The 72,089-nt window shown below is 37.0% G+C and overlaps 1 protein-coding gene across 1 annotated transcript; it reads right to left on the bottom strand.

Moving 5' to 3' along the window:
* Positions 1-39,341: 39,341 nt before the first annotated feature.
* Positions 39,342-46,949, bottom strand: LOC133332592 (activated Cdc42 kinase Ack-like). The gene is made up of 5 exons (XM_061540975.1): positions 46,494-46,949; positions 45,757-46,427; positions 44,656-45,696; positions 42,838-44,157; positions 39,342-39,441 (listed from the first exon to the last, which is right to left on the bottom strand). Exons 1-5 carry the CDS (start codon positions 46,947-46,949, stop codon positions 39,342-39,344), a joined length of 3,588 nt encoding a protein of 1,195 aa, XP_061396959.1.
* Between the last annotated feature and the right edge of the window lie 25,140 nt (positions 46,950-72,089).

Here is a 72,089-nt window from a genome sequence, read left to right as displayed (position 1 = left end):
AGGGGACTGTCGAAGTCGGCCCAAAGGAGAGACCGTAAAAAGACCTCCAATAAGGCAGATAAGGCACAACCACCCTCTGTCAATCCCACCCCTGTCGAATGGCCAAAGCCGATATCCATGGCTGTGACAATTGGGCAGCTGTTAGTGGATGCGCCAAGCAAGCGCCTGCGTCGGCTGGGCCTATCTCTGCGGCGGTTGTAACCCCGGGTGCCAAATCTCGGCCACAGCCCACAGCTGTCAAGAGAATGAGGTCCTCGGACGAACAACAACCTGCTGCCAAGAGACCCACGCAGTCGTCAGCTACACAAAGCTCTGCTTCGTTTATGTCGGTAGTAGTGTCGAAGGAGAATCCTTAAAATTTAAACTCGAGAATGGGGGAGGTCCCTAAAGTCATTTATTTATTTATTTGTATATTCCGTATATCACGATTCCGCCCATTTTCCTTACATCGAAATTCGCGACAAATATATTTCCTAATAAGATTGGAAACGTCATTGCAAATAAATGTCAGTACACCTATGGTAGAAATTTCAAAAGTGACTGAATTATAGTATTTGTTCTGTCCTGTGGATCCCAAAATGTCAATTTTCAAACCGTTTTTCAGATTAACTGTATGAAATAAATTAAATTATCGCCCATGGTTGAAATGAAAGTGAGTTCAAGTTATGGCATGTGAAAAGTAATTAAAATCAATCCATGTTAACTATAATAATATTAAAAAAACAGCCGATATTCAAATAATGTACTTTTCATAGTGTGAAATATTTTGCATACGTTTTTGCATGAGTAGTAATTCGTAAATTTCTGCTCCCATGATGCATATCAAAATCGATTCAAAACATTGGCAGTTTATTATTGAAAATTTCACTTTAAAATAACCACCTACCTTGGCTTACGTGGAAATGTCTTGTTGTTGTTTTTCTTGCAAAATTTTTCATTTTCTTTATGTTTTGTGTAATTATTTATTTTGATGATTACTATTTTTTATTAAGGGAAATCTCTTAACGAAAGAAAATATTACCGAGGAAAGGTAATTATTTTAAATTTTGAATTTACATTGGCCCAACAACAGCAACATGTAAATTCAACATGTAAACATCGACGTAATTAAGTCTTCGAAAAATACCACCAACATCGCCAACAACGAAAACCGCAAAGAAGGCAATTGGCGCCTCTTGTCTAAATATTATTATTAATTGCATTTATGTAACTGAAAAAATGAAAAAAATTAAAAAATATTATTTAAAACACTTGCCATGTTTTAGATGAACAAAACAATGCGGTTTGGTGAGGCCGGGTGGTGGCGGTGCTGTTGGCGTTATATGCGGTGCGGTTTCTTTACAACTAAATTATAATTAGATTAATTGAACGTAATGAAAGATAGGCCCGATAATGCAGCTTTGTTTTGTTGTTGTTGTTGTTGTTTTAGAAATAAATCACATGAACTTTATAGCCATTGAAAAAATACTGTTCAGGAAATACATTCGATGAATGAACTTCGGTGAACTTGAAGATCATTATGGGGATAATAACAACCCGAAAATAAGACGCACAGCGAAAATTTAATTGGTTATATATGTAATTAAAATTTCTAATTATTAGATTATAGGTATTGAGGTATTAAATATTGTTTTGAAATCAGTAATTTAGTAATTGCTGTCAAACTCTATAATCTAAGAGAAGTATGTATATCCGGTGGAGCAAAAAGTTTATTACACACATTTTTTTGCGATTGCTTCACGCAATATGCGTTCGATTACTTTTTTACTTTTACTTAGAATACTAGGACGATAATGGTATCTTTCGATAATCTATCTTCCGATAATCTATTCTTTGATCAAATTTAAAAAATAAATTTAAAACATTAAACCAAACCATAAATCAATTATATTCTTAATCAGCATAAAATGGCGAATAATGGTTCTTACCGATGTTCAATACGCATTTTCTGATCTCATATTAATATTGTTGTGGTTTGCAAGATCCAGCAGAACGCATTGGTCTCACATATATAATATTTATCTTTTTCCGACTCTGGCAGAATTGTACAACTCCGCAGACCTGTTCACACTTTCATATATTGGTCTGTCAAAAATTATAAGCCCGCTTCCGCACTCACTTCGCTGGTTGATATTCTTCTATTGAAAATTGCAACATAGAATTTATTTGTGTGAAATTAAATTACTAATTTTAACATGTTCATATATTTCTCCAAATTCTGATGTAGACATTCACTTAATACATTCTGAATTTATTAAACGAATTTCACTTAGAAACCTCAAAAATTGATTTGCCTTGGTGACTTTAATTTGATTTTGTACCTGTTTTGTCAACAAGCTCAGAACCTGGTATGGATGCCTTTTGGGACACTATATTTGATAGATGTTTACTACAATTAAATAACATAAGTAATGCCAATAACAGAATTCTTGACCTTGTTTTTTTCTTCTTTCTCAAGTGTGACATTGTCTAGATGTTCTCCATTTGCAGAGCTTGAATATAAACATCATCCTACTTTATGTTTAAATTTAGAACTTCAAGATAATTCTTTAAATAATACTTTGAAACGAAAGCCAACGCGAAAATTAAATTTTGCGAAGACTGACTTTAGTTTATTGCGTTACACGTTATCCAATACTAAGTGGGAATGTAAACATAACATAGACTCATATGTTTCATATTTTTATACCATATTCTTCATATTTCAATACCACCTTCTCCTACACAAATTATTCTAAAACTAGGCATAAATACAATTCTGAGAACTTAACATGCTATTTAAATTATCTCTCAAAAATTAGACAAAATATTTCCCCAATCCTAAAAGCTTTTATAATGTTGTTAAATCTAAAAGAAAAGTTCGTGAATTTCCTAGTTGCATGACGCACGGTAGTAAAGACTCCAGTGATAGCAGACATGTTTGCAGATTTTTTTCAAAGCACTTACTCCGCATTGACTTTTAACTCAAATAATGTTTTTAATATTGACGAAATTAACAATTTTCCAAACTTTCTTCTAATAGAGGATGAAGTTTTAAAGGGTCTATGCTCGATTAAATATTGTTGTTCCCCAGGACCTGATGGAGTACCGGCGAACATACTGAGAACCTGTGCTTATGAACTATATAAGCCCCTTACTGCTATTTTTATACCCTCCACCATAGTATGGAGGGTATATTAGTTTTGTTTGTTTAGTTTTCCGTTTGTATCGCATCGAAAAAATCATTTACGACATTATAAAGTATATAGTCTTGATCAGCGTAAAATTCTTTGACGATTTAAGCATGTTCGTCTGTCTGTTGTAATCATTCTAGCGTCTAAACGAATTGAGATAGATCGCTAAAATTTTGCATAGAGTCGTTTTTTGTCTGCAGACAAGTCAAGTTCGATGATGGGCTACATCGGTCCACGTTTAGCTCCCATATAAGGCTATTTTGAGGTTCTTGACCGCGTTTTTGAACTGAATTCGCTGAAATTTGTTACTTTGAGTTTTTATTGGGTAGCAAATCTCTCCACTAAAAATTATAAATATGGGTCCATATTTTCAGATAACCCCCATATAAGGGTACCCCCAATTTTGTGATATTTTGGGGGTTTTGATCGCAGTTTTCGGCCGAATTCTCAGAAATTTGGTACTTTGAGTTCTTATTGGGTAGCAAACCTCTCCACTAAAAATTATAAATATGGGTCCATATTTTCGGATAGCCCCCATATAAGGGTACCTCCAATTTTGCGATATTTTGGTGTTCTTGGGCGCGTTTTATAACTGAATTTGCTGAAATTTTGTACATTGGGTTCTTATTGGGTACCAAATTATTCCACTAAAAATTATAAATATAGGTCCACTTTTTCTGGTAGTCCCCCTATAACGGTACCCCCAAATTTTTGGTATTTTGGTGGTTCTGATCGAATTGTTCGACCGAATTGACTTTAATTTAGTACTTCGAGTTCTGATTGGGTAGCAAATCTCTCAACTAAAAATTATAAATATAGGTAAATTTTTTCGGGTAGGCCCCATATAAGGGTACCCCCCAATTTTCGGTATTTTGGGGTTCTTGAACGCGTTTTTCAACCAAATTCTTTGTAATTTGGTTTTTTGTAGTCGTATATGGTAACAAACCTCCCTCCCAAAAATTATTAATATTCGGCCCCTATTAAAATAGTAATCTGATTTGTTCCGCGTTTTGGGTTTGGTTCTAAGACTCTGTTGTAATCATTTCACCTGCAGAGGATATCGACATAAAAAACTAGAACGTAAGGTTCGATAATGAACTATATATGGGCTATGGTTCATATATAGCTCATTATCAAACCTTTAGGCCTAGACCTAGCCCCTGTGTGCTAGGTACCAGAAGGAGTGGACCGATATTCCCTAACTTCAAACATGGGAAAAGTTGGGATGAAATCAAAAATTTCTGTAACGGATTTGGTCCAATGAAACATGGGGATTAGAACCAATATTTCGATGAGGCACATTTTCATCGTGCCAACGTGTATACACCCTCAGTACCGGTCAGTATACCTTTTTCACTTGTTAATATTAGGCTTGTTGTACATGTGATCAAAAAGGCCAATTTTCTAGATCATGCCAGACACAGATATTTACTCTTTCGAATCCCGCTCGAATTTTTGGGTGTTCCATAGAAAAATCTTCAAACGAATGCATATAACATCGAGATTGGTGGGGTCCCCTTTAATTCGATGTTGATATCGACTATCTGTTGTAATCAATATAGACTCTAAACAAATTAAAGTAGACAATGGGGCACAACGCTCAAATTTTATTTCACAAGCAGCATATTCATATGAGTCGTGAACGTGAAACTTTTGACACCCTAACGCGTATCAACCGTCTATACTAATTTTTACTTTAAAGCGTGATAAAGATTTGAATTTAAAAATAATAAAAGTAATAAACAATCAGGATTTTTCTATTTTGGAAGAAATTTTTTGAAAAATGTCTATGGTTTTAGTAGCCTCCATAATTTTAATAGTTTTAACAGCTTTAATAGTTTTAAGAGCATTTTTCTACCGATATGACTGAAGATTGGCATTATGGACTCGTGGAGGACGACGAAATATCTTTACATACTATTTTAAAGTCATGCCACCTATTTACTAGTGCCCTATAATGTTCCGGGACGCTTGCCAAGGGAATAAAAAACTTATTTCCAAAAAAAATATATATATTCTATATTTATTTAAATAGCTCCACACATATGTTCGCTTAATTTTCCGCACACTAAGGGTCCTAGCCTAGATTCCCAACATGAGTGTTTGTAATTTTCTCAGATCATAAATAACCTACTAGGAGACAATTTACAATGGCATATTCCGCATATATAGGTCCCGACCGATTTTAATTATTTTAAATGTGCACCTCATAGTTGTGTATATAAAAATTCCGTGTCGAACTTTTTTACTTTTAAATTTGTTCGTTATAATTATCTCATTATCTCTCATTGCTTTCATTTTATATTTACCCTAATATTAAAATTTTTGCCAGTTTCCGCATTGACAAAATATTTAAACAAAATTCGAACAACATTCAACAATAAAATCCAATTACTATTCAATAACTGCGCTAATATGCTGAACATGTGTGAAGTATTTATTAACCTATTGAGAATTACACTCAAAACTAAAGCACTTTCAAGAATGTCAAAGTGATGGTTTTTTGAATTTATCTTCGATCTTCAATGTTGTATTCTCAAAACGTTGGTTTAATACGAGTTGTATCTGCAAAGTTTTGGCACAACAGGTGTTAAATGCCACTTTACTAGGCATGTTCGATACCACTTTATATTAACCATAGCCATAAAAAATTAAAAAAAAAATCCTACACCTTTCGGCTTGGTGCTGCGTACAAATTGAAGTGCGTCTTTGGAATTGGAATAAACAAACGATAACGTCAAAACGGTGACCATCGTTGTTAAGAGAACGGTCGCTACATACATATGGACATATTTGAACCAAACAATTATAAATTTTGTACAGGTTGTCAATGCGTGCCGAAGACTTTTAATCGATTTATTGACATTGACTGGTGGTTATTGAATTTAATTTTTTTGTTTTTGGTTAAAATAATTTCGATCTTAATCAGTGTTTTGTTTTTGAGGGTCATAGTAATGCATTTTTTGGATATGTTGGATTCTTGTTAGTTGGTATAAATCTATACAGAAGAAGTATTGAATTATTTACAATTCATTTATCATATGTGACGTCCTCCTATAAAGTTATGCAACGAAATAGTTAAATGTAAGTTTTCAAAACTTTTATTGTATAATACGATTTTTTTCGAAACAATTCTTTTCAAAACACAGTCAGATATGGCAAAAACCTATGAAATCTAATTCCTTGTTCTCAGATATCACGATGTATGGTGTCTATCTGGATCTTTATGCTCTGCGTAAAATTAAATAAACATTTACAGACATTCAGGATAGAAAACTGGGCTAGGCACTTCAATACTCCGACAATTAATCGTATCGAAATTTTCTGCGACGATATTTTCTAACATCCAAAAACCCGAAATACTGGAAATAGGGCGGGACCTATGTATATAGAAAATGTTCTGCAAATATGTTTTCCACGCTTTAAGAACCCCGAATGTCAATTAACAACCTTTTCAGTTGGAAAATGCGACTAAAACCTTCTAAATAACCGAAATGGAACAATGTGATTTTGACCGTGTGAAACTTCGTAGACGAGGCCTCCCTTTTAACCTTATGAATAAACCTTGGTTCCTACCAAAAATGGTCTCATATTTTGTACCTCATCTCATTCTATTTCAGAATGAATGAAACATACCTATACGAAATTTGAAAAAAAAAAAATCGCTTGACCGTTATATCCTCAACATCAGCAACACATTATGAACCTTGCAAAAAGGGTGGTGTCAGATTTTCAGTACTTTTGAGATTTAATTTTTAAGATATTGAAGTTTTTGTCCGTATAACCGAAAGGACCGTAATTTAGAATTCCGGTTTCTTGAAGAAAAACTTCTTGGCAGAAAAATTTTCCGCCCTATTTTAGTTTTTTGATGGGTTTATAAGAAAATGTACGTAAGTCCACGTTTTGGTATAGGACCCATATTTATGCCCTGGACCTTAATCAGGGTTTATACATGACCTTATTCAGCGTAACTCTATATCGGCGGGTGTCGTTGATCTACCTATAAGTCACGCTACATCAGCATCTTGCGATCGTGAGCAAACATCTTTCTTACGAATCTGAACAAAAGAGAATAACAAAGTCGTTTTATAATGTCAGGAAGCACTATAGAGAAATTGACGAAAAAAAGTGTGTCCGTTAAACAAAAAATGAGACCCATAAGGAGTACATAGCGCAAGAAGGGGCCCCATCGTTCTGGATAAACGAGGCTGCCGAGAAGATGGCCAACTTCCAAGATGTTCGTTTACTGGAGGGCAATTGATAGAGCCCTCCATCTGATGGAAAAATTAATCGAATGTAATATACACATTGGACTAATGCAGCAACCTTGGTCTGTTACAAACCGATACATCGGGATGTTGAACCCTATATAAATAACCAAATATGTTATACGAACACAGGTTACCGACCGAGTTGTCTAATTTATGCAGACTGATATAGTTCGAAAATGGGAATATTGTACACTCTGGAGGGTATATTACCATAGAATGGAGGGTTTGTTTTTTCATTGTAACTCATCGAAATAATCATTTCCGACCCTATAAGGCAGGTCAAGTTCGAAGATGAGCTATATCGGTCCACGTTTAGGCATAGCTCTCATGTAAGTGTACCCCTAAATTTTTGGTGTTCTTGAGCTCGCTTTTCAGCCAATTTCGCTAAAATTTGTTGCAATGAGTTCGTATTGGGTACCGAATTTCTCCACTAAAAGTTATACATATCGGTCCACTTTTTCTGGTAGCCCCCATATAGTGGAACTCCCCATTTGGCGTTCTTAACCGCATTTTTCAACCGAAATTTGGCACTTTGCGTTCTTATTCGGTATTAAACCTATCCCCTAAAAATGATAAATAGGAGTCCACTTTTTCCGGATGTCCTCATATAATGGTACCTTCAAACTTACAGTATTTTAAGGGGGTTTTCAGCGATTTTTCAACTCAATTCGCTGTAATTTGATATTTTATATTCGTGTTTTGGGTTGTCTCCATACAGCTCTATTGCACCATAGTATAGAGGATATTATTTATTCGAAATTGTCAGTTTATACCCTACAAAGAATGGAACTCTAAGACGATTTTGTCCATTTAGCCATCTTTTGTTATCATTGTACCCTCGGAGGACATCGAGATATAAAACTAGAACGTCAGGTTCGAGAATGAACTATAACGGTCGGCATTTAGGTCTATCCCCTCATATAATGATTACTCCAAATGTTCGATAATTCCTACACAATGTAATCAATATTGATCACGCATATAACTTAGTCCTGTAAATAGTCGTATTTTGACCGTGCGTTATCAATATCGGACCACGATTTGGAGGTTTGATATTTTAAAAAAATCTTTTTTTACAACAATGGCTAAGTAGAATTGTCGGTATAGGTCACTTTTTAGGGTGGGAGAAGTCATTGTTAAAAACTGTCAATATTCTATGGTGAAAATATTAGGAATTTAACATAGTTTTGACAGTAACTTAATGTTCCTTGTCTTTAGTAGTTTACAATATATCTTTGGAAAATATTGTTTGTGGAGGTTCACTTATTTGTAATATGTCCTAGGTAAATATCCCACCCATTTTTTTTTTTTTTTTGCATCAGAAGTTTTATCCACACTGGAGTTGGAACATAAATTTCAAATAACTGTCAGTATATCTATGGTGGAGGGTATACAATGCTTTTTATACCCTTCACCACACTGCGATACAGGGTATTATGTCTTTGTGCATATGTTTGTAACAGGCAAAAGGAATAGAGATAGATCCATGGTTCCTTTTGAGAATATGCATAGAATCACTTTCTGAGTCGATTTATGCATGTCCGTCCGTCCATTTATTTTTGTGAACAAAGTACAGGACGCATTTATTATTCGAATTGGATGAAATTTGGCACAGCTCATTCATTTGGCCCAAGGACGAACCCTATTGAAATTGGGAAAAATCGGTTCAGATTTAGATATAGCTCCTATATATAGTTCCTCCCGATTTTATGTAAATGGAGCACTAAACTCCCAATATTGGTCCGATTGAGACAAAATTTAGCACAGAGTATTTATTTAGGTCTAGATTGATATATGCCATTTTATGATGAAATCGGTTCAGATTTAAATATAGTTTTGTCCGATTTTATGTAAATGGAGCACCATACTGTCAATATTGGTCCGATTGTGACAAAATTTTGCACAGAGTACTGATCTAGGTCCAGATTGATGTATGGCAAGTTTTATATATATAGTTTCGTCCGATTTTAGGGAAATGGTGCACCAAACTGAAAATATTGGCCCAATTGGAACAAATTTTTCAAATTTTTGCACAGCGTACGGATTTTAGTCCAGTTTGACATCTCTGAAGTTTTGTTGAAATCGGTCCAGATTTAGATATAGCTCCCATATATAGTTACGTCCGATTTTATGTAAATGGTGCACCAAACTCTTAATATTGGTCCGATTTAGACAAAAATTTGCATACAGTATTGAATTCAGTCCAGTTTCACATCTACGAAGTTTTTCTTGAAATCGGCCGGTTTTATAGATTTCAGTTTGGCATGTGTATGGATTTTTATTGGTTCAAATATCTAGGTAGATCACATTTGTTATACCCTTCACCACACTGTGGTACAGGGTATTATGTCTTTGTGCATATGTTTGTAACAGGCAAAAATAATCGAGATAGACACATGGTTCCTTTTGAGAATATGCATAGAATCACTTTCTAAGTCGATTTATGCATGTCCAACCGTCCGTCTGTCTGTCCATGTTAAATTGTAAACAAAGTACAGGCCGCATTTATTATCCGAATTGGATGAAAATTGGCATAGGTCACCTATTCGGCCCAAGGACGAACCCTATTGAAATTGGGAAAATCGGGTCAGATTTAGATATAGCTCCCATATATATATTTTAACCGATTTAATGTAAACAGTCCCTATATATCTTTCGATTTGCACGAAATTTGGTACAGCCTAATCATTTAGGTCTAGAACGATGTTTGCCAATTTTCGTGAAAATCGGTCCAGATTTAGATATAGCTCCCATATATAGTTTCGTCCGATTTCATGTAAATGGTGCACCAAAATCCCTATATATCCTTCGATTTGCACCAAATTTGGCATAACGTACTGAATTGAGCCTAGAGTCATGTCTGCCAAGTTTTGAAAAAATCGGTTCAGATTTAGATATACCTCCCATATATAGTTTCGTCCGATTTAATGTAAAGGGTGCCCCAAAGTCCCTATATATCTTTCGATTTGCACGAAATTTGGCATAACCTACTGAATTAAGCCTAGAGTGTTGTCTGTCAAGTTTCGAGAAAATCGGCCCAAATTTAGATATAGCTCCCATATAGTTTCGTCCGATTTCATGTAAATGGTGACCAAAGTCCCTATATATCCTTCGATTTGCAAGAGATTTGGCATAACGTACTGAATTAAGCCTAGAGTGATGTCTGCCAAGTTTCGAGAAAATCGGTCCAGATTTATATATAGCTCCCATATATAGTTTCGTCCGATTTCATGTAAATGGTGCACCAAAGTCGCTACATACCTTTCGATTTGCACGAAATTTGGCATAACGTACTGAATTGAGCCTAGAGTTATGTCTGCTTTTTTCGTGAAAATCGGTCCAGATTTAGATATAGCTTCCTTTTATTATAGATTGATTTTAAGTAATTGACGCACCAAGGAACCAATAGGCTGATAGGAACAAAACTTTCTGAAATTAGAACAACCTAACCTGTGGCAAGTTTGTTTCAAATCGCTTAATATATATTTTCCCCCGGTTTCAAGTAAATTGGGCATCAAACTCCTCATGTTAGTCAGATTGACATCAAATTTTGCACAACTTACAAAATTTAGCATAGAATTACGTAGTTGCGTTTTCTAGAAGTACAGACATAGCCCAACGGATGACCTATTTATATTTGTTTGAAGTCGATTTACATACTTTATGGATATATCTTGGTAGATTTACATTTAAATAAATATCAACTATTTTAGTTCATCAAATCATTTTAATGGTCCTGTTGAATACATCCAAAGTGGTGAAGGGTATCATAAAGTCGGCCCCGTCCGACTTTACTACTTTCCTTACTGGTTTTTTACCCAATTCCATGTCAATGGTCATCCAAAGATGCTGTTTCTTCTATCAATAGGATATTGTACACATTATCATCCCTTGTATGTACCCAAAGTGGTGAAGGGTATCATATAGTCGGCCCCGTCCGACTTTTGAATTTTGACAAACCTTCTTACAGAAAATTCTTATTATCAGGTCACAATTAGGTTTAGCTCCCCGAGTTTTGGTATTTTGACTATTTTTGACCTGTTCTTCAACCGAATTAGCGGTTATTTGGCTTATTGTATCCGGTATACTCCCTCCTAAAAAAGACCCCAAAATTTGGGGATTTTGGACACGTTTTTTAACAGAATTGCCAATAATTTTTTTATTTTGGATGGTCATTGAGATCCAAATCTTTCTACCAAAAGTGATCAATATTGGTAGCCCCAAATTAACGGTATCGTCAAAAATGTCGGTGGTCTTGTAGTTTTGAAAGCATACCTAGTGGTGTGCGGAACTTTATTTTCAATTATTTTGTTTGTCATTACAAAGGCTGTTCAATTTCAAATTTCAAAATTGTCGGATTAGCAGATTTTGTTACTTACCTTATTTCAATTTCCATTTAAATTTCGCCGCTAATTAAACGCTTATTTATTTGTGTCGAATTGCAGAGCGTGGTCATATAACAATCGAACGAACAATTACTTGTGCAAAGTGCAATGCGGCCAACAACAGCAACATGTTGCACATGGCTGTGCAATTCAGCCAAATCGATTGAATAATGTGCAATAGACCTAAAGGTATTTAGGTATGGAATGGGGGGACGCCCATACTCGTACTTGTTGCAAAGTTATTTCGCCAATTTTTTTATGGCATCGATTGTTCAGTTCAGAAATAAAAATAAAAAAACTGAAATAAAATGAAACGCAATAAAATATTGCCACAAGAGTTGTTGGTTCACTAAGTAAAGCTCAAAACTCAGTCCAGTTTCAGTTTTATGTGAAATTCACACAAACACACACACTCATACACTCACATAACTAAATGCACCAAATGGAATAGTATTTATGGAATTGTACACTTTTTTTAGCCATATCACTGCATTGCTGGGCCACTGCAATGGACAAATGGGCCACTTGCAAAACTTAGCTGGACATTGTGGATTAGCGTAATACTTTCGTTTTTGTTCGGACAGACAACAATAGCAACAACACGGTTATTTATGTTGGCCCATAATAAAATTGTTGTAAAATGCTGCAACATGTTACTAAAGGCAGGCAGAAATCTCTCCCCATCTCCCCGCCTGGTTAGGTTGCAACTTGCAACATAATAGCCGAAGTTACTTTCGTATTAAATGTAAATATGAGCGGGGTGATATCAATGCTTTCGCAAAATTTCATTTGGAATTTTTATGCAAGACAAAAAAGAAGTCAGTCATCATCATAAGCAGCAACGCCAGCGTTATGGCTGTTGTTGGGTACGCAGTTCATGCATGATTTGATGTCAACAATTTTTGAATTTGAATTTCCCAGCAGGGGCAACAACATGTTGTTGCTGTTCGCAAAATTTTGAACAATTCATTTGAAGGCGGATGCAGCACAGACAGAGGGAAATATTTGCTATTATTTTTATTTTTTTCTTTTCATTTCTATGATTCGATGTTCCAGCACACGTGCGCCCTGCCCAAATCAGGAAGTAATGCCAATGTGACCAAAATTCGTGTTTGAAATGAATTGAATGCTAAGTTTGTTGTTTGTCTTAAAGTTTTAATGTCTCCCATTTAATTTAGACCATTGATTGTGGTTTTGTGAAAAAAATGTTTGCTAATTTAAATAATAGTTTCGCTTTTTTCGCCAATTGTTATGCTTTTTGCGTACATTTGTTTTGCGTGTGGTGCTTCAAATGACATTCTTAGTTAGGAATCTCATTGTTGTTAAGAAATTAAAAAACATTCGAATGTTCTTCATAACCTTGAAATCCAACTAATTTGAATTTGTATTAGTATTAAAAATTAGTTTTGGGAACAGTAAAGAAACTATTAATGATATCTCAATACATACGAGACCTAAATAAAAGACACCTCAAAGAATAAAATAAGTTATCATTTTTATCGAAACATGCCATGATTTTGCCTTAGAAACAAAATTGCAGCAATGTTATCGCTTGTTTGGTCTGTGCGAAAAAACACCTTTCAATTAATGTTTGAAATCAGTTCTTTTTATGGTTGTGGCATGTGTGTTTGATAATATTGCTATTGCCAATAGTAGTAACAAGAAATAAAATAAGACAATATTCAATGGCTACAGATCATGTAGTACACCCTGCAATTTACATCGATATTTGTAACATAACATAAATTCGACCATGTCACAAATTCCAACAAATTTCAATCTCTCCTTCTGGGATGCGTAAGGCGGTACTTATGTATTACAATATATCGATCTTGGTGTTAATGGGATAATTTAATCCCCCAACTTTAGGGTCTTGTCCTCACGATCTTGTCCTCATGGGTGGAAGGTGTGAGCAAGGATATGTCAAGCTCACAACAAGTAAGAAAAAGCTGTATATGGTATAAACGCGGAAATTGGCCAGGATGAATTAGAGAAACAATAGCGAACATCAAAAGGACACCCAGATAGATAAGTCACTTCCTCGGAAATGGCGAAGAGGATTAGGTCTCCGGAAAAATAGACGAAAGCTAAAGATTGCCGCAATGAAAAAACAGCTTCCCGTCTTATACAAAAGAGAGCGCTGAGTTAACTCAAAGTTAAAAGGAGACTGCCCCGAGAATCTATAGATTGAGGATGGCTTTTGTATCCAGAAGACGAGGGCTTCATCGAAATATTTCGTAAAGACTGGGATTCCCAAATGGATCAACCGACCTTTACTTAAGAGGTTCGAAGGTTGCGCCCCCTGCCAAGAAAATCTGCCAAGAAGAAAATCCCCTACAGAAAAGATCTCTGCTATGCATTGATCATAATGAGGTAATAGATGCCACTGCAACGACACAACTCCTCTGCGCTATGCTGAGGTAAGCTCACGGGGTCAAGGTCGACAACAGAAATTTATAAATTTATAAGTGAAAGCTGTTCCTACAGATCTAAGACGTGAGGGGATCCAATAGTTGCAGTCACCTCAAGGGGGAATTCCTAATAGTCTATGACGCTTATAAAGTAAAACACCACTCTTACTTACCTGGTTTACACGAGCTCCGATATAATTTTTTTTCACTGACCATAGAAGCCCTGAGAAAGCTAGTGGCTAGTTTTGTCTTCATAACGAGACAATCAAGCTTAAACTGGTAAGTAGGGCCCAATCTACTGAACAAGTATGGAGATCAAAGTAGGGACTCTCCCTATGGAGGGCATAATGATTGGTATGTAGTAACTCTCTGACTTTCCTTCTCATGCCATTCATTGGAAAATTTCTAAAATTCCGAAAGGACCAAAATTTGAAGGGTACCTTTACATGCGGCCAATTATAGGGTTGCCAAATTCCAAATAGCAAATGGGCATTTGGGTATAAAAAGTTGGACACAGAAGATTAAACACGCTGTAAAGTTCGACCGATCCGATTGTTTACCATGAGGTGGACACTCAATATATAATTAAAATCGACCGGGACTTTTATGTGGGGTATGCTTGCTTAATTGTTTTTAGAAAAATTAGACACAGAATGAGACTCCTAAATATAAAATTACTCCCAATTTATTTGAAAGACGTGCCTAATCTTTCTAAAATACTGAAATTGGGAGGTATGAGCCAGAGATCCCACTTTTTGGTCAAAATTAAAGCAGTGGGTTTATGAAATAAATCAATATCACATATAAGAGTTTCGGATACGCTGATTATGATTCTGCAAGAAAAACATAAAAATTCAATAGGGTGGATCAAAAATAGTCAAACTTTGAAAATCAAGTTATATTTGAAATTTTCTGATGAGAAAAGTTTTTATGAGCTTTTTTACCAAAAACTTTCAAACTTTGAAAAATACTCTAAAACCCTAAAATAAGGAATAAGGGGAGCATATCAAAAAGTGGACATGCATTGTCGAATACCCAACAAATATTTCAAGGTGTGGCTACTGGAGTGATAAATACCGATAATATTGTCCAAAGACATTTTTAACAGACTGAACACAACGAAAAGTTAGTTGCAAACACATTGCTGGATTTTTTCTAAAATCTCAAAATACCTGGTGTGAATACAATTCAATCCTGTTTGATTGACGGTCTCTTTTATAATTTTGCCCCTCTCTCACTCTGTCCTGATCATGAAGATCATTCCTGATATGGATGTTTGACCATAAGTTGGTGATTTGGATGACAGAAGAATTTTCGTCTCCTCATATAAGAGTCCATCGATGTCATGAAGCGAAACCCTACCAGTTCTCAGGGCGTCATTCTGGCAAGATTGTATGTTTTCCATTACGTGACCCATAGAACCTTGGGGTAATTTCTATGAACCCATCGACCTGCATAGTCAAAGAAAGACGCATCTCCGATGTACATGTTGTTAACAATGTAACCGTTGACTTCGTGGCGGATATTTACATATTCCTCGTAAGGAATAAATCTACTCTGTCCGTGAGATAGTTATTATATAAGTAAATAATTAATGGTCGCGTTCACAATAATAATAATAATGTCGTTCGGTGTTCACGGAATTCCAGAAAGATAGAAGTAGAGTTAAATGGGAATCCCCATTTAACTCTACTGACCTTTGACTTCTTATTTTTGAATACCACTTACGACTGGCTTTCACACATGCAATTCACGATCCAACGTTTCAAAGTTGGTTGGAGTTAATTATTTCGATGTCCTCGAACAGCTTGGCGTGATAAACGGTATACTTTGATGGATCACAATTACTCCATTACACGGTCTGTTCTGTTTAAGTCATTTCACGGAAATGAAATTCAAAACTATTTTTGTACAGTGCTGCCTCCAGAATCTGTGTTGATGATCGGCAACTGGGTAGCATTCACGTATGCACTGAGATTTCCAGGTGTCGGGAACTATTAGGGAGGCCAATGGTAAATTGAAGCTTTGGTTAAGCACTCTACTCCTGGCTCACCCAGCTGCTTAAACATCATCATATGTATACCATCAGGACCAAGCGCCATTTCGCCAGTATAAAAAATCGATCGTAGTGCTTCAAAAGACGAGATCGTCACAGGTGACGAATTGGAAGTTGTCCATGGAATAAACATATAAAAGCAAATGGATGGTCAATTCTGAGTGGCACGCCACAAGTTGTTTACCTGAGGTGTCTCAATGGGTATGGAAAAAGATTTTCGATCAGAAAAACTTGTATGTCGATTTATACCTGTCCGTTGTTGATATTACGATAGAGTTCGCAATATTTAAGAAAGAGCTTTGAATTTTTACATAAACATTGCTACTACTCCCAGGATATTTGATTTTTAGGGTAGCCCCCATATAACGAACGGTATCCCATTTGGTAAATAGGGTTCTTGAATGACATACAGAAAGATATCAGTATAGGTCCATGTTTTTGCATAGACCCCATATAAGGATAGCGCTCCATTGTCAGTATTTTTAAGGTTTATCCGTATTTCCCCATATGTGGGCATTCCGGAATATTTGATATATTTTTGCGGAAACTTTTGTTTATAGGTTCAATTTTTTATAGCCCCCACATAATAGATTTTTCTTATCGAAATGATTATAATTTGACATATCGGGTACCTGGTGAATGAAAATTTTTTTCAGGAAATTATATAGTTTAGGTTAATATTTTAAAATTGCTTCCATACATATGTCCAGAATATATTAGCCAACACATTACTAGCAGAGAATCCTGGACAAGTGGACAGACAGGTCGACCGTGGAGGAAGGCTCTGGTGCAGGTGTTAACTGCAAGGAATTACCTATGTATAACTCATATAATCTTAATGATCTTTGTACCTTTTTTCTGTCAGAAATCCTAGCAATGGGGCTGAAATAGTCAATACAGTTACGGCCGACAATGTAGGACCGGTGACTATATATGTCGATAGACAGGCGGTCCTTAAGTCGCGTACTATAAATTGGCAAAACCCGGAAGGGCTGCTGCGAGGAAGACGACAGCAGATGTTCAGCGGAATCTGGATGCAGGATTTCAAAAACTATCTGTCCTGAGTTTTCATGTCGTAGATAAACAGCACTGCTTTTACATAGTAAGAGAGAAATAAGAATCACTGTATGGATCATAACAAGTTACAGCAGGATTAGATCACTCACTTCTAAATGGGACAACAATGAAGGGGAATGTGGCCGTTTATGTGAAGATGGGGAAGAGCTGGAAACAATTAAATATATAATCTGTAGATGTCCATTGCTATGTAGCAGAAGACATCGACTGTTTTGCAAATATAAAATTGATATTCTTTATATTCTTACACATTCTTTTCCGGAATAAACCCCAAAAAGATCTTTAGCTTTGTTAAAATCTTGACATGGCCAAATTAACCAAAAAAAAAAAAAACACTACTAACTTCTGATACACTCCCTTCCGCTCTAATTTTCCGAGTGATATGGCCGGTAATAGTGGCTAGGTATATTGATTTTTCTAGCCTCGTGATAGGATTTATTATTATAGATGCCTCTATTTTCATCATAGTAATATATAAGTTATAGAGATATGCACGATTCTAGAAGGAAACTTTCGTATTACCTTTTAGAAGGTCCTACATTAAACAGTTTCAATCTATAGACAATTTCATAGAACATTCTTCGAACACACAGAAGACTTTCATTTTAAAATAGTTTTACCAAATTTTATCTACAATGTTACAAACCGGTCTGCAATCTGATACTACTCAAAAAGTTTCAAAAAAGAATTCTCTAGACCACTACACAAACAAAAAATCGAAAAGTGTTCAAATGAATTTGTCTAATGGCGACAACATTTTTGTTTGCTTTTATTTTTTGCCTCAAGAGGAAAGGTTACAAAAAGGAAAAACCAGCTGTGGCTTGTTCCACTGAAAGCGGATAATGGGAGCAGTTGCTGGTGCAGCAACATGAAAACGATTGCGTACAACAGTTAAAAGCCCACAAAGAAGTGAAAAAAGGCAAACAGCAGCAGTAACAGCAACACCACCACCATTCATTAACAACATTCACAAAACTTAGGTACATACATATATGCATTTATTTACCTATATATAGATTGGTATTTCAAACATATACTATGTATGTATTTCATTATAAAAAAATTGCAATCGATATAAATATGTTTATAGACAACCATTTGTAAGTTAATAAAAATCTCTTTTTTCTTGTTGTTGTTGTTGTTGTTATTGCAGTTGCATGTTTGTATGGCGTTTGTTTCTGGCCAAAAAAATTAGGTCAATTTTCTTGTTTCAATCATGTTCATGTTGGCTTGAGTATTGGTTTTAGGTATCTTTTAGGAGATATGTTTCTTTTTTTTCGGTTCATACATACATTACATGAAAATTCACTACCTACTCAATCCTCCACACACATATACATGGGTGCCCAGACAGATTGTAGATCGATGCAACTGCATAGCATGCACCAACCAAAGCTGCACCAATCAAAAATATTTTTGATTTTTATTTCTTCTGCTGCGGTGGCTGCTGCTGCTACGGCTGAAATCTAGCAACAATGATTTTGCGTGTTTGATTTTCATGGAATTGCCGTGCCGATCAAGAGCCTTTTACAACAAATTTAGCACACGCACGAACATACATACATGGCATCAGCTTCAGTCAGTCAGTCAGCCCGCCAGCCAGCCGCTGTCTTAAAAGTCTCAAACAAAATGCACTTAAATCATAAATGCTTTTGACATGAATGACTTGACTTAACTTCATAGGCTCGTAATTGTCTACAGCGTGTAGGGTCTATGAACTTCGAAAAGACGCTGTTGACTCTGTGTGTGTTATAGCAACATTTTTGTAGAAATGTTTGTAGGTGACGATCATGTGATGGCTTTTTATTAGAAAAATTGCACAATAACAGGAAAATATATTTGTCAACGGATCGAAATAGCCAAAAACATAAACTGTGTCAATTTTTGAAATGAACAATAAAAGCGACCAGAGCTCTGATAGAAGAAATATTAATGATGAATGGTGTTTATGGTTCCGATAATGTAACAGCTTATTAATGTTAAAGATGCACCTCGCTCGGGTCGGCCGGTCGATATAATCGGAGAAATGATCGAAGATGGCCGGCATATTAGCATTGCCCAGGAGCTAAAAATCGACCATAACTGTTTTAAAACATTTACACAAAAAGATGGATTTCTTTTTCCCCAACCTAATATATGAATTGGTAGGAACGTAAATAAATCTGCACAGATATTTGTATATATTACTAGCGGACTCGGCGAACTTTGTGTCACTCCACGTAGAACTAAGATTATTCTTGTAAACTACCGATCAAGCATAACAAATGTCATCTCAAATGATTTTGGTTGTATTTGGACAATATCCTGTCGATAGAAGAGAATTAGCATCTTTGGAAGGCCATAGATATGAAATCGTACGAAATTAAGTATGTAATCTAAAAAGAAAATATATATGAACAGATACATATGTATATCATTTTGCTATCTATCTGCAAATTCATGTCAACTGAACAGAATTAGATTTCAGTGCTAGGTTTAGCATTTTTAAAACTGTTTTGGCACCAAAAAAAAAAGGATATAGAATATTTTTAAATTTCTGATATTTTTGGCTTCATCTTGTAAAGATCGACCGGACCGAACTTTATATACACTCTTTAAAGTATTCATGTTGTGACTATGTCATTGCCTGGTAGGTTGTTTATTTACAAACATTTAGGTTGGAAACCTGGTATAGGAATTTATAAGGGTCCTTTGTATGGAAGCGATGTAAAAATCATAAAACTATACAGGGTGAGATGAAAAAACTGCAACCAACTTCAGACTGCTGTCATTCCTAAGCCATTCGTCCGAAAGCTGTTAAAATGTTTCCAGTGACAGCTCATTATATTGTTTACAAGCGTACAAAAGCATTTTGGTGATAATTCTCCAGAAAAAAGTTATTCGTGATGGAACAAGTCTGAAAAGAGCTATAGAGCATGGCCGAAAGTGGTGAACTGTCGAATTTTTTGATTTTCTTCAATGAGAAAACATACTTTATCCAGCAGTTTGTAAACAAACAAAATGATCGTGTTTACTTGCCAAAGAGGTCAGCTGAAAATGTGAACCTTCGGTTGGCCACCATAACTCAAGCGCCGGCCATGGTGATGGTGTGGGCAGCCATAACAGCCGATGGTAGCTCTTCGCTGGTATTAATCGAATATCATCAGAATAAATGCTGAATATTTCCGCGAAAATATTCTGGAGGGTGTATTAAAGCCTTGGGCACGCAAACATTTTGGCCGCAGACCTTGGACATTTCAACAGGACCATCCTGAGTGCGATGGTGAACGCGCCACTCAAGAATGATTACAAAATGAGGTTCCTCGCTTCATTTCCAGCGCACAATTGCCACCAACATCTCCTGATACCAATCCGTTGAACTATTGTGTCTGGAGTATTTTGGAAAGCAAGGTTGGCACTAAAAATACCCAAGTGTCGATCACCTCAAGCAAGCGCTTCGCCGGGAATGGGCCAAAATACCGCAGAGCAACAATCGGGCAGCGTGTGATGGTTTCATTGGCCATAATTCGCGCCAAAGGTGACCAATTCGAACCAATCTAAACTTATTCTAAAATTTAACGCTATTTCCGACATTTTTGCTTTCATTCAATAAAATTAAAAAAAGTGTAAAAATTATGGCTGTTGATTTTGTTGCAGCTTTTTTATTGGAAAGTTTCTGGAAACAAGTTTTCTATTCACTGGGAATCCGAAATGTCATCTATCCACTTTAGAATACCGAAAATGGGTCGTGTCCCTCTTTATATAAAGATTATGTCACAAGATGGACATACATCAAAAAATGTCCAACAATATTCTTAAATTACAGTCAGTGGGAAAAGGTACTTAAATGTACATAAATAGGACGGAACTTTTTAATGGGGAATATGTCCAAACATGGACCTATGTAGAAAATATTCTGCATACATATATTTTACTCTAGAAGAGCCCAGAGAATGCGTCTAAAACCTTCAATATAATTGGTATCAATTTAAAGGCCAACCACTCCACTTAGATATACTATAAACTTCTCGGCAGACATGCTTATTCTTTGGCCCAATCCCCTTCTTCATGTAAAAATTCGAGATGTTTGGGCCATAATTGCGGCCTCTGGAGCGACCAGAAAAACCGACAAAAATGAAGTCTTTGTTCAAATTCATCCCCTAAGTATTAACCGATCTTTACCAAAAACAATAGGGGTCTTCATTGGGCCGACCCCATCCTACATGCAAATTTTCGTGAAGATTGGTCCATAACTGTGGCCTGTAACGTGTTTACAAAATATATGGACAGACGGACGGACACACATGTCTAGATTGACTCAGCTAGTCGAGATATGACGATCGATATACTTAAAGGTGGGTCTATTACCAATATTTCGCGGCGTTCCAAACTCTAGGGGCTGCACAAAGCTATAATACTCTGACAACACAGTTGTGTATGGTATAATTATCAAATTACAGTACATTAGTTTGAAAAACGTCACCGGACTCTCCAAAATGTTGAATAATTTGGGGAACCACTCTCTGGCGGGCTAACCCGAAACATGGCCCAATATTGACAATTCTTGTTTCGAAAATTTTCTGCCCAATGAGAGTCCATAATATAGAATTGGAGCCACTTCGGATAAAAATCAGCTAAATACTAAACAATTGAGGTATCGCTCTATGAGGGGCTACCCCATTATTATAATGAGAATCTGAAATATAAAATTACAGTAAATTCGCTGATCAAAAGGGGTACCCCATAAAGTGGACCAATATTGACAATTTTAGTTGGAAAATGTTCTACCAAGGGAGAACCCAAAATATCAAATTATAGCCAAGCTATAATTTATTTAATGAACCGAATTTTAATTGGTGCAGATAAATTTATTATAGCAATTCTAGATATCATTTATACCCGTCGTAATCCAATATTGTAATTGTATATCTTTTCTCAAATTTAAACTCTCATTTTCAAAGTAGTCAGTGAAAATTATTGCATGTATATCCAAATTTACAGATGCCATCTTCCGACCAGACGACTGTTACATTTTCCGTTGTTTAGGACGAGTTAATCATGTGAATGGGCAATATCGACTTAAAAGAGACCCTAGATGTTCATAGATTATGTAAGGTCAAAGGATGTACAGCCACCAGTTGTTTAGCAGCCCTATCACTCAAAACATTTGTTCATTTGTATGTACCTAAAAAAAGAAGTGGTGGAAAAAACGAAGGGAGAGTAATAGAATTTGGTAGAGTGTAGAGACTTTGGTTAATTTGCCATGTCAAGATTTTAACAAAGCTAAAGATATTATGGGGTCTATTCCGGTAAATATAAAATTGATGCCCTCGCCATTTCATATTTGCCAATCAGTCGATGTCTTCTGTTACTTAGCGATGGACATCTACAGAGTATATGTTCAATTATAACCAACTCTTCCTCATTCTCATATAAACGGCAATAATCCACTTCCTCTATGTCCCATTTGGAAATGAGTGATTTAATAATGCAGTGACCTGATATAATCCCTACGGCGATTCTTATCTCTCTCCTACTATGAGACAACAGCGAAGAGTAGTATATAATAAGCTGTTCTGAATCACTTTTTATAGCCAAAAAAGCTATTAAAAACAGTTTAGTCAATAAAAACAGATTTAGTCAATAAAAACAGTTTTAGGCTATAAATATTGGACGATGTAATTGGAAAAATAGGTCATAAATTTAAATATTGATGAACATTGCGGGGTAATGAACTTTGAGATTAATGAAAAATGTGTCATTGATTGAAACATTGAATGATAATGAACTTTGAGAGTAATGAAAAGTGGATCACGCATTAAAGCATTGAGGGTGGTGGACAGCGAGAAGAAAGATCTTTGTGAGTATTCGAGTCAGAGGGTAATATTATCATGTATCTGGCTGCTAGGCGGAAATATGAGGGAGACTGGTTGTGTGTTTGCATTTGTTGTTGTTTGTTACATTTCGTTGCTAGACAAAAATATGAGGGGAGCTGCATGTGTGTCTAAATGTACATGTAATTGTTGTTGTCATTTGCTGCATATCGATTCTAAGCAGAAATATGCGTTCGAGTGTTCTTGTTGTCATTGTTGTTGAGTTTCTTACATTTCGTTGGTAGAAAAAATGTGAGGATGGCTGCCTGTGCGCCTAAATGTACTTTTTGTCGTTGTTTTTGTTTGCTGCATATCGATTCTAAGCAGAAATATAAGAAACACAACAACAATTACAACAAGAACACTCGAACGCACAAACAGCCTTCCTCATATTTCTGCCTAGCAGCCAGATACATGATAATATTACCCTCTTACTTGAATACTCACAAAGATCTTTTTTCTCGCTGTCCACCACCCTCAATGCTTTAATGCATGATCCACTTTTCATTACTCTCAAAGTTCATTATCATTCAATGTTTCAATCTATGACACACTTTTCATTAATCTCAAAGTTCATAACCCCGCAATGTTCTTCAATATTTAAATTTATGACCTATTTTTCCAATTACATCATCCAATATTTATAGCCTAAAACTGTTTTTATTGACTAAATCTGTTTTTATTGACTAAACTGTTTTTAATAGCTTTTTTGGCTATAAAAAGTGATTCAGAACAGCTTATTATATACTACTGTGAAGTAGTTATACGACGTGAGAATTCAGGGCCAGATAGTTTTTTTCCCCTGGTCATCTGCTGCTTTCGGATTTCACCAATGAAATAGCCAATAGGAGATCGCACAAATCCCTCAATCGGTAGACTGGAGGACTACGAACTACTTAGAGCAAGCTGATAAGCCATTTCATTCCCATCTATGTCAGTATGTTCCGGAACCCAACAAAATTAACGTGAAAATGATGCACGAAATCATGTAGAGCACCTTTACAATCAAGAGCTGTTTTTGAATTTATAGTTCGCGACTTGAGTGTCATCATCCCATACTGGCGTTGCCAAAATGGGATGATCTCCACGTGCCCAGAGATCTCGCACGCGTGGAATTTAACTGAAATATCCAATGGTTGAAGATATAAAAGTACTCTCAATGCAGCTTGATTTTCAATGCCCCAGTAATCAGGATAGATTCTGATCGCTGTACGCTACTTATTTTGACCAGCAGCGAACACTTTTTGACCCCCTGGCACCACATAAGGCAACCCTATGTATGTATGGGGAGGACAACCGCTACATACAGTCCCCAAGTCGTATCTACTGAGTTTTTGCCTGGGACCTTTCTTGGATATTGGACCTTTCTTAGTGCGCTCCTCAACATCCCTTCTTCACGTTAGCTTGTGGCTATGAATTGTTGCAAGATATTTTGCTTCTAAAGAAAGGTTTATGGTTACTCCATCCAATGATGGCAGACAGAAGTTTTGGATCTTACGTTTCTTAGTGAAGCGTACCATTTCTGTATTCGTGTTGTTTAACCCAAGACTATTGGTCTAGGCCCATTTAGACAGAATTGATAAGGCTCCCTGTATTATATCGAAGATTGTAGGCAGAAATTTCCCGCCGACTAACAGGAATACATCATCGGCAAAGGCTTCAAACTTTATCTTACGTTGGTCGAATTTCACAAATATATCATTTTGCGTTCGATATCGCTGTCAATGTATAGCCAGAAATTTCCTTATTCTTCTCAAGTTTTCCGATCACCTCATGTAAGGCAGTGTCCATGATCAGCATAATTATAATAGTGTTACGTTCTTGGGTTTTACTAAATCTCGTGTAGACGTTGTTTTATTTCCCGATACAATTCGTACCAAATAAAACGCAGGTTCTTTCGGATTACGATTATTACAATGATTTTATTCACACAACTTTACTTTGCACTTTACTTTACTCGACGGTTTCAATTCGCGATCTGATTCACAACTGACTCACTGCCTTTCCATTCCCTCTATTTATATGAGCCCTGCCTGTCGCTACAGAAGTTTCTAGACGATCTGGTAACACCTAGATCACGAACAATCTACCAATGCAACAAACACATTGAGTAACAATAACAACAACAAACTTACTGAGTGAACAATAACAACAAACTTGAGTAAACAAACTTACAATAACAACAACACATATACAGGCGAGGGAATAACAAAGAAAGAGGAATAACAACAACACATATACAGGCGAGGGAATAACAAAGAAAGAGGAATAACAACAACACATATACAGGCGAGGGAATAACAAAGAAAGAGGAATGACGTTTAACAAGAATTGTACGACAATAACAAAATAGAAAATGAAAGAGGGAAATGGAAGGATGTAGAAAAATCTATACAGTGGTTGTTGTTGTGAAGTTATTCAAATAAACTGCGTAGTAGAAATTTACGTTACAATTCAAATTATTAAATTAACGGAATTCATCTAAATTAACTTAAATCTAAAGTTATATTCGTAACATTGCCCCCCGCTTAAGCCTGTTCGTCCCGAATAGGCACAGTTCCCGTTCCGTAGGGGGTCAGCCGCTCCAAATGTACAACTTTCATCTTCGACCTGGGACTGTCGCTCCTCTGGATGCGATAAACGACGTCATTTATTTTCGTGACAATCTTGTAGGGTCCTTCCCAGTGCGTTTGCAATTTGGGGCATAGTCCTTTCTTCCGTTGTGGGTTGAACAATAGTACCAGTTGCCCTTCTTGGAACCCATCGGTATTTGCCGCTCGATCGTACCTTGCCTTCATGCGGTTGCTAACCATTTTTATTCGATGGCGAACTGCATCGTGGACTTTGCTAAAAGAGTTTTGACTGTCTTCATCTTGGTTCACATCGTCGTTTGGGGCAGCACCGAATATCAAATCGCCAGGTAGCTTTAATTCATTTCCGAACAGAACTTTGGCTGGGGTCCGGGATGTGGAATCATGAATGGCCGATCTATAAGCCAGCAAAAACTTGGGAATATGCTCATCCCAGTCTCGTTGACCGCTGTCCACCACTTTCCGTAGATGTTCTTCAAGGGTGCGATTGAATCTTTCCACCATGCCATCTGATTGTGGATGTAGGGGCGTCGTTCTGGTTTTTATGATTCCGTAGGAGTCACACATTTCCTTGAAGATCGCCGATTCAAAATTCCTACCTTGATCGGAATGAACCTCAGATGGAACACCATAGCGACAAATCCAATTTTTGCTGAACACATCCACAATTGTCCTGGCTTCTTGATTTGGGATAGCATAAACCTCTGGCCATTTACTGAAGTAATCCATGACCACTAAGACATACCGGTTCCCAGAGTCGCTTGTTGGGAACGGTCCAGCTACATCCATTGCGATTCTTTCAAAAGGGGCTCCTGAATTATACTGCTGCATGTAGCCTCGACTCTTCCGTGTTGGACCTTTAGCTTTTATGCACCTTTCACAATTGGCGATCCAGTCGGCAATGGATTTTTGACAGCCGACCCAGTAGAATCTCTGCTTTACCTTTTCAGCGGTCTTTGCTATGCCGAGATGTCCTCCACTTGGCCCATCGTGAAACTCCGACAAGACATCTCTTATTTTGGAGTCTGGGACGACGATCAAGTTCCGGTGAGATTTACCGTCCTCACTTTCCCATTTGCGATATAGGCAGCCATCTTTTATAAGTAGACTGTCCCACTGGGCCCAATAGGATTTTAAAAGAGGGCTTTCGGAGGTAATTTCTTTACGACTAGGTCGCTTGCCCGTTTCAATGGCCGAAATTACTTTGCCCAGAATGGGATCTCTTCGTTGTTCCGTCGACCAATCTTCACCCGACTCAAACTGCAATAGTCGGACATCAACGATATTCTCCTTATTCTCAGCCTTTGAGCAATGCCTGCATTCTACCTTGCATGGCCGACGAGACAGGGCATCAGCATTACCGTGTTTTCCGCCTTTTCTGTGCTCGATTCTGAAATCATAACTCTGGAGCCTCTCGATCCAACGGGCTAGTTGACCTTCCGGATTCTTAAACCGCAGCAACCATTGGAGAGCAGCGTGATCGGTCCTCAGCAGGAAATGCTGGCCATATAGGTATTTGTGGAAGTGTTTAACGCTCTCAAGGGCGGCAAGCAGCTCTCTCCTCGTCACACAGTAATTCCTCTCAGGCTTCGACAATGTCCGGCTGTAGTACCCGATGACTTTTTCCTGGCCGTCGATTTCCTGGGAAAGGACGCCACCGATGCCGCACGCACTTGCGTCTGTGTCCAGAGCAAACTTTCCGCCAGGTATAGGGTATGCCAAAATGGGGGCTCTATATAGCATGTCTTTGAGTTTACTGAACGCCTCTTCTTGGTCGTTGCCCCACTGGAACCTCTGGCCTTTTTGCGTTAAGCGGTGTAGACAGGCGGCGATGTTGGCAAAATTTGGGACAAATCGACGGTAGTAGGTGCAGAGACCCAGAAAGCTTCGCAGCTCATGGAGATTTCGGGGCTGCGGCCAATCTCTGACGGCTTGAATTTTCTCCTTATCCGTCGATATGCCCTCCGGCGTCACGTGATGCCCCAGGAACTTCACCTCTCGTTGGAAGAGACTGCACTTCTTCGGGTTCAGCTTGAGGCCTGAAGACGAAAGCTGCTGAAGAACATCCTTTAAATTCTTGATGTGTTCGTCGAAGTTGCGTCCCATGACTATGATGTCATCCAGGTATATGAGGCATGACTTCCACTGCAGCCCTTTTAACACACGCTCCATCAGCCTTTCAAATGTAGCCGGGGCGTTGCAGAGTCCGAATGGCATGACATTGAACTGCCAGAGACCCCCATTAACGCCAAATGCTGTTTTCTCCTTATCTTTCTCGGCGATCTCTACTTGCCAGTACCCACTCTGCAGGTCGAGGGTGGAGAACCATGACGTCCCGGCTAATGTGTCCAATGTGTCGTCGATTCTTGGGAGCGGATAGCTGTCTTTCTTGGTGACATCATTTAACTTTCGATAGTCCACACAAAATCGAGTGCCTCCGTCTTTCTTCTTGACCAAGACCACTGGGGAGCACCATGGACTTGACGATGGTTCTATTACACCACTCTTTTCCATCTCACTTATCAGCTTCTGGACCTCGTCTCTTTTTGCCAGGGGAACACTTCTTGGAGGCTGTTTAATGGGTCTCGCGTCTGCTGTATTGATTTCATGCTTCACCACTGATGTTCTTCCTTGGTGCTCTTTTGTCAACGCAAAGGTAGAGGCATACTTCCATAATAGCTGCTTAGCCTTGTTCCTCTCGGAAGGTGATAATTGGTGTGTCCACTCTTTTATGTAGCCGTCGAGGTGCTTCTTCTCCATGGCTGCTGGCTTTTCGGTGCTAGTTTCCAAATTAATTACGGCTTCAGCTGGTGTACATTGTCCAACATCGGAAAATTGGCAAATTTGCTCTTGCTTGTTTGACAGGTTCAAAACTCTAACAGGAATCAGCCCGTCCTCGTTGCTTTTCACCAAGGCATTCGCTATTAGGATGTCACTATTGATGTTTTCTGCTGGTTCCACCACCCACAACTTCTCGGCTCCACAATCTCCATTCATTGGTACCCATATTATTGCTTCGGCACAGGGCGGTATTATCTCTGGATGGTCCGTAGTCAGACGTCTAATGGGTGTACTTTCATCGTAGCCCACGTTTAACGGAATTTCGACGTTAGACCAGGTCATCACACGCTCTTTCATATCCAGATTGATACCAAAGGCAATCATAAAATCTGCGCCTATTATCACTTCGTCTATGATATCAGCAACTATAAACTCGTAATTCTCCGATTTATTGGCAATAGTTACTCTCAGGGTAATCTTGCCGTGTACTGCCGCGGGCTCCCCCGTTGCTGTGCGCAGTCTGACTCCATTAATTTGCGTTACTTTTCCCTTTACCAGATCTGATCTTATGATGGACTTTGATGCGCCAGTATCTAATGTCAGAACTCGCTTATCACCATTAATGTACCCAGTTGTTGTTAGGTTGTGACTTTTCTGTTGTACTATTGCTATGGAGATTGTGGGGCCATCGTCGATGGGAGCCAGTTCATGCCCCGCTGGACTGGCTCGATTTAGTTTAACGGTGACTCATTGGTGGACTGTTGAGCCATTCGTCTACCATCTTTCGTTGGAGGTGGTGACGATGACCTGGATCGTTTGCGCTTAGCTCTGCATTCGCGCGCAATATGACCTGCTTTATCGCAGTTGTAGCATCTAACCCTGGGCTTAGTCATCCCTACTAACTTTGTTTCTTCTATTACCTGCTTCATGGCGTCCTTGATCGAGTTAACGAGAGATTTGGGTTCGCAACCTTCGGTCTCCAGTTGGCGAATCTTGTGGGTCTGGGGCTTAACAATTATTCTTGCCGTCTCTTGGGCAAGGGCAAACGACACGGTTTCGGCAAATGACGCTTTTGGTGACGCATATGTTGCACATTTAATCTCAGGGTCACGTATGCCATTCACAAAGGTTTCGATTTTAATACGGTCCACCAATGGGTGATTCTCTCCTGGATACGCCATTAGCACCAAACGTTCCACCTCAGCTGCAAAGTCTTGCAACGTCTCGTTTGCCCTCTGCACTCTTCCCCTTAATTCCATAAGGTAGATGTTTTGTTTATGTTCGCCACCGTACTTACGTTCCAGTGCAGCAATAACATCTTCATAGTTGTTCCTAGAAGCGACAGGAATGCTCTGTATAACATCAGCAGCACTGCCCTTCAATGCCAGAAGTAGTGCAACCGCTTTGTCGCTGTCGTTCCACGAATTTCTAGAAGCCACTGTCTCGAACTGTAACTTGAAAACATTGAATGACGTAGAGCCGTCGAATACAGGAGGTTTGATTTTTAGTGTGGTATCAGGAACTCGCACCGGACCACCCTTAATTTCCAGTTCCGACATTTTCTTCTCCAGATTCGTAACCCTGTGGTCGTTGACCAGATGTTCATACCACGGCGCTCGAACTCATCCAACAGACGTTTTTGTAGTTCAGCCTTGTTGCCAGTAGAGGACAATTCCAATTTATTCAGCTCCTTCTTCAAGTCTTCCACTCGTAGATCCTTAAACTTCATCGTAGTATTATCGTAATCTCACTTCCGACACCAATTGTTACGTTCTTGGGTTTTACTAAATCTCGTGTAGACGTTGTTTTATTTCCCGATACAATTCGTACCAAATAAAACGCAGGTTCTTTCGGATTACGATTATTACAATGATTTTATTCACACAACTTTACTTTGCACTTTACTTTACTCGACGGTTTCAATTCGCGATCTGATTCACAACTGACTCACTGCCTTTCCATTCCCTCTATTTATATGAGCCCTGCCTGTCGCTACAGAAGTTTCTAGACGATCTGGTAACACCTAGATCACGAACAATCTACCAATGCAACAAACACATTGAGTAACAATAACAACAACAAACTTACTGAGTGAACAATAACAACAAACTTGAGTAAACAAACTTACAATAACAACAACACATATACAGGCGAGGGAATAACAAAGAAAGAGGAATAACAACAACACATATACAGGCGAGGGAATAACAAAGAAAAAGGAATAACAACAACACATATACAGGCGAGGGAATAACAAAGAAAGAGGAATGACGTTTAACAAGAATTGTACGACAATAACAAAATAGAAAATGAAAGAGGGAAATGGAAGGATGTAGAAAAATCTATACAGTGGTTGTTGTTGTGAAGTTATTCAAATAAACTGCGTAGTAGAAATTTACGTTACAATTCAAATTATTAAATTAACGGAATTCATCTAAATTAACTTAAATCTAAAGTTATATTCGTAACAATAGTTTCAAAATCCACGTTGGAAATCAGACTTTCTTGTTAAAAGAGACTGATTTGATAAAGGTAAATTTAAATAATTCTATCAGAATAATTAGTATCAAAATATTTAAAAAAGTCTACATTTCTTTTTTACACAGGAAATTTGTAGACCCTGAGATACCATGACTTTCACGGAGTAAATATATAAAATTAAACTAATGCAAATTTTCACACAAAAGATCTGGTCCAAACACTCGCTCGCTCTCACAACTTTGTTGCGTAGGGTATATAGAAATAGAAAATCGCAAATCGCTTTTCGCACATTATTCAATGAATTTTCATTGAAGCAGAGATGCAATGTTTTCGTTTTTCCTTCACGCAGTTTGGGTGGTAAAGATGTAATGCATACATTTTTAATAAATTACACATCTTTGTTATTTATGCTGTTAAATGATTACTTTCACTTAAGATAACAACAACATAATAACATACAAAATGTATGTCAAGTTGTTTTACCTTCACTTTGTTTCAATTGTGACTGACTCCATTTGTGCAACTCCTACACATCCATGTCTATGAGTTTTTATTCAAAATATTTTTTATTTTTATAGCTTCTTCTTCCACCAAACAATCATAACCATATTCATAATTTTTATGAGTAAACATTACTTTCCTTTTATTCTATTTTGACTTTCTTTCATAGGTACATATAGACGCATATGCCGTTATGCTCAAGAGAACAAAAGACTTAAGCAACAAACTTGCTTTCTGAAAATATTTTCATAACTGCGTTATTTTTTCGTTCTTCTGCTGACCGTGTAATTAGAAATTATAAATGAATGGTCGAATGATGTGTGAAAGATGTATTGTTACCAAATACTAAACACAAAACATTATTAACAGTGGGATGCTGGTATTTATGGTGCCGGACACCCACAGTTTTGCCAATAATTTATTACAAATGTGGTTAAAGTTGGTGAAGTAGCGATAGGTATTTTTTTCTAAATATGAATAATGGAAAGTCAATATAATTAAAATGAACAATTAATTATTAGCTCAAATATGTGTCTCATAGAAATATCGGTTTAGTTTTTCTTCTACATAAGCAAAACTATAAAGCAGAAATATTACCTGCCTTGCATTCTAATATGAACATATCGACGATCGAGAAAAAAGGAGAAATTGTCGCCCTTTAATAACCAATATCTATTGCTTAGGATTCTTCCTCCCAAACGCTGTGATGTTCGGCGACCTCGGTCAGGACAACGACTGTATTCGAACGGAGCTTTGTTGATACCTAGGCGACTTAACAATTTTTCAGGCGTAGATGAAGATGGAAACTCCGATGCCATCAAGGTCATTGAGGTAATTGTTAATGCAGATGATATGAACATCGAAGCAATGGATGATTCATTAGCAGGATCCAAAAAAAGATCTACCGGATAGAAATTAAGTTATGCAGCGGGTTCATCGAGCGATACAGAAGTTCGATAACAGATAAGGAGTTCCTTTAAATAAAGAAGATTCTCAAAATTTACGGATGTTCACAATGAACTCCCAAGCAGATAGTGTCCGTGACAGTAGCCTTGATTTCTACGAGGATTGTAAATTTAGGGACCAAACATCCAACAGACCCAGTGATGTGAAAGGATACGGCCTTCGGACTAGCAACAACCTGCCGTGAATAGATCCAATCAGTCGCTTGTCACGTCAACGAAGACCCCAAGGCGAAGTTGAACGCCAATCTTTTGATTTTGAGATTCTCTATTCAGATTCCTAATTTCATCTAGTTCTCCGTTTCTCAAGTGCTATACTGAATGACTACTATCCACATCGAACAAGCTGACGCAATGCTTCATGATTTCCTGGCCAATTTAAGATATTGGCGTGTCCTGTGTGTAAAGATCGCCTATCTCTTTCCGTCTAAATGTTCTTGTGGTTGCTTGAAAACAAGCTAAAAAATCAAGCGGATGGGAAGTGATTTTTGGAGCATCAATTATATGGTATTCTGGCGCATTCTGCGCCGTAGCCGCTAACACCGCACATTGCTGTCACAACTCCGGATAATGTCTCATTTCTTCAATTCAATGCAATGTACTTCGAGGGCGATCCAGGAAACAAAGCTGAATAACACCTGTAGTTTTCAGAGTTTTGGTCAAATGTGGTACCGCCGAAGTGCACCTCTACTTCGGCGGTTAAATAGCTGTGTCCCGCTTTACTTGTGTGACATTAGTCATATTTTGGAATGCAATAACCGTCTGACTTTAGAGGAGGTCAATGCCCCTCATAAATTATGTCATTCTGTCCCATGTAATGGCCAGAGGGCATGTCCATTCTCGACGAGCGCCGCCACCACTCACCCACCAGAATAAGGGGAGGCTGTTCACCGGACGCATCCATCGTATCGCCAGGTCTAACCCGTTATTTCATTGGAGTCAGACCAACTCCCTATTATCATATCCATCAATAGACCACCCGACTTCATATCATCTGAACGTCGTACTTTCCGTAACAATGGCAAAGCATATTGACAAAAGTTCAGAATTTGTATCAATCATTGTTTTAGATAACTACTACGATCGCTATATACTGCGGGTCGAACATCCGAATTGAGACCCAACTTCGCAGCAGCGACAGCGGGATTAACAAATGAGCGTGATGAGCTTCTTCATAGTAACCCTACTAACACCAGAATCAGAGAACTGACAATGAGATTGAAAGAGATAGTCGTCGATCACAAGCGGAAAAAATGGCTAGAACATCTGAAGTTTTGAAACATTAGTACCGGAGTGAGTAAATTCTAGTAAATTCGGACGTCAGTCTCGTTTAACGGCGTTGAGGTTACAGATCCGAAGAGGCGCGCGAGTTTTTTTCAACCGGCAGTTTGTTGAGCACCCTGAGAGTGACAGGGTGTAGAGAAGAGTATTGTGCCGGAACCACAACACTTTACGTTGAAGGATGTTGCCATCAGAAGCGCAAAATCATCAAGGCGCTTGGTCCTAATGGAATCTCGATGGTGATTTTAAAGAATCTTGATGAACCAGTACCTTTCCAATGTCCTCAATTCATCGTTACCCACCCTAATAGTTCCCGATGCCTAGAAAATGGGCAGGGTGGCCACGCTAATTCTAGCATTCGTGAATGATACTCAGTTGCTGATCATAAGTACGGATTCCGGAAGCATCACAGCATAACTACAGCTTTGCACTCCATTTTCATACATATCAGAACCGGTCGTGTAATATGGCAGCTATGGTGGCGCTGGATTTTTCAAAGGGAGTCAAGCCAGAAATTCCATTCCCACGGGGTGGCATAAAGATCGTTACGTATGATTTACGATCATGGCGTCAGGGCCGAAATTTTATGACATATGCAAGATACTGAACAGCTATCTCGTGGATATAGCTGATTTTCCGGGCGAAGAATATGGAAACACCCGCCATTAAGTCAACGGCCACACTGTTTACCACCTGGACAGCGGAGATGATGCTACCTTCAACTATGCAGGTCGATGGGTCCACAATTCTGACCACCAATTACCCTAAGGTTCTAGGGGCCACATTCGATAAACTCTATAATCGTGCGCGCATGCCATAGCTTTTTGCGGTAAAGTCGGGAACAAGGTTCTCAAGTCAATAGCCGGCTGCACTTGGGGAGCTGACATAAAGAGCTTTTTACAACCTACACAGCAATAGGTCGATCTGTGGTAAAAAAATGCGCCTCCAGTGTGGTCAGCCAACGTTAGTGCAATTCAATGGAAAAACATTCTATCCTGCCAGAATGCCGCCCTTAAGACTGCAGCAAGGAGTCTCCTCAAAACTCCAATAGACCGCTTACATAGACGAAGATCTCTCCTGTGCGTCAACAGCCATCCATTACCTAATGAATAGGCATCCACATGCCTACGTATGTCAGGAGTGATTTTCATGATATGGAGAGACGTACCAAAGAGAGTCTCTAGGTCAACGGACCTTTCAAGCAAGATTGAATCGTATTCACACTGATTCAGTTGAGGAAGCAATTCGGCCGAATACAATTTTGGAGAAACTCCGCTACCAATAGCAGCAGCTACGACGACAAACTACAGGGGTTTGGGTCAATTTTTGCTGACACGGTGGACAGTATCTGCCCGGCATGTGGTAATGGTCCACGATGACAAACATCTCTTCAACTGTTCAGCCAACAACAGGTGCAAGTCACCGCCTTTTTTGAACCTAAGAAGCAGCACCAGAATAACAGATAACAAGTTAAAATATCGGTAACTTCGGTCGTTCAGTATTTTTTAAATCTTCCACATTTAAAATATCTGTCATGGTCTATGTCATGGCAATTTTTAGTAGAAAGATTTGATACCCAATGCTACCGAATGAGAATTCAAAATACTAAACTATACAGCCTTATTCTGGATGTCAATTCCATGTGAATTTATTCGCTCTTCCCCTTCGGCTTATTCTGAACAACATTTTCCTGTGAATTTTTTTTGCATTCTCGCTTTCGCCTTATTCTGAATGAAGTTCGAAAGCGAAAAAATCCGCTTGGGGAAAAATTAGGTATTCTGAATTACAGGGAGTAGGAGAATGAGATGAAATTTTGTGCGAAATTTTTCGCTAATAAATTTAAAGGGAGTTGACTACAAAAACATAAGTAATAACTATTTTTATGAAAAGTATTTGCACAATACTTATTCTATGACGATTTAGAATATTATAAATGATAGTAAGCAAATTTTTGACTGGAAAACAACCAATAAAATGCCATTGGAAATCCTATTGATAACGATGGATGCTGAACCAAGTATTGCAAAGGAATGTATGAAGGTAATAAGTAATATTTAAGTCGAGTTTGATGCATTTTGGAGGCGAAATACAGACATTTTTTGGTGAGGATGTGTCTCTCAAGAATAAAATTTTAAAAATTATGGAAAACCCAAATTTGCCTGATGAGCCGCTTAACAGTGAAAAACTTAAATACAAATTATGAAAGAACAAAAATATTTTTTTTTTTCAAAATTATCGTGTGCATGATTTGAAGGAAGAAATAAAGGAGTAGGAGCAAATCATAACATAACAGGCCACTTTAAGAATTTGGGGAGATAAAATATCGGAATTAAATAGAAAGGCACACAATTATGTAGTGAAATAATAGACTGTGAATTAATTAATTAAATCGCAGATTTCTTCCTATTATTCGTTGTGTTTTTGCCATCATAAAAAATGTTCTTTTATTTGTAATCTATTGTAGTTGTTGCAACGAATTGCATCAAAACAATAAACAGCTGCTTCACATGCCATATTGTAGGTTGCCATATTTTCAAACTTTAATTTATTTTCTTTTAATTACAAAGTATTTATACATTGGATTCTTGATATTTTAAATTTGTATTGCTATAAAGTTTAAATAACAATAAAAAGTAACAATTTTTAATAACAAAAATCAATAAATAATTGCCCATGTGCTGCATTTCGAGTTTGCTCGAATGTGAAACATTTTCCCAAATTTGGTGTGCTCCATTCCGAATTTCCAAAAAAATATTGGAAATATAATTCGAGCACATATAGCCTTGTGGATTGAAAACGAAATGAGATCGTACGTGTTTTTCTGAGCACGTACCCATTAAAAAAGAACGCTAAAGTAATATTTAACGTGTTTTTACAATATTTATTTAAAAAATACAATACTTACATTAGTTTTATAGTAAAATTAAAGAAAATAAAAAAGGGCTCATTTTATCAAAAACAGCGCGTAACATTTTTGAGATCAATCTGGCAACTCAACCACCATATGATCAAAATAAAAATAGAATCTATAAAAAATCTACTTTTAAGATTTCCAATAGTCCTTTTAATAATGTTTCTTGCAGATGTGTGCCCTTTATTATGTCGATGTTGACAAGATCCATGCTCCACTTGTTTATAGGGCGTCATCAAAAATGTTTCTAAAGCGTAACCACTGTCTCCTAGAAGCCAACTATTTTGCATACCATTTCCTCTTCTGCCTACCTGCACTCGTATGCCAAATAAAAGCATCATGGCTGGATCCTGGTCTGCAGCTGTCCACTGCTTGCACACACTTTTGTCTTCCAGGATTTTCAATACTCTCCACAATATTTTACACATTGTTCTGCGATCAACACCTATGTTTAAATCATTTGCCACTACCCTCTGAAACCCACCAACAGCCAGAAATCTTAAGGTAGCTGCTAACTGCAGGCTTTCGGGAATGGTACCCTTGTGTATGAAAGGGCCAACTTCTCTCAAAATATCCATAAATGCTTATTTTAACACGTTCCAGTATCATTAGACTTTTTCTGGTAGAAACCAGGACAATAATTAAGCCAGCAGCCATATTTTTTTCTTAAATTTGTTGTTAAACAAATTGCAAATTCCAATGAAACATATTTTTTTATTGAACACATTTCGTAACATATTGAACACAGCTATGTTTTCGAGCCGCACTTTCGTTCGAAATTGAGCACACCATTTTGCACAACATGGGGATTTAAAAAAGTATGGGAATTCAAAAACTCTCGGAACATGTCACATGGGCGAATATATTGAAAACTGTTACACAATTAAATTACAATGGGGCAACATACATTGCAATTTAAATTACAATATGGCCACACACATTGCAACTTAATTTACGATATGGCAACACGAATCTTTTTTTCAACCACCATTTTCGAAAACTCGAATCCGCATCTCGCATTTTTTGCATCTCCCTATTCATTCAGAATAAGGCGAGAATGTGAAAGCGAAAACTTTTTACATGCGAGATATCTCCCTAGCAAATATCCAGAATAAGGCTGATAGCGATTAAATTATTGGTGGAAAAACGCGTCCTAACTCCCCAAAATACTGAACAGGAAGGTACCGTAATATGGGAGCTATCCCAATAGGTAGACCGATGATGCCGAGATATTTAACTTCCTTAAAAATTCTAGAGCATTCCATCGAATATTGGTACGAGGTTAGAATCTAGATATATCCAAAAATCCATTCGATAAGATAAGTTACTAATAATAATAGTCGTATATATGTAACAAATAAAGTAAACATTTTAATTTGTTGAACATAATATTGTTTTATTTATTTTTTCAAAATTTGTTATTGTTCACAGATATAATTTGATCGTTAGCATTTGCATTAACATTCAAATAGTGGGGCATAACAAATTTTCAGCAGTAATTCAACAACAAATATACAGTGTTAGATAAATATATATTGGTTTGTTGTTATACATACTTTAATTAATATCAATTTGTTGTCATAATATAAACATTTATTTGTATCTATACGAATATCTACGGTACATATTATTATAGCTAATGAAGAAAATAAGAACAAAAAACTCTCATCTATTTTCTTTTATTTAAATCTCATTTATATATTACATTGATTGAATCTATTCGATAACCTTTTGCAGCATTATAAATAATAGAGAAGAAATGCAAAGGGGAAGTTGGGAGTTAATCAGACAAAATTCATAGCTCTTCTAAAATGAAATTCATAGCTCTTATAAGGAAAATAAGCATAAAATTTAGTGTGTTTATATTAAATAAAAAATATAATAAAAAATTAACGTACAAAATAAAATTTGTAATTCAATAAAAAGAAAGAGAACTTAAAACTAGGATGCCACAAATAAAGTAATATTTGTTTGATATAGACTACTACTTTATGAGGGCAATAACTGGTTGGTTTGTTTGTCTTGTTTTGTGTGATGAAGTAAAAAAATATATAATTAAAATAATATTTAAAAATACTTATATTTACATATTAAAATCTAATTTCATGCAATTTAAAAAAATAATTAAGATTTAGTTTTTTTTTCTATAAGGGTTTGTTCAGGCATTGGCAATAGGGTGACATATATTAGGGGGATGCATTAAAAATCGTCTCTGTTCAACATTTGTTACAAAAAAATAAATTGTTTGTTCTGTTTCGCTATCTATAGACGGGACGGTCGAGTCATTTACAACACAATAACTGAAAAAATCTTCTAATAACAAAAATTATCGTGATGGTATTTAGTTGTAAACATAGTATATTCTTTTTTTTGTATAGCATATCATATGTTTGTTCATAAATATTGTATTGTACTGTTTGATCACAAAAATAGAACAGGGGGTTGTATAAAATTCTTATAATCATTTCATTAGCTAAATTTAGATCGTTTTTTAGTAGTAATACTTCTTTTTATAGGGCAATGGAATGGTATGATGTGGATGCTTATTGTGGTGATGGTATACAAGGATTTTTTCATAGTGCTTAGAGCGGTTCTAAAGTTTTCCCATTTACGATGTTGATTCCAATAAAACAGCTGCCGCCAATTCTAAACTCCATCCGGTTTTCTGTAAAGCTTGTTCGCACAGTGGTCGATTAGCAACACCCAATCTGTAAGAGAAAAGTAAAATTAACGATGTACGGCAATAAAGAGTTCTATATCTATGATAGAAAAGGTCGTATAAGATTGTAAGCTGTTCGTTCTAAATATATAGAATCTGGAAGGATTATTTTTTTGTGACCCAATAGTTATAAAATATTTTTCAAATTTAATTTCTTCCTTCAACTCCAACATTCCAGATTTATAACCTTTTTTTCATAAAAATATCCCAGATATCCCAATCTGTCACTCTATCGCAGTTAGATGAAGACAAACTAAACTAGACTGTTCAATGAAAGACATTTTTCGTTTGAAACCTAAAAGTTCTCATTTCTGCGACAACAAGCCACTAAGCCACCTCTAAGAAGAATAACGTAAAAAAATTCTACACAAGAAACATTTCTGTAAACACATTAGGCTTTCTATCTGCACAGGCCTGAAGAAGGTTTTCTATCTATAGAAACGATTTATAGAAGACCGCAATTGTACCAGAATACAATCAAATGTGGAAGAGGGTAAATATGTCTCCATAGATTCTAGTAGTAAAGTACAAAAGGTCTTTACAGCAGAACAGAAAGTATTTACAGGAGACCAAAATAACTCATTAAAGACTGATAGACAACAAAGTTCTATGGGGCACCATAATAACTTATGGAAGACACTGTTTTTTTTTTCTTAGGGAGGATCAATTGGTTTATAAAAAATCATACCATAAAAACGTAAAAAATGTAAGCAGAAAGTCCAAAATTCTTTAGGCAGAACATATATCTTCAAACCTACTTTTAAAAGATCACAATTTTGTTCGGAGACTCCTATAATGTCAAAAGATATTATAGAAGACCAATATCATTTCTAGAAGCCACACGGTCCTACCTAATAATACATAAAAAAAAATCAAGAAGGATATACATGCTCTAAAGAGAGGTCCAAATATATAAAAGGGAACCGCTAGACAGTATTCACACAGATGAAATAGCTGAGGCTACTCGGAGTTCATCCCCATTGACCACTACCTAGGTAAATTTGAGGCGGTTGTGGATGGGTGCGAAATGATAACATTTTACAGAATGGCTGGCCAACAACTGTCGGTTCCCAAGACAATCTGACCAATTTCTCTTCTTTCACCAGCAGCCAAGGTTTTAGAGTCCCTATTGCTTCCGTCCCTGAAACAGAATTTCGTTCTTGCTATCCATCAAATGGCCTCAGGGATTGTAAGAAATTACTAACACGATTGCGAAGGGCCACTATCAGCGACGACCACCAGAACGGACCATTGTGGCAGTCTTAGATCTGTCCGTTCATCAAAATATCTCAAGATAAAAATAATTCCATTAACCTAATTCCATTAAGGGACCCCCCCCCCCCCATTCTCGGGGTCAAAATAAGGACTTTTCTTTAATTAAATAAAACAATAACAAAAATTTTTTGTAAATTATTTTTCTTCTCTTTTAAATCTTCAAATATATATGTGCAAAGTTACAAAGCTTAACAAGCATTGGTATTGATTTACCATCCCATTGAAAATCTTGAAAAATAAAAATCGAGAATGGGTGGTATCCCCTTAATATGTTCTCCATTTTCCTTTTTCTATTGCTTTTACCAATATTTTTAAGATAGAATTTTCACCAATAACCAACCTGTTACAACAACATTCGAAGATCCTTCCTGTGCGTCAACACAACAAGATGTTGTCGATGCAATTACCTACCTGTTATAGAAGAAGCCATCCAAACCATTACTTAAGGGTAGGCATCAACCACCTAGGCATGCCATTATCTGAATAGAGGTCCAAAGGTATAAAAGGGAGCCTCTAGATAAACAGGTCTATCAAGCAGGATTGAGTCGTATTCACATGGATTTAATTCGAGAATATCGTGTAAATACAAGCCTCGGTGATAACCCGCCTACGTTGGCAGCAGAAGAGCAGGACAAACCAGAATGGTCTTGGCACAACTGAGAACTGGATGGTGTAGACGCCACAATTCATATTAGGAACGAATTGACGGTCAACAATATATGCCCGGCATTCAACTCCCAGTTGAACCCACTCATCTAACCCCATCTTCACTTTGGACACAACCGATACAGATCGCAGCTTGCAGCCAGTGTGGGTCGCGAATGTTAGCGATAAGCAGTGGAAGAAAATCCAGACCTGCCAGAATGCTGCCCTGAGAACTGCAACAGGGTGTCTCCACATGACTCCTGTAGACCATCTTCATGAGGAGACGAAGATCTTACCCGTCCATCGTCACAATTATATGTTGTCGATGTAGTACTTGCTTGGGTGCTATCGTGAGGAACATCCCTGCCATAGTCTTATGGACAGGACTCCCTCACACAGGCACGAAGAAGAAGCCTATCAAGCTAGTCTGAATTGTATTCACATGGACGCAGCCGCGAAGACAGTAGAGCAATATCGTATGAATACCATAATTGGAGACCATCCCCATCCATCGCAGCAGAGGAGAAGCAGCTGCCAAGGCAAACACGAGTAGTCTTAGCTCAACTAAGATCAGGATGGTGCAACCGCCTCAATTCATATTGGGCAAGATACACGTTGCCCCTCTTCAACTGCCCGGATAAGCATACTCATCTGCCGCCGAATTCACTTCGGACGCAACCCATTCAAGTTCCAACATTCTTGAATTTGGAGGTAGAGGTAGCAGAACCAGGCGCATTCTGTTGCTACAACAACAAAAACAACAGAAGGGTGGGCTGGGGTGTGTAAAAACAATACGGCAGCTACAACAACAAATAATAACAAGTAAAACATCGTTAAGTTCGGGGGGTCGACCTTAACATTATGTACCAAATTACAGATACATATGTTGGAAAATCGGCCAGGATCTTAAACATATTTAAATTGGCTGGAATCTTTATATAGAGACTATGCCACAACATTTACCTATATTGAAAATTTTCTGCCAAGAGGTCTCCTACCCTCTTACAATCAGAAATGCTTCCTTATTGCCGTATCATTTGCAAATGGGTAGGACGATTAAAATACTGAAAAATTTATTAAAATAAGTTTTGTACACACCAAAAATGTCAAATTACAACCACAACCGGGTCTTGAGAAGAATATTTCGAGGTGTTGCAAGCTGAATGATAAATTTAATATACACTTCAGCATGTGGCGTGACTCGCAGAAATTTTGTAGAAGAACAAATTTTCTTAAAGGTGAATAGAATGAAAAGTCAGTAAGAATTATAAAATGTCTTATAGAACATGTCGGTATAATAGTAAAAATCTGTTCTCATATAACATCGTAGTTCCAATCGTAGAATGAAAATCGATTTAATTATATATTTATGTAAAAAATGTCCTTTATAATTTTCAAACCTCATATTTTCTTCATATTATTCAAAATTATTCTATAACTCCCGTTCAATAAATCGCATTCTTACCTTGACAGTTGATCAATTTTATAATGCCGTATAGCCAATGTAGTATCACCACTTGCAGCACGCAATGCATTGCGTACATCAATTTCCTGAGCATTTGGTCCAAGATCTTGCATCATTTGTTGCAGCTTTTGTTGTTCCCTTTCGTATTCGGATGGTATAGGGGCATATAGATTATTACTACCCTCCATTTGGGCTTCTTGTTGTCGTTTTAGTTTTTCCAAACGACGTTGAATTTGTTGAGCCGATAATTGTGGTGGTGCCAATGGTGCCGGACGATGTGGTCTAAGATAATCATCACCTGCAACTTCATCATAAATTGCCGGTTGAACACCACCACCGTTTGAATAAATTTGTCCATTCCCAGGCATGTGGCTGAGAGGCACTTGTCCATAATATGTTGAAGGTGTGGGAGCGACTGAGTCATATATACCCGGACCCGTAACACTACCATAGATGGATGCAGATGAGGCATAGACTTGATTGCCTGTTTTAGGCGGGACAACACGATTTGAAACGGCCACAAAACCATGATTGGCTTCTTGGTTGGTGGTGGCGGCGGCAGGGGTGGCTTGATAAATTCCCTGATTGGAATATATATTCTCGGCTGTGGGTTGGGCATAATACTCCGATTGATTGGCAACACGTTCATACCAGATGCGATTTACAACACTTTGCGTCGTATTGGAAACGTCACTGGCAGCTGTGGCATTTTCTAGATTATTTTGTTTTTGCATGTCCTGATTGCTGGCGGCATATATTGAACTGCTAGCATATTGACTCTGCCTATCGGTGTTGTGCATTTTTGGCGAAGCACCATTGTTCGAGGAGGGACTTGAATTATTCGAAAGAGAATTTGAGGAATTTTTCAATGGTGTTAAATTTTGTTTATTGGCATAGACAGCTTCCTTGTTCGTGTACATTTGTGTTGTGTTGCGTTCAAAATCATTATGTCCCTTATTCGAATACATATCCTTTTCCAGTTCGGCTATGAAATTCTTATCCAAAACAACTTGGGCATCATTCACTGTGGTTTGTTGTGTCGTTTGTTTTTCCAGCGAAAGGGTACTTAGATTTTTCTGCAACGCTGAATCTTCTGCGGCTGATATTGCGGAAGCTTGTTGTGTTTGTAACGCTTCGTATTGTCTAAGGCTTGGAAGATTTTGTGTTGTTTCATTTGTTATCTGTGGTATATTTTCTTTGTTACCCGTTATGGAGATGTTGGAAGCAGATGTTGAATTGGGTACAGCACCGACGCCGAAAAGACTTTTGCGTGCAGCTGGACTATTATAGTTGGAATTGGAATTTTGCAGGGAAGTATTTCTGAAAATAAGAAGAAGGAAGAAATGGAATTAGTATTGAAGACAAAATGGGGTAATATTAAATCATAAATTGTCATAACATTTAAGAAAATATGCAAAGGCCTCACAGAGTTTTTATATTTTTTTTAGAAAAAAAGATTGTAGAAAAGACAAAATGACTTTAAACCCCTAAGAAGTACCTTAGAGAAGACAATAAAAGATTTTAGAAAGTCATCATAGAAAACATTGTGGGCTTTAATACCGTTGTACTTAGAAAACGGGAAATCGAAAGGTCTTAGAATAGCCTTATAAAAAGGCAGAGACCTCAAAAAGGCCAGACAGCTTTGAAGAATATTAAGAGGCCATGAGTTCTTTTAAAAGTCTCGTAATCCCCAAGAAGATCATGAGGACTCATAGAAAATCAATACATTTTATGAAAACGAAAAGGTCTCACAGAAGAAGAATCAAGGTATTATACGATTATGGGTAAAAGGTCTCAGAATATCAAAATCCCTCTCACCTTAAAGGAGTATCCTGTTGTTGTTGCTGTTGAATTTTCATTACATTCGAGTATAAGGCATTAATATCATCGTTATTACCCCCAGCTGACTGATTGCTGGATGTACCATTTATATTTATTTTACTTGTATCAAATGGATCGCTACCACGTTGTTGTTGCTGCTGACTAAATTCCAATGTATTTGAATAGGTGGGTGGCATTTGATATGGGGGTGGATGCAAACGTGAAGGGGAAGCACCAGCAAATTCAAATTGTGTTTGTGATTGCATTTGTGTCGTCGGCATTGTTGGGGTATGTGGCATTACAGACGTATTGTCATTATCCAAATATTCACCGTCTCCCTCTGTGGGTACATCTATGGGTGCATCGAGAATACAAAACGAACTATCAACATGCATTGAGGCACTTTCACCCAAGTGCAATAGGGGTCCCTGTTGAGGTGGCCCTACACCACCAAATTCCGGTGATATGTCAATAAGTAAACCCTCCTGTTGCTGCTGTTGTTGAGGTGGTGGAGGCCTTTGTGGTCCTTTTTTCTTGTTGCCCTGCTGCTGTTGTTGTTGCTGCTGCTGTTGATATCTTTGCATTTCCACAGCCCTTTCATTAACCAATTTATTATAGGAAAATTGTTTATTCACCACAGACTTTCGTTCTTTGGCATGGTGGAGTTGTTGCATGGAATGTGCCTGCAAGGAGTTGGTTTTGCGAGCCCTTTCCGCATGCATTTCACTTGCAGTAGGAGCCATGGTACCAGCACCACCCCAACAAAAACCAAATGGGGAACCTGAATGACCCGTTGCACGAAGGCTTTCGTGATTATGACGTATGAGATCACTATTCGTTGGCTTGCTCTTCTCCAAAATGTGACGTGGAAAAATGCCAATATCAAATGTTCTTTGGTTTTGTCCTTTGATCAATTTTAATTCGGGACGGCCATCAATGATGGCAATGCTGTCGCCGGCCTCAATTGACAAACGATTGGGTTCGTTAAAGGCTTTGGCTGCTTTGACAACCTGGGGTGAGACACCAACCAAAAATTCTCTGAAATTAAAAGATTGAATTTAAATTGGAGTCCTTTTAAATGTATTGTGTTTTACTCACTTAATGGCCGCAAAGGTGGGCCTCTCAGCCGGTGTCTTATCCCAACACTGTAACATCAATTCATAGACATCTGGTGGACAGGCATCGGGATGATGTAAGCGCTCTCCTTCCCTATCAATTTTACGTAAAATTTGTGAACCATTCAAACCCACCCAGGGATCTTCACCAAATGTAAACATTTCCCATAGGGTTACACCAAACATCCAGGTATCAGAGGCATGTGAAAATTGTCGAAATCTTAAAGATTCTGGAGCACACCAGGGGAAAGGAACTTTTTTATGTTCTGACATAACATAGCAATCATCCTCCTGGGGTAGAGCACGCATTAGACCAAAATCACCAATTTTAATTTTATTCCCGGAGGCCAATAGGACATTACGGCAAGCCAAATCGCGATGGAGAAAACGTTTTTGTTCCAAATACGCCATACCAGTGGCAATTTGTACCGACCAATTCCATATTGTGGTGAGGGGAGTGTGCTTCAGTTGCTTACGCAAAGTATCCAACAGGGAACCTCTTTCGGCCAACTCTGTTATCATCATCATGGGTTGGGATAGCACCACACCATATAAACGCACCAAATTTGAATGGTCCAAGGCATGCATAGCCTGGACTTCACGGAAGAAATCCTCTATGATGCCGGGTTGGGTTAAATTGTCAGCCTTAAGGACCTGTAAGGTGAGGATTATATTTATTATTCAAACATTTCAAATTCGGCATATTTCATGGAGTCATACTTTAACTGCAACCGGTAAGGTTTTTCCATTTGGAGCTGTTAGCCATTCACCTTTACGCACCACACCAAATGATCCATCACCCAATTTTTGATGCAGTGTGATGTCCTTTTCGTGTATCAGACAGGTTAGCTGAGTATTTTGTTGTTCTTTGTTGTTGGTATTTGATGACTTTTTCGAGGAGGGTTGTTTACCGCCGCCAATCAATTTAGAGAGAATATTTTTACGCCATTGTTGAGCCTTTTTCTTGCGGACTGCCTCCATCAGACGTCTTATGGCCGGCTTACCCAAACCACAACGTTCCAAATCTTCCGGCTGTACATAATCGAAATGGGCAAGGCGTGACACTTGCAAATCATCTCGTATACGTTCTAGGAACTGTTCTAGTTGAACTTCTTTTAGAAGATCTTCTAACCATTCGGTGTCTGTGACATTGTCTAAATGACTAGCAGAAGACATAATGGTGGTGGTGGTTGTTGGTTGGTTGTAGTGGAACTATTTTTTAAAACCTAGGAATCTGAAAATAAAATAATAAAAAATGATTGGAATTAGTTATTGAAAATTCGATTTAATAATTATTAAAATTGCAAAATGTGTTCACAATTGAAGACGTTTGGTTTCTACTCTTTTATATGCAAATGTTAAGAGAGCACCAATATAGAAATTCAAAGAGAATTTAGTTGAGGCAAACCACGACAAAACATCTGAAGAGGAAACTATTTTTTACTCGTTCAATACTCTTTAATGCTGAGCGTAGGTTTCAAAGCTGCCGACTTTTATGTTCAAATATTTTCTGTTTAACAACCTCTCCCAATCCCGAAACCTCCAAAAGTTAGTTTTGGTTTTTATTTAATTGACCTACAAATAAATCGATAAAACAGCAGCAACAACAAAAAAAATGTAAACAAACCAAAAAAAGAAACAAAAACAAATAATGAAAACGAATGACAGACAAACCAAATAAAGGAAAATAAACACTAACGAAATCGTGCACAAAAGCGTGTAGAAAAATAATAAAACGGATTTTATTTTGTTTACAAAAAAATAAAATAAAAAAGACAAATTCACGCCAAGGAAAATAAATAAATATTTAAAGTGGACAGCAAACATAAAAACGAAGGTGGTATACAAATTTGGTTTAATAGGTAGGAAATTTCCATTATGATGAACATGTTGACTATTAGCGAATCAGAAAACAACTTTAATTGAATCGAATTGAATTCAGCGTAAAATGTTACTTTGAATACTGTAAAAACAGGCCTGACATGCAAAGTTTAATCGTCGATAGAACTGTCTAGGTCAAATTTTTCCATCTGACAAAATGAAAATATCCACAGCCAAAATCACAGTTACACTGTGAGTGCAATTATCTTCATCAGAAGAGGTTCAGGATCTAGGAAACGGGTGAAAATATAATCTAGGCTGTAGATCAATAAATTGTGAAGTCGTACTTTGAGACCATTCCCCCTTCTCTTACCGGAAATTGACATTTGGCTGGGATTTCTCTATGGTGTAGTTTTATCTCCGGGGCTGTTTAACCTCTACCTTTCAGGCAATCCACGAGTTGTAGGGTTCTATCGTTGAGGACATATGTGTAAGAGAATGACATCCATTCAACGCAACTAGTAGTACACCGGCTAACGCAATAGAAAAATCATTCATATTCACCAACGCAAATTCTCCTAAGCATAACATAAACACAAAAGTAAGTCAAATACAAATGAATCCCACCGGACTACAATTGTTTCCACAAACAACGCAAATGATCGTTCATAGCAGAGTTTGCACTACCGAGTGTGTGGAGAGCACAGGTTGAAATAAATCAACCGCCAAATGAATAACGGGTTATACGATCAAATGACTTATTGTGTGAAAGAATAAAATACAAAACTGGTGTTGAGAATAACATTGAGAGTAACATTAAGAGTAATTTTCTATATACAGGGGTTGGCTTGCGGTATAATATTTTTGATTTGCGTTTTGCATAAAATAAAATAACGCAACTACAATTAATGGCAAATTAGAAATTAATAGTACAAAAACGTTTTTTTAAACAAAAAAATAATTCATTTTTTTATTATAAAAAATTATAAAATTGCTGCATATAAAATAGTCAGGGAAAATAAAAAAATTATTTAAAAATTAAAAGAATAATTCGTGTTTTATGAGAAATTTTAAAATATTATGTATAACATAACAGAAATAAAAATAAAATAAAAACTAGATTGTCATAGTTCATTCTAAAATTAACTGATCATAAAAACAAACTTCACTCATAGAGTAGTACTGTTATGATGCGGTGCACCGCATTGATTCGGTTGACTTTGTTTCTTTTGCGTTGTTTGCATTGTTTATGTTCTCCCGCACTCACATGCATAAAAACACTCTGAACGAAGCCGGCGATAGCAGAGAGTGTTTATACGAAGATATGATGTGAATGGAAAACAATCGGTAAAGTGAGAGTCATCAATGGCAGTATTTTCACGAATGACCGAGTGTTGACTGTACTATACCGCATCATTTGTAGTTGCGTTAAGTATTACTATCGCTTTATTTAATGCATAACGCAAGTCAAAAAAAAGCTACCGCATGTCCATCTCTGACTCCAATATACCACTTATATGAGGAGACGAAGGTCCTTCCCATGCGTCACACAACAAGATATTGTCAATGCAAATCTCTTTAGAAGTAGCCAACCTATGCATGTAAGGAAGGATATCTTCTATATCAAATTTAATCGTATTCTCACTGATGCAGTTGAGGAAGAAATTCGGACTACTCCCAGTCTTCTACTCTTTTGGAGTTGACTTCGCGCGTGACATAGGAATTCTATCTTTAAGAAGTCACTCGCAATGTCATTCAGATAGCCCCTAGGGAACTTCTAAATGCACCGCCCGATAAACAGGTTGCAGAAATTAACTGCGCTTCAGAGACGCGTTTGTTAGTTCCTCTCTATTTTAACGGCCAACCGGGATCCTCTCCCTCGCCAAGAATTGTGACCATTTTCATCATCAACAAAGACTCAACTTGATTTGGAGAAGTAACTAGGATAGCCATCGTGTTAATCGCCGTAGTTTTAATCACAGTGGTATCCATAGTGTTTTCTACGTCTGTCAAGGGTTAGTTATCCCAGGAATGGGTCGGGATACTCTCTCTCTCTCATGACTAAGGCGGAAGAAATCGGTTTCCGCAACAAAGTCGAGGTCAAGGAAAAGGTCCGTATGTCGCTCTAGGCTTGCATTCACATTATCGAGAATAACGACGGGTTTGATAAAGCAATTAGGATTGGTCATCATCGTTTGTAAAGGTTGATTGCATTCTGACCTTGTACAGCTCGAGATTGAGGAGAATTGGATATTTGGGAACGCCATTCTCGTCACTTTAAGACCGTACAGTCAGGTTCAGTGAGCCTCAAACACGACTATATTATCCTCAACCGATTAGCTCTATATTTCGGATGAAACATTTTCAGATAATTTCAGACTTTCACAGATATCTTTAGAAATATTCTGTCTTAGATGCACGAATGCCCGTTTCTTTCAATAGGATCTATTCAAACTAAACTTCAATACGGCTAACAGCTATGTTCGTTGTCCAGGATCGAGAGGTATAGACAATTAAAAAAATTTATATAGAATAAAAATTCGAATAGGTGTTACAAACCAATCAAGTTTTGATTAATTTACTGCAGTAAATTCCATGATACGTTGGTGATACAAAGAAATATTCTGCAGATCTTTAGTTTTCCATTATATAACTTTATAAAGAGAGTGTAATAAGTATTTTGCCTCAATACAAATTTGACAAAATTCCAATATATACGCCTAAAGCCAGCATACCAAAGATGTAAAATAAATCTTTATCAACCTAAAGATGTTTATCAAAAAAAAAAAAAAAAAAATATATATATATATATATGTATATATGTATATATTTTTTTTTTGCTTTTTATTACTATTTTAGAAAATATCATTACATAGCACACGTTTGGTCTTTTTATAGTTACCATTGCGGCTAACCACATACTATAAGCGATTTGGCGACGATTCCAAGAAACCGCGGAATTTTTTCGTAAGTATTTTCTCACATTTACATTCAATGCATTCTCCAGCAATATTTTATTTAATATTTAGTATTTTCTCGTCCTAATCTCAGAATAAGAGTATTAAATATGTTCGTCGCGGCTTTAAAACATCCCAAAAATATAATGAGAGAACAGGACCTTCAAAACTATAAAAGCCAAAATCCAACAAACAAATATTGATCTAGGAACCAATATATGCAATGAAGATACCAATAAGGTGCTTTTAGCCGATATCTTCGAGATCAATAGGTCTTTTGCAGTGATTCTTGCAGAAATAAGATCTAAATATTTCCACAAATATATTCCATCATATATAATTCATTTTACATCTTTATTATGCTGGCTTTAGGCGTATATGTTGGAATTTTATCAAATTTGTATTGAGGCAAAATAGATATTACACTCACGGTATATAAAAAAATTTAATAATTAACCTAGGCATTTCGATTAAATTGTTATTTACCATTTCCCCCCTTAGCCACTACTCAAATGCTAACTGACTGACTTACGACTCTGATCTTTGGAATTCCGAGAGGTTTTTTAATTTTAAACGTGACTTTGAAATTCTTTCGACGAGATATTAATCTGTCATTTGTCGGAGTAATTTTTATTAAGTTTTTGTTTTTGCAATGCGATTCCCTTTCTCTTCTGATTTCGTTTTTCTACATTTCTCGTAATTACATTTCTTTCTTTCATATCAACCTTAGGGGTATTTGTGAACTTGATCTTGAAAAACAGAATACAACTGCAGCAGCAGCATTCCTCGGAACACTTTCCATATAAACATTATAATAATGACGGAGGCAGTAAAGACGTTCGTTGTTTGTTTGTATGGCGTTTTTGTTGTAAACATTTCAATGCCAATAATTCTATCTAATAGCAGGCGACGACAAATGACGTTCAGCAGCAGCCAGTATTAGTTTTTATAACACAAATGCCCGTTGACGACAAGTTTATATTTTGTTTAAAGACAAACAAATAGTCGTAAGGGGGGAGGGGTACGTTCTCCACCCGTCGCCTCTTGACATTGTGTGTCCAGTAAATTGCAATATTTATTATATTTTATGGTCATTCGTATTATTATTATTGTTGTTGTAAAACTAACTTTTGAACACATTAGACCCTCCATTGTTGGAAGGGGCGGGTTATATTTACAAATTCTGCCTGCAATATTTCCTCAGTTTAAAATAGTAAAGAGGAAAACCAGTCGCTGTATGACACACTAGATTTCCATTGCCCGATGGGTGTTGGTTTTATGAATAAATAGATGAATGAAAACTTTGTCATAATGCGGCACAGTGGTTAAAGGAGAAAATTTAAATAAATTCGTTACATTTGTTAATTGTAGGTGAGATAGCTGATAGGAATGGCAACCTTCTCACCGACAAACAGATATTTACCGCAGACTAGGGCAGAATTGAACAGAATTATATTAAGAGTAAATGTGTGAGAGCGGTACTGATAGCACATCATCAAAGGCGACTGACGAAGAGAATACATGTTTAGCCACCACCGCTATCGTACTATTTTGTGCATTAGTAGACAAGGAATAGAAAAAACAAGAGCATTAAATATTTTCAGATCCACGCTAGACTTAAGTGATTTGGTCGAATTTAAACCATTGTTTTTTTTCAGATGATGTGTCCGAATCTAAACCTAATCTATGATACGTCCATTTTTTCGTATGATTAAAATCAGAATTAAGTTTGAAACCTCCTCTTCCTTCTTCACCACGGTGCAACCCTGATGCGCAAAATATTTACTCAGCTTACTAAGTTAAACAGATATGAGAGGGTGACAAGTGCAATAGCATTTGTATTCCAATTAGTAAGACGACATGTGCCGGCAACAACAACAAGAACGTCGAAAACGAAAACGAAAACGAAAACGTCAATTTCTTTGCGTATTTTGTGTTTGTTGTTCGATAAGGAACTTCTTTTTTATTGTTGTATTATTAATGCCATTGAAGCAATAATGTGTGGATATCGACAACAACAAAAGGTTGACGTAACATTTACTTGGGGGCCTTTGTCACTGTGATAAGAAAAATTCCCATGTTAATGGCATGTAGTGATAATTTGAAAACATAATAAAATCGAGCCAAGGGAAATTTTCATAAATCTTCAACCAATTGCATGATTTTTAGTTCGTTTTCAAACAACCAGAGGTGTATTTAGACCAAAAGAAATAGAGACGCGACGATCTTCACATTCTGGAATGGACATGCAAATGTCATAAATTTCAACGGAAGCTATGAATATCAATTGACTATATGTCTCCCTACCTTGACGCTGAGGCACTGGGGCTTGAGTCTTCTGCGATAATATTTCAATTAAGAACTCTTACAAACTAAACGAAAATTTTGCGTTTTCAAGCAGGGATTCTAGCATCCTTAAGGCAGCAGAGTTTGTCAAGGTGACCGATTACTTTATATGTGGATAGCCAAGCACATCTAAAACCAATCAAGTCGTGAACTAGCTACACTAGGCAGTAAATACAATTTTCGGACTATAGCAGTTCAGTTTGTTGGGTTGCAGGTCGTAACTTGCTCAATGCGGATCGCAGACAAGAAATTTATTAATGCTACTGTCATACTCTCTCCTCTTAGCTACGATTAGATACGCATTACTTACAACGTTTACTAAATGTAATAAGGAACCTGGTTGTAGAACCTCGAAATCAATTTGGCCGGTAATCTCCAAGAGCAGGTCTAAAGCAATGGATTTTATGCGTAAGAAAAAGTTATGAAGGGAGATGGAATCGACCAAACAAAACATTGACAATGGCTCATGCTCCGGAACAGATGGCAATAACAGTTTGGTAGACACAATCTAGACACTAAGCTTTTCTCGGAGATAGATCCAAAAAATCTACAGGTATACGAAAAAATTTGATGGATGAGTTACCAACCGCCTAATGGGAGCAGAGCTAAATGCTAAGGGACGAGTCCACAGGTTGCGGATAGTGGAAAGCTGTGAATATATATAAACAGTCGCTGACAATAAGGGTTCCTGGCGAAAGTCTCGGAGGAAATGACCGAGTGTTGAGACTTCTGAGTCGGCTGGCCCTTGAAGTAGAAGCTGGTGCATATGACCTTCCCATCGAAACAATAGATGAATCATCGGCACAAGAAACTACGTTTCCGCGACAGAGGGGTCTAGGATCCGAAACGACCCGAGTCTTACTCAGCCAACGTGTGCCACCTCAGCCCATTGTGTAAAAGCAATAGGTCTGCTACAACAACAACAACCAAACGCGTCAATGTCAAATAGATATCTGATAAGATTTAACGGAGAGCAGTTCACTTTTGCAACCGGTTTTTCGGACAGGACAGGGGCTCTATTACAGAAATGGGATTTCTTCTAATTAAGAAGAATCTCAAATGCATTCGGAAGTTCTTTCGCAACTATCCGAATGACATTGCGAAAGAATTAGTCTTCGTTCTATCCTTCCTAACAGTTGCCAAAGCATAAGTACGCGATAACCTCATCAATGGAATAGGCTGTAAGGCGGATTCAGTCACCTTTAGAGCCGCAAATTCTATGATACATTCTAAAGTAAATTTCTGTTCGCTCGTAATAGCATCTTTATAGGTCGTCTGCTTTCTCTCCATATACAAGTCTACAAGCCAGAAATTATTTTTTGTTAGATCATAATTGCCTCTTTAGAAGTCGTCCTCACTCTTCTCAACTTCGGAGGGGGCCAAAAATAAACTTCCATAAATTCAAAATTTGGAAATTGTTTGTGGCTTCAGTCATCGCTCCAACTTGTGAGACAAGATTTTTGCTACGACCTGCTACGTACTTTTCGAGTGCCAATCATTTTCTGTACTCACTATACGACCAAATACCATAATTTACTCGCCTTCTACCTAGATGTATGACTCCCTAACGTTAGGATGTTATTTATTTAGTTCTCAACGCCTGTGACATTGAAGAGGATGAGCTGTGAAGAAATACTTGCTGCCAAAAACATCGCAGCCTTCCCCTCCATTGTTCCGTTAGTTCCGGCTACCAAAGAAAAAACGAATCAGATTTATTGACAAGTTTTCACGGCAACTTTCAGAGTAGGTAGTAGCACAGAAGGACAATAAGAAAGCTGCTACGGGGAAGACGAATGTCGGATTTATTATAATGTTCCACGGCTTCTTTGTGTCGGACACATTTATAACATCATCATCATAGGTACCTATTAAAAATTATATTATTTAGAAAATATTTTACATATAGAACATAAACATAGAACATATCTTCATTAAACAGAATACCTGCCGAAAATCTATTATCTGACCGTGTGTCAAAGCTTCAGTGATTCAAGTCTTTCCAATAAATAGGAAAACTCTTCAATTTCCATGAAATTCAATATTCCCCCATTTTAATGACATTAAACGAAAGGGATTTGTCCCTTCTTCCAATAAAAATGCAAACATGGCACGTGTTGCATATCATTCCCTTTACTCCACAATCAAAGTAATATGAGTTCCATAAGCTTTGTTTATGGGATCGTAAGAATTAAAGAAGAAGAAAACTTAACTTAATTCGCATTTGATTGAATTTCATGTTTTTTTAATTTCTTTTGGCGGTAGCATAAACAACAACAAACTGAATGACTGACAAACATACGCGTGTACAACGTGCAACAAATGAGCAAACAACATATAGAACAGACAACAAGAAGTCAATAGTGGCACATATGTATGAATTGTTTCCATTGTATTTTTAATGTTGGATGGATGGCTGGCTGGCTGGATAGATGGATGGATGGATACCACGAATAGATAGTTGAATGGATTGTCAGAAATACTTGAAAAATGGTAATGTTTTGCATGGTTGAGTGACTAAAGAGGTTCTGTAGCTCTTTCCCCCTAGTGTAGTAACATACTCGCTTATAGAACATTACTCTGACCAATATGAACTGTAATGTCCGAGTGGAGAACATGTGTTGAATAAAATATAGTGTGAGCTGAGGAGGTTTTTGTTTGTTGTTGTTCTGCATTTGTGGTGATTTTTATTTAATGTTTTTTGTTTCTCTTTTCGTTTTGTTGTTGTTGGTTTTTAATTAAATTTCCAATGCAGGCCACATAGTCGTCGAAAGAAGATAATAACATCAACACAAAAAAAATTAAGCTAAAACAACGGAGTCAACAGACCAAGTAAAGGCCAGTAAATATATATAAAGACAGTTGTGGGTAATTAAATAGCAAACAGTGGGATATATTAAAACGAAAGAGTGAAAATTTAAACTATTGCAGACTTTTGTTTAATTTGCTTTATATTCCTTGTAAGATATCGACTTATTCCCCAATAAGTACACCAATGATGTTTTAGAAAAAATCCTTAAAAAATAAATGGCCTAATTTAAATCAGGAATTACCGTGCCTTAAATTTGATTTTGCGGATGTTTCAGAAAAACCTCAAGAAAATGATTTTATACAGTTTCGGAAACAAAGCATAAATGTATCAGTCTATAATTTTTTTTTAGTGGACGAGGAGGAGACGGAGACAATTGAGCATCTTCTGTGTCACTGTCCAGCCCTGGCTTACAGGCGGCACAGACTAGTGGGTGCTCATTTTCCACCGAGTCTTAGCTTCTCAACAACTGAACCTGCCCTAATCTACAGCATAATTAGAAATCTAAAGTGGTGGGGAATGTGCAACTTCAACACATAATATATCTTCTGTCCGATCTCTATAGCCATCGATACTATTTAAAACTTACCTACTTACATTTTCTTGTAACCTTCTCATCTCTCTTTATTTCCCCATTGTTCTCTCCCCTATAGATCTCTCCTTATCTCTTTTCTCTTCGTGGATGATCACAATGGACCTTACGGTCTCAGAGTGCTGCAGCCACATATCCTAACCTATATGATGTGTTCCACATTTCTGCTATTTAATTGACCACAAGTGTTTTGACAAATCACACATGAATGACGTTGCACAGCAGCGATGACATTTCTTCGTTGATGCGTTCAATGTTTTGCCTTTTGCACGAATTAAAGAATACTTTGTAAAACGTATGAGGCATAAAAATATGTTATGTACCGAGGGTCGTTCAATAAATCCTGGTTGGAATTAAAAAAAACGTAATTGTGGAGTTTTTTAAAGGAAATTGCGGATTATATCTTTCGAAAATTATGATATTCCACGCCGTATAAGGAAGATGCTATTGATACCAGACCAATTAAAGCGTCATTCCCAATTAAAAAATTCTCACAGATGAAATGCGAATTTTAACATCGATCGGGGTCGACAACCAGGCAAAACCCGATCAAAACAATTCCACAAGCAAGATGGATATTCAACGAATGCCTCGAACTCTCAAAGAATCAATTGAAAACAGTCGTATCCGGCTCGATATGGCATTACTTTTGAGTAGATTTCTTTCCAATATTCCGATTCCAAGTCTATATTAGCAAATGAAGTTTTCGAAAAGGTACAAAGTTCAAGTGCCGAAAATCTCCAAAATACCGAATATTTGTGGATACCGTTATATAGGGGCTATACCAAAACGTGGACCAATATATCCCATTTACAATACCAAGCATCCTAAGAATGGACCAGACCATTATTTTGCCTCATCAAACCTCATTATTCTCGATGATGTCAATGCAAGTCTGGAGAGGCATACGGATATTCTTTTCGACCTTATTAATGAAACCGTCTCCTTTAGCTTTAGTCAATAGAGAATACCGGGATGACTCACCCTTGACAGACGAGGAAGACGCTATGTATAACACTGTGATTAGTACTACGGTGTTTAACATAATGGCTATCCTAGTGACTCCTCCAAATCAAGGTGAGAGGATGAAAATACCAACTGCATCCCCACGGCATGCAATTAAGTCTCGAGACTTCTGAGCGAGTTGAACCTCCCATCGAAACGATGGATAAATTACCAGCACAAGGGACTACCAAACGCGTCGCACTCGAACGTGTATTTCGATAAGCGATAAGCTGACAAGTAGGAACAAGGTCCTCAAGTCGTTTGCCGGCAGCACTTGGGGCACTGACAAAGAAACCTTGTTGAGTTCTTATAAAGCAATAGGCCGGTCAGTCATAAGCTATGTGGCGCCAGTGTTGTTTGCGAATGAAAATGATACGCAGTGGAAGAATATCAAGACCTGTCAGAATGCTGCCCTGAGAACTGCAACAGGGTGTCTTCTCATGACTCCGACAAAGTTAAATGTTGTCAATGTAGTACTTGCTTGGGTGCTATCGTCGGGAACATTCATGCCATAGTCTTATGGACAGGACTCCCCCACCCAGGCACGTCAGCAGAAGCAGGCAATGAGTGACCCACCGCATGTATTCTGTTGCTATAACAATGACCTATGGATTCAGTAAAGTTTAAACAAAAAAACCCTAAATTAAAAAAAGAATCATCGACTGAAACAGGTGTGATTGCCTTGGCACCTTTCGCCACTTAAGCAAATCAATTGATGAAAAACTTGGAATCAGATTCTTCTTCCAGTGCAAATAGCTTTTTTTCTATATCGTTTTATTGATGCTTCCTTTGTATTCAATATTAACCTCTAATGTATGGTTGGATAGTTTTTCTCTTCTAATAATTATCGGCTTCAAATAATCTGTTGTATGTGAAGGGTCCTGGGTCGTTCTTTTTTCGAATTTTGCACTGTATATATAATTTTATTAGCTACAAGACTAAATCAGGATGTATATTTTGATAGTGTAGCTTCTCTAAAAAATTCTAGGCGCATCGGTATTGAGAGCTTGGTGGTTCACGAAGAAGGAACCATCAGTTGGTCTTCTGAGTTGGAGCATCCTCATCCATTCTCACAACATGACCTAGCTATCGTAGTCGCTGCAGCTCGATACGTCTGACTATGTCGATATGCGAGAATAGATTATACAACTCGTGGTTCATTCGATTCACCATCGACACAGATCGGAATGTAGATCTTTCGTAGAATTTTTCTCTCAAACACTTCTAGAGCTGCCTTAAAATTTCTTGCGCAAGTACCCATGCTTCAGATCTATAAACCAGAGCACGGGAAGTATCAGCGTCTTGTAGAGTAAAAATTTAAGTCTATACATTTAGACCGAAAACAATTTAATAATCTTTGGTATTATCCTAAATGCTATGTGACATTTCTCGCATTTCCATTGGATCATCGTACACGATTTAAGTTTAAAAATAAATGCAGACGCCTCGATTTGAAGAACGCAGACAAAAATTCATCATCATCAAGTTAAAATAACAACAAAATACTCAAGAGTTACATTTGTTTGGTTGCTGGCTGGCTGGATATACATATAAATAATACCAAAGTATATATTTTCAAGTTACAAGAAGTAGTAACAAATTGCAATGTTCTTTTATTTGCTATATTGTAAAATTGTACGAAGAAGAACATTTTTATTGTTGCTGACTTGGCAAACAGCGAAAAAAAATAAAACAATTCACGAGAAAAAATTATTCACATGTGTATTAAAAACGCGTTGCTATTTCTGCCGCAGTCTTAATGTTTGGCTAGTCAGTCAAACAGCCAGCTGTATTTGTGTTTCCTATCTCTCTCAATAGCCCCCCATTCAAACTTCAAGTGTGGAGTTTTTATTTTGCCATTGTAAATTCAATGAAAAACACATTATATAGTAGTCTCCTCTATCTATATGGTTCACCTTAAATAATGCTGGCGGAATGGCATGGCTGTTTGATTTACCCCATGCAATTTAAAAAAAGAGACAAACCGCCTTCTTTATCCACCGCCTTATAAATTGAACTCTGCTGGGCAAATTGTAAAAAAATTGCAGAATTATTTCATAATAATGTGTGTGTGTGTGAGCAGCGAGACAGAAGACAATAGACCAGCAGCAGTAGTAAGCAGACAATAAAGACATATAGCCATATATGTTAGTTGGTGCTTTTGGAAACAATATCAAATTACACCATTTCCGCTAATGGAAGCATTTAGAAAATTGTATTAATTAATAATATGAGACACAACAGAAGACAACAACAATGGAGTGCAATTGATCGGTACACCAAGTGGATTATAAAATAATGCAATTAAATAATTTATTATATTAAATATGATTCTTTAGATGATAAATATTTACAAATTGACATGATTTAATTGTTTTGTAATGTAGCATCGATTTTAATTCAGGTCAGGAAAGTTCAAATCAATAATGACAAAGCCTGCCTCGTTAATTGACATTTACTTGATTAGTAAATAACAGAGTAATCAATAAATTTGTTATACTCTTCGATTTTTTTGTACCAAGAAATGTTCGAACTTAAGAAATAATACTGGGTCTGTACACAAAAATTGGTAAAATATTTAAATTTCTTGAAACAACAATCCATCAAAATTTCGATTAATATAAGATTCTTGGAGGTTCTGAGCAATTCTTTTGATCTTCCACAATTTTTATTGAAAAAAAAAATAATAATAAAAACTTTTCATGGCCGAATAAGTTTTAAATAAACAACTTGCAACTTATCCAACTACTACGCAATTAGAAAATCGCTGTTAAAAAGTTTCATTTGCATATATATTCTATTCGAATCTGTCAAGTCTATAAAAAATTGTTTTCTTTTTATTAATTCATCTTTATTGAATCCTATTGCAATATGGCTTTTGTATTACGTCAATCTTCAACTACGTTCAGATATTGAAACTCAAAGCAAAGCTTCTCTATTTGGATTCTATGAAATGATGCGTCATTTAAAGCTGTTTTCAAAAATCACAAATTAATTTCTATACGGCATGACAAATTATGGGGATGTACGGTCACCATTAGCAGTCGTATGACTCGGAGACATTTGTCCAATGTACTCATCCTGCGTACCTGAAAAAAGCGATATGAGCCAATGAAATAGCCAATAGATTCCTTCATGTCCTTTAACATACGCTGGGAAAAGATCTCAGCCAGTATGGTGGTCACAAAACCTTGCATCCTTGAGGAAGGCTGCAAGGAAAGCATATAATAGAGCTAGTAAGACAAAACTCAGTACAGATTGGGATGTTTATAGAGAACAGTTCAATAGGTACAAGAGTGAAATCAAGAAGGCTGAACGTGAGTCTTGGGTCTGCTATAGTCAGTCAATCGAAGAAGTTAACGAAGCGGCCAGATTTCGCATAGTACTAAATATAAAAAGTCTATAGGTAGTATTAAGCGAAGTGACAGGACGTGGACAAATACTGGTAGTGAGACTCTTGATCTACTATCATCAACCCACTCCCCTGGTTGTAAGGACAATAATGATGAAGAAGAAGCAAAATGCCTTAGTACAATCATTGACCGCAAATTAACGTGGAATATGAATGTTGAGGAACGCTCTAAGAAAGGACTGATAGCACTCTACTCTTGCAAGAACTACATAGGAAATAGCTGGGTACTAAGACCAGAGGTCATACACTGGCTGTATATGACGTTCGATCTCCCCATTCTTACATATGGATGCCTTTTATGTTGGCATGGGGTCAACAAAAAGATACTGTTGACAAATTAAATTCAATACAGCGACCGGCTTCGATCCTCACTACCGGAGCGCTAAGAAGCACACCGCAGGCAACTTCGAACCACTGGACATTCTGATTAAATTCCTGCTAGATGTGCGCTGAGGCTCCGAAAAGCGGATGCCTGAAAATCGCTGAACTATGGTCACGCTAGTATCCTCAACATAACTCCAGGATGTGATTTCTTGAGGAGAAATACTCACATTAGTGACTATGTTTCCTCTCATGACATCAGAATAGATTTTCCTAGTAGGAAATTCTGGACTAGTGGCTCCTTGCCTCTACCAGGTCTGTCATTTTTCACTTACGGGTCAAAGATGCAGGCATTTATTGTAGGGAATTAGAAATATACAACTCGTATAAACTTAACAATCTTTGTAGCGTTTTTCAAACAGAATTCCTTGCAATCACGAAAGCTGAAGAGATATTCAAAACACTTACTGCCGATAATACAGGACCGGTGACTATATATGGCGATAGTCAGGCGGATCTTAAGGCTTTGAAGTCGTACACTATAAACTCAAAAGCAATTCTTGATTGCAAGTCCGCTCTGAATGATATACGACGGATAGTTATCTTATGTTGGGTTCCAGGATATAGCAACATAGAAGGGAACGATATAGCCGACGAGCTATCTGGCCTGAATTATCTTGCCGAAGAACTTCTTCGCTGTTGTCACATAATAAGGGGGCGATCAAAATCATTGAGGAGATCATAACAGGTCACTGCGGGATTAGATCTCTCACTTCGAAATGGAACTCCAGCGGAGAGGATGTCGTCTATGTGAGGACGAAGAGAGCCAAGGGAGCCATGTGGCATTCATTACGATCTCGATGCCGTCCGGTAGTTGTGCAGATAAGAACCCTTCCCTGTGTCCTCGAACAGCTTGACATGGTTGATGGTATTGAAAGCCTTCGATAGGTCAAGTGCCATTTAAATTTAACAATGGTTTATTTTCCAATTCCCTGCAAGTATTTCAGAATCGGCTGTATCCAAAGTGATTACAAGAATATCGACTGTTTTATAAAGTACTTGTATACGTAGTAAAACAAATAATTTTATAAAAGTGCTTCTGAAGGGGTTAAATAAAAAAAACCATTTCAATTCTTTCTCCACATGCGTATAACATCTCTCAGCTCTAATGTAGCATACCGCCGCTATAGGTTTCCCTAATCGAAATGTTTACAGTGAAAGTCAAATGAGTTTTAATTTTTGCAGGCGCAACAATAATTACATACGGCGATACGAGAATAGTAGAGTTTTTTACTGTTTTTTTTCTAAAATGAAAAAAGAAGATTAACACTAAAAGTGAAATTAACTGAAACAAAAAACCTCTTTGTTTCTATGTTTTTTTTTTTCTGTTTGCAAATGTAGGCTAGGTTCAAAATGTTTCGCACATTATTGCTAAAGCTTTGGTTTCCGGAGTCTTTAGACATTTCATCACCAAATGGATTTCTTGAACATAATGTGTATTTTTTTCAAAATTGTATATTGTATTTTAGAACTTTTTATGGAGTAGATACTCAGTCAAACTTGTTTTTATTTATAGAAGGGGAATATTTGTACCAATGGAGGAGGGCTAAATATTTATCCGCTTTAAGACTAGTGCAACGTTTGTTTATTTCTTTCTGCCAGCTGCACACATGGTGCAGAGTATGGAATTTTATTTTGTATAGCATTTATTTAATAACACTAAAAGTAGTACAACAATTTAAAAACAAACTTATCTTGACATTAATATCACCACACAAAAAAAATAAGAAGTGCAAAGCAACGGTTTATTCTGCAAAAAAAAAAACAACTCCAACAGCCCTCCTCCACCGTAATCTTTTATTTTAGAACAAACAAAAAAACCAATCACTGACGTATTAAAAATATTTTCCTGCTAGCTTATCTTTAACAACATTGTTTATAATTTGAAGTGTTCCCATAACGAGTTCAGGCTAAGTGCGAAAGTAAAAAAGTGCTGGCTCTGATTACTACCATCATTGTAATCGATTACAAATGAAGGGTGGAAAAAAGGTTTGTTATAGTTAACAACTAGTAAGAAAACGTGCCAAATTAAATAAAAGAAAATCTGCACATATGAGTAGCAGATTCTCAGAAAATTCTAGCAGATGCATTAAGGAACACAAACACACAGATATGAACTACTGTGGGAAATATTGTCAAAGAACTATCAAGAGAGTTGTTTTTTAATATTCTTATGCAAAATGAGATTATCCACTTCCAGGAAAAAGATACTTGGGAATTGGTTAGCAAGGAAAAGTTTATAAATCCATTATATCCCACCACTAAAGGATGTAAAGTTGATAATACAAAATTAATAGGAATCAAAATACAATTAAGCCACTGGAAGGAGAAATCAAAGACAACAATACCTTCGTGTTCATTATCAAACATATCAAAAAGTTCCCCAAAAACTCAATAAAAAGTAACAAACCAAAACCACTTTCTAACGGCTTCCCGATAAATTTCCGTAGCTCTTCTACTCTACCAAGCCTAACAGCACCCTGCAAGAAGATCGAATTCTATTCTTTCGAGACTTCATGATTGTAGTCGGATTAAAAATCATTGCTTTAGTGAGGGTATTGAGTCGTTATGCTCTAGAGACTTCATCACAAATATACGATTTTTATGTTATGTTTAAATGCAGAATTTGTTTTTTTTTATTAAATATGCTATTTGTGGGTAAGTCCGAATACCGATTACACAAAAAATATATTGCACGACGATGCACCTTTAAGTTTTTGTTTCCTGGTTCAAAGAGGTTACAATCTAGATCGACTGCATCCAAAGAGATTTCGAAAACTAATGAGTAGGTTTAGCTAGGCAGTACTTCCCGATTTTCGTTATTTTGACATTCTGGGTACGATTTTGAAAGCGAAATTATTGCAATTTGATACTTTGGGTTTTCATGGCGTAGCAAATCTCCTCACTGATTTTTTTTTATTATTGCTTCACTTTTAGGTATAGACCACATACAAAGGTCCATCCCGATTTTCGATATTTGGAGGATTTTTTTGTGTGTTTTAAAAAAAAATACGGCGCACACTGCATTTGAATTCCTTCTTTTTCCATCAGCATCACATCATCATATTGTGGGAATCTGGGGGTGGGGGATATTTGGTATTTTTGAAAAGACTAACTATAGACATAACTTAATATTAAAGAAAAGATTTAAATCTCTTTCACTATATATCCATATCACCATCGTCATCATCCTGATCCATTGATTCGCCACTATTTTTCTGATCACCCTCATCATCCTCTTCGCCTTCTTCCCATTCATCATCTAAAGAAGATTTGTTAATGGCATCATCTAAATCGGATGTTGAGGAGTCATCATTATCCTCAAAGACCAAGACATTACCACTCTTAAGATTGTCTAGATCCTGTTCATTATTTCGTTTGATTTGACTAACAAGTAATTGTAAGCGACTATTCAGTTTTGACAGTTGGCCCTATGTTCAATTATTCCAATACAGGGTCCAAATTTATTTAGCATTTATTATTGACATCATTTTCAATCGTACTAGCAGTATTTTGATATTTTGCGTTCTCATTAGGGTGGCGAATCTCCCTATCGTGACATCCAAGTCGACATGCAGGGCATGTGTCTGTTATCTTCCTATCACATCTTACAGGTTTGAATATTATGCCACTGCGTATCTCCTACAATCGTTAATCACACTAGCGCTGTATTAAGGAAGTCGTCCATAAGGTTTATTCATCAGTTCACCAAGAGCTCCAGCAAGCGACTTGAGGACCTTGTTCCTGTTTATCATCTAATCGCAAATAGCGGTGGCTTATGCGGATGACTTAAATAAGCTATCGAACGTTGAAGTTGGAATTTGTGCACCATTTAGCGGGAGCATAATTTCAGTCATCCATGTGTTGAACAGGGAGTGGCTGTGGATTTGGCGACATATATCTTCGTATTCTTCTGATACCATCCGGAGGTTATGAAATTTCAAACAGAGCTTAAACAATTCCGGAGATATGGCGCCTCCTTGGGGAACTACGCGTTTCTAGCGGGTTTTGGACTTCTTGTTTCTGAATTACATGTATAACTGTCGGCTACACTTATTAATTTAAATTAGGTCGGAAGTTGGTCATCTCTGTCTTCAAACACCTTAGCGTGATTGGTAGTATCGATAAGCCAAGAGCCACAAAAACTGTTCCATAAAAAAGATACTGGTCGAGGGGCACACAATTCCGACCACAAACTACCGCAATATTCTGGGGGTCAAATTCTACAGTATGTTCAAATCTTCCCAGTAAACCACGCAATTCCCCCCACCTCCGGTTCTAGTGCCATAATTTTGCAACTGCTGACCGCTTATATAATGCAGCACTTCTCTGACGTGGTTCCGAAAGGATTACATTATCTGTGGGAAGTATTGGTAAATGCAACAAGACACGTTCTCACTTTTTATGTGCAGTAATTAGTAAATTTTCGGTTACATCACGACTTTAAATATATTTAATTCTTGCATGCTCAAAAATGTTAGCTTCCTGATGACTAAGAAGTACATCTTCCCGGTCATATATACTATGCCTCAAATCGAACATTTGTCTTTTGTATTTGTGTATCTTCAACTCATGCAGAAATCAATAGTTTTAAAGACGTTTGACTGTAATCACTCAACCAAATTGAGTAGTGTTTGTCAGGTGAATTTTTTTGCATATCGATTGGTTTTTGGGTGACCACAATAAGTGGTTTTGACGACGACGCGCCATGCTTATCAAACCAACAACAAACATCTGGGTTGGTGGTATCGCACACAAAACATCAAATGTTCTATAAAAAATCAACTTATCTTTAAGAAAACCCAACGAAATTAATACCAGGCTCTCTTATAATCATGTTCACTACTGGTTGACTTTGTTCAAGTAAAATTGTAAAATGTAGGTAGGTAAAATAACTTTTTTGCTTGTTACCAAGGCAAAGCATGCGGCAGGCAATGCGAGGAAGCATGAAACGATACGAGGAGGAAGTGTTGACAAGCAAACAGAAAGTGCAACTCAATATCTTTGAGGACGTCTACAGGTCTTCTTGGAAATGAGAGTGGATATATTATTCCTTATTTGTGAAAAATATATTTTTTTACATTTCGTTGTTATCACATCAGTCAAACATTACTTCCGGAGTTATTTTAAGGCAATATTTTTTGTGGTCAGCAGAGCAAGAATATTTAACATTTCCTTTAAAAATATACAAGATTAAAAAAGTAAAGATCATTATGAGGAACAACAAATTATATTTTCACCTTGCCTGCCAAATACTGTCTATAGGCTTCTTTGGAAATATACGTGAAGTTTGCCATTTGGGATTAAATGGAAGTGAATATCGCTGCTGTTGTCACTTGATGACAATGCAGTTTTTGTTATTGCCATTTTTGTATTTTTTTGCAGCACATATATACATTATTATTATTTTTAATATAGCAACAATTGTCATCTTGATTTTTTGTTGTTATACGCATACAAATTTATTTCATTTGATATACTTTCGTCCCATCCCATGGCGCGTCCCACTCATTCATCCATCCATTTCAATGACGTCCAAACACCAGACCAGCACCTCAGTGTGGGGATGGCAATGCATTTCAACAAAAACAGAAACATGATGGGACAAGTTTTAGTTTGTCTCAGCAGCAATAAATACAAAAACAATCTCATCCTCCTACTTTTTCCCCATATGTCATTATCACACTGTGCATTGATGACAACAACAGCACTTGTTTTCATTTCAAGCAGGGTGGTTGGTGCGTGGGTTTCCTTTCCGAAGGTAATTATGTATGGATTAGATGATGATGATTATAGACACTGAATGGAGTTAAGTTGTTTATTTTCTGTCTATGCTGTGGCGGGATGTCAATTTAAAAAAGGTAGGAAGAAGAATATGATGCATCTGTTTTAGTTTCTCGGCATCACTCAGTTTGCGCTCTCTCTCTCTCTCTCATGCACACACTTATTTAAGGGTTACCGTAGTTGTTTAGTTTCATTATTTTGTAAGCCCTGCTGCTAATCGCTTTAAAATGTAAAAAATACATAATTCTAAGAATTAACAACAATGACCAGTGGGAATGAATACAAATGTCTTTAGTTTTATAAAAAAACAACACAAACTCGAAACAAAAATGTGATTTAAATCTGAATAGCTGTTTTCCTCATTAAGATTATTGTAATGTGACTGTTAAAAAAAGTAAGAGAAGTGATTACAACTTCCCATAATAATAAAAATAAATCAGAATTTTTTCCAACAAATGTAATAAATACTGTTTACAGAAACATCAGGCATCTGGAATACCAAGATTATTCATCATTCTGATCACATGCCGATTGTGATTAATTAAAACATACGTCGTCTGAGCCTCGGAAACACATTCACCTCACAAGTGTTTGTTGACTTTTTAAAGTGCCTTGACTTGTGTTGGGTTTTCCGATGTATGGCGCGTCACATCAAATCATTGCCATAACCAATATTAACATATTTTATACATAGTAAATGTATTACCTCAAGGAATTTCTTCAAAAGGACTGTAGAACGTCTCAATGTGGAGTCAAAATGAAAAAAAAGTTTATATGTATGAAGAATTTCTTATTAGATATGGTTTTATGGGTAAATCTGAATATCGATTACACAAAAATATATTGCACGTCGATGGACCTTTACGTTTTTGTTTCCTGGTTCAAAAGGGTGACAATCTAGATCGACTGCGTCCAAAGAGATTTCAGTGACAGATAAGTTTAGCTAGGCAGATAAAAGATGCAGCGTATCGTGGAGTCTATGTCCACACTAGGGAATCGTGTATGGTACCGTACTGTCAATTCGGGCCCAGCACGAATTGAGGTGACTGCACCATACCGATCTTAATTGGCATAAAGCCATTCTCGACTCATGGTGTTATAAGGAGGCACCACCCTTGCAGTTCTCAGGCCAACATTCTTACAGGTTTGAATATTCTTCCACTACCACAGATCCACCTGTTGCTTTGTTTATTAATCAGCACACCAAAAGCTCCAGCAAGCGACTTGAAGACCTTGTTCCTGTTTCTCATTTTATCGCAAATAACAGAGGTTGAATTTGGAATTTGCCATGATGTTCAGCGGGTGAACAGAGTGACATTGGATTTGGCGACATATATGTTCATACTTCTCAGATGGAAAAACAGTATCAAGTCGAATTGAGAACCATGTTCCTGCCTCTAATCTTATCGCAAATAGCGAAAGTTGAAGTTGGATTTTGCCATGATGTTTTGCGGGAACTTCATTTCAGCCATCCATGTGGCGAACAAAGGGGCAGTGATTTTGGCGACGTATATCTTCATATTATTCAGATAGAAAAACTGTATCAAATCTATCAATCGCATATATTACGAATTTCCACAAACACTGGAATTGGATAGATAGAGAAAATTTTTCAATAGTTCCTAAGATATGAAAAACAAAGGTTTTTGGATTTCTTATTTCTGAATTCCACATATAACTGTAGACCACACATATAATTCATTATCCATCCTTTCAAATCAGGTCGGACGTTAGTCTTCTCTGTAACATTGAACAATTTAGCGTGATTGACAATATGAAAGCGGCTGAAGAACGTTTTGATGCTTAAGCAGGGGAAAACATGGCGTAACTCAATACAGGAACCACTTAACACCCTTATTTTGCGCTCGGAATAACTGACTAGATGGAGGAATTGTACTCTTCACTAGAACTTTCGCCTGTCATCTCTGGGTAGAGTAACCAAAAACCTTTCCTTAGAAAGGTACGAGTGCCATTTTTTATTAGCCATACAGACCACTTATCTTGCAAAGCATTCTACATGGTAGATATTCAATCGTTTCGTTTTCTTCTTCATCGCAATGTGGAGATCCCACAACCTTTATTCTAAGATGATGAATTTCATCAGTAACCGATTTATCACCAGAAGCCTTAGTAGAGGAGATAGCACTCCCCCTGATGTGTTCCTCTGTTGACGGAAATCTCTCCAATAGATGAATTGATAATTCTGCTTTCCAGCATTCTTTCAATCCAACCCCTTAAGAGAGGAGACACCTCAACGTTCGAGAGCAGGTTGAATAGCTTCCAGTTTCCCATTATCGAGAAACGCAGCCAATGTGTAACTGGATGTCTCCATATTCTTCTCGATGTGTCCGACCATAGATTTGCCTTTGATGTAGACATGTTTGTATTTACTGTAGTGTAGTGTTCCTAATTTGAAAGCTATTTATTGCCCATACTAGCTTTGGGTAGCTTATCGTATCTTCTATCAGTTTCTCCGGAGTTTATCCACGTTCCATCAATTCGCTTAAGGGGACCCCCCCATTCTTGGGGTCAAAAATTTTGTTGATATAATTCGAATCTACGCTAATTAAAGAATGTCCCTACAAATTTTCAAATGAAAATCTCAAGAACTCTTGAAGATATAGCCGATTTATTGTGTCAGCATCAAGTGACGGCTGAAGGGCTTCTCAAACTTTAAACGCGTTTTTCTCTAAACATTTTTTTGCGAATGGCGGGCACGATAAACTCAAAAACTAATAATCCAATCGGTTCCAAATTTTTACACGTTTCTCTGTGAGTGTATAGCTATCGTATGAACTAGGATAAAGCCAATCGGTGAAGATCTTCCTTATTTTTTAACTTTGGTTTTGGTAAAAAATTGGCGATTTTCCAAAAATATTTTTTCAAAGGTCCGCCATTTTGTTAAGTTTAGAACGAAGTCAATAATCCTAGTTCATACGAGAGCCAGACATGTACTCTTTCTAACACCCTTGAAATTTTCGGATTCCGATGTTCCAGTGAGGAGTTATCATGCCCGCCATCAAAAATAAGGACTTTTCTTTAATTACAAAAAACAACAACAAAAATTTTTTGTAAATTATTTTTTTTCTATTTTAAATCTTCAATTATATATGTGTAAAGTTACAAACCTTAACAAGCATTGGTATTGATTTACCAGCCCATTGAAAATCTTGAAAAATTAAAATCGAGAATACTCCCTAAAGATAGCAATATTAGCATTCTAAAATGTGGCCTTTTTTATTTTAAACAACATTTAAAAACTCTTATTCTTTTTTTCGAACAATTTTTTATCCGACATAATCATAAAAAAACAGTTTGTCTCAATTATTGGCTTGAATGTAAACGTACTTTTGTTATTAAAGGATACAATGAATCTCCACCTTAAAGTGACGATCTGGTAACCCTGATTAGATGCAAGGAGAAAATGAAAGAAACCAAAAAAACTGTCACACATTTCCTACTTGTCAATTGAAAGTGTTCGTTTTTAATGACCTCTCTCTCTCACTCACTTAGCACTTGTCGCACATAAAACAACAATGCCAAGGGGCGGTGGAAATAGGTCAGGGAAAACAACAACAACATAATCTAATTTTATTTAAGATTGATTGCAACAACATAAAATTTCTTGTTAGGATGTGACAGATGTACTAAGCCAAATACACACAGGCACACATACACAACGCCGAGATAGAATTTCCAAAGAAGACCAGTGAGAGAAAAAAACACATGTTTATATTTTTTGATTAGAGAACCACCCCCAAAAAAGAATTAAAACAACAACAACAAATTGCAACATTTGTCAAGAATCTCACTCACGGTCAAGAGACAATTGTTGGAAAATCAGAAAACGGGACAGATGTCGTTTTAATTAAGAAAAAAGCAAAAAATGCTGATGATGATGCCACCATAACAAGAGTTACAAGAAAATATGATAAATTATCATAAAGAAACAAGCGAAAAATGTATATGTAGAACAGAATAACAACAGACGAAGACGACGTCAACTCGTCTCAACTTACCTTAATGGGGGTACTGCTGTTGTTGCCGTCGCAGCTCTTCTTGTTGTTGTTTGTCGTTTTGTGGGAAGCTGCAACAGCTGTCAAACAATTTGGGGCAAAAACAACAACAACAACGCAATGTGACCAAATAATAAAAAGAGCAGCTGATATTTGTGAGAGGTCGACCGTTGTCTTCAATGGGGGGAGAGCAGAGCACTCGCAAAACTGGTTTGAATTTGGTTGTTGTTGCTGTTATTCGTTTCGTTTGTTTATGCTTTGCTGTTTGTTTTGTTTTGCATGTGTTTGTTGGATATATGAACAAAGTCAGTGGGTAAGTTGTGTGTATGATGAGTGAGGGGGAGCAGAGCGAACAAGACAAGAGACAGCTGCTGCTGGGGTTTTTTTGAATTCAACAACAGTGTAATTTTGCAATTGAACTTTTTTGCGATGATTAATTTGGTTGTTTTTTTTTTAATTTTTTATTGTTGTCTAAAGTAAACTTTAGAATTTCAGAAAATAAATTAAAAAAACAGTTGTAGGTTGTTTTTTAGTTACGGTTTTTTGCTGTTGTTGCTAATGGCATCAATAACATCATACCCGAATGCAACATAACCAGCCCCGAACACTTGCACAATTATAGGCCAAAGGCAACTGGTTTTTGTTTAGCTTCCCCCCAAACAGCCAAGTGATGTGCTGGTAGTAGGAGACTTTTTTTCAGCGGGCAACAAAGATGCAATCGTTCGTCGTTTTCCTGTCTGGGTGTCTGGCCGGCTTTTGTTCAATAATGCCATGCAATGGTAAATCCTGTTTTGTTGGCTGGCTGGCGAGCACTTCTGGTTTTCCTGGTGAAATTATGAAATTTGTTTCTTTCCTTGATTTTCACTTTTTGGTTGTAATTTTCTTTTTTATTGACTTTTCATGGCATTTTTCCTCCTTTTCTTTTAATTAGCACCAACAATCATTAAAACGCAAACAGCTGAGTAATTGAAAAAAAACACACACAAACACAATTAACAAGATGTTGTAAAAAACACAACAAATGTGTTAATTTTTCAACATCAAAATTTGTTTTACTTAATTAAGACACTACACTTTTCAAACTTCCTGGTTAATCACTTATTCCACTTCCATTTTATTTTAAATTTTCAGAATGTGACGTGCTTGCTTATTTCCAACAAAAAATTCTTGACACTCTTCTACAAAAATTGTTGCTT

Source organism: Musca vetustissima, unplaced genomic scaffold (assembly GCF_032173495.1).
Source record: "Musca vetustissima isolate MV318-11 ecotype Yass unplaced genomic scaffold, APGP_CSIRO_Mvet_v1 utg29807, whole genome shotgun sequence".
In the NCBI taxonomy this organism is placed as follows: Eukaryota; Metazoa; Arthropoda; class Insecta; order Diptera; family Muscidae; genus Musca; species Musca vetustissima.
The sequence above is the reverse complement of the archived record's forward strand: the minus strand, read 5'-3'. Positions and strand labels throughout refer to the sequence as shown.

Bases quoted from the DNA above. Each gene is read 5' to 3' on its own strand.
- LOC133332592 (XM_061540975.1), bottom strand. From the start codon at position 46,949: ATGTCTTCTGCTAGTCATTTAGACAATGTCACAGACACCGAATGGTTA. The intron at 45,697-45,756 runs GTGAGTAAAACA...TTTTAATTTCAG, and splicing joins CCCACCTTTGCGGCCATTAA to AGAATTTTTGGTTGGTGTCT. The intron at 44,158-44,655 runs GTGAGAGGGATT...TCTTATTTTCAG, and splicing joins CAACAGGATACTCCTTTAAG to AAATACTTCCCTGCAAAATT.